We start from the raw sequence: 72,089 nt of genomic DNA, 5'->3' as shown, positions 1-72,089 counted from the left end.
TCGCTTCAGTCACTAAATCGTCTTCATTGAAAAAGTGTAGCTCCACATATAAATAGATACTACTATGGAAAGACTGCATATTCGACGAATAATTATTTTAAGATCATGGCAACGGTAGTCATCGATACTGAATTTTTATCAATAAAGCATCCAAAAGAGAATGTTATATATGCAGTGGCTGTGTTGGTAGGTGGCGAAAAGGTGAAGAGATATTTGCAGAAAACGGAGACGTTTCTTATAACCTTAAGGGATATACACCAAACTAAAAGTGGGACTAGAGCTCACCAATTAACCAAAATACCACCCGGCCAGAGAAGTGGTGGGAACTAGGCACCAAAAACGAAGTACGAAACAACTTGGTTGTTTACAGCTAAAATAAGAAGATTGCTAAGACACCTCAAAACAAAATACTTTTATGCCAAGGAGCCAGATCAAACTGACCTCTTACTGTTAAATAAATGACATACCCCAATTATGCATTATAAATTAGAAAAGAATCGGGAATGCATTAAATATCAAAGGCAAGCACTACCCAATACTAGAAATTCACCATTATAAATAATTCCTATACTACCCGGAATAAAAAAAAAAATATGAAGCCAAAGGATGCGAACTATTCCGGAGTTGCAAGATAAGACACCAAAGAAAAGTGACGCTTATAAAATAAAATGGCCAATTTCCCCCAGTACTTACATTTTATCCTTAATTTCAATTATCAAGGCAACCCAACAAAATTCTTCTTGAATTTCTAGTATCCCAAATAAAAGTTAATTTTTTTGGTGTAAAACGAAAATGATGTTCCCCCAAAATATACCATCCATGAAAATTAAAATCAAGCCTTTACAGATACAGAAGTAGCCACTGACTACTGGCCCTGTGCAATGTCAAGAGAGGTAGTTTCCATTGATTAAGCTACTAACCTAGCCAAAGAAAAATAGTGACTTGTTAGTTTAGCTAAATTAATAAAACAATAACTCTTTTATATAATATTAAGAGAACAATGACAAGATCTCGTAGCTATCCGCATCTAAATAAGCTAAACCTAAGAACCGAAGCCTCATGGGGGATGCAAAGAAGCCATAGCGTATAAAGTATGAAAAATGTAAGTAAATCATTAAGAGAGATGCTTTTCGAAAATCTTCTAATTGAAACAGTAAAAGACCTTAACTACTACACACTAAATTTCCTCTTGGAAATTCCAAGGGAATCCTTGAAAGATAGAGTAATAGTAAGGACAATAGAGTATCTGTTGTGTTGTAATTTTAGCCGACGCATACTGTCAGAATCAGTTGAATATATGATTCTATCTGCCAATTTGACGTTCAAATTGACCAGTTATACTGGTCAATAACTGGCCAATTTTAACTGGCCAATAACTGGCCAGTTAATAACTGGCCAATTTGACCAGTTATCCCTTGGTATCAGAATGCATTTCAGAAAACCTTTGGCATATGGATGATGGAAATTGCTTTACTATAATTCCATACTTTGACTATTTAACCGTCTTTTCATTTTTCTTTATTATTTTTCTTTGATATAAAAAGCTTTACCGATATTTTTTTTTGTTAGGTTGATAAAACTGAGCTTCGGACTTTTTTTCCCCTAGCACACTAAACTTTCTATGGTTTGAGTGCTCTAATTCTAAATTAAACAAAAAAAAACAAGTTTTTTAAATGAAAATAAAGAGCGACATTAAAACTTAAAACGAACAGAAATTACTCCGTATATGAAAGGGGCTTTTCCTTCTCAACGCCCCGCTCTTTACGCTAAAGTTTGACTCTTTCTCTTAACTCTACATTTTAAAAGAGTAAAAAACTTTAGCGTAAAGAGCGTTGAGAAGGAAAAGCCCCTTCCATATACGGAGTAATTTCTGTTCGTTTTAAGTTGTCATGTCGCTCCTTACTTTCATTTAAAAAACTTGTTTTTTATTTAATTTCTGAACGTTTTTGAATCAATGCATGTTTTGATTTTGGCTCTCCCCAGAGGAATAATTAAAACAAAATCTGTATATTTATTTTTTTGGCTAAATGGCTTCCTCATAATTTTGATCGAATGATTTTGAGAAAAAAAGAGCGGGGGAGGAAGCCTAGTTGCCCTCCAGTTTTCGGTTAATTAAAAAGGCAACTAGAACTTTTAATTTTATACGAATCTTTTTATAAGTAAAAGATATACATAACTTATAAATTAGGTTACGCAAAGAACTTTTGTATTCTCAGGTCTTATTACATATATGAGAGGGTTCGCTCCCTCGTCAGTACCTCGCTCTTTACACTAAAGCTGAAATTTTGTCCCAATTCATTAAGAATGATCCCTGAATCACAAAAACCGCAGAATAAATAGTTGAAATTACTAAAAATACTTAGCCTAAAGGGTGAGGTATCGGGAGGAGTTGAGCCCCTCATATTGGTAGAAATTTTTGTTTGTTTTAAGTTTTAATGTTTCTGCTTACTTCCAGCTGAAAAAACTTTTTCATAATTATTTTTTCATTGTTTTTTTTAAGTAATGCTAGTAAATCCTGCGCTCCCTTCATAAAAATCTTCTTCCCCGATGACAAATTCCTAGATAGAAAGCTCTCCCATCATATCCCCCTCTTCTCAACCCCTGCCTCCAACCAACAAATCCTCCTGAAAACACCTGTATACTTCCTAGTAACAATTACTATAATAAGCACTGGTCAAAGTTTTGAACTTGTAACCCCTCCCTCAGGGACTGTGGGGGAGTAAGTCGTCCTCAAAGACATAGTTATAAGGTTTTTCGACTACGCTGAATAAAATGGCTATCTCCGAATTTTGATCCGTTGATTTTGGGAAAATGATTAGCGTGGGAGGGGGCCTAGGTGCCCTTCAATTTTTTTGTTCACTCAAAAAGGGCACTAGAACCTTTCATTTCCGTTAGAATGATCCCTCTCACAACATTCTAGGACAACTGGGCCCATACAATCACCCCTGGGGAAAAAACAAACAAAAAAACAAACAAATAAATTTACACGCATCCGTGATCTGCCTTCTGGCAAAAAATATAAAAATTCCACGCTTTTGTAGATAGGAGCTTGAAACTTCTACAGTAGGGTTCTCTGATACGCTGAATCTGATGTTGTGATTTTCGTTAAGATTCTATTACTTTTAGGGGGTGTTTCTCCCTATTTTCTTAAATAACGCAAATTTTCTCAGGCTCGTAACTTTTGATGGATAAGATTAAACTTGATGAAACTTATATATTTGAAATCAGCATTAAAATGCAAATCTTTTGATGTAGCTATTGGTACCAAAATTCAATTTTTTAGAGTTTTGGTTACTATTGAGCCGGGTCGCTCCTTACTACAGTTTGTTACCACGAACTGTTTGTAAAGAAACCAAATCGCTCATTTCTGACGTTGGAAAGAATTTTCTGTATCAGACTTTAATAATAGCCCAAAAAAACTTGCATTCATATCCCTGACTGTTGAAAAATACGCATTCACCAGTTTTTTTTTAGCAATTCAAACCTAAAGAAAAAAAGTGTAGGTGATTAGTTTTGGTTTATTATCACAAACATTATAGCACCATTTGTTCTTGCACCATTATATACCATTATAATTATAGCACCATTTGTTCTTGTCTTAAGGTCGTCACTTAAAAAAAATGCATGTTTCTAGCATTTTGGAAATATTCGTGTGGAATAGCATTCATGTGAAATATTCGGCTATCAAAAATACTTGTTCGCTCGACATACTAGTAGCAGATACGCTAAGATGCCTTATAGCCATGATTTACCGACGTGGGCACAAATTCCACCGGTGGGGCATGGAAATATTTTGTTGGGTCATGGGCAGGACATCCACCTTTCGGTTTACAGTATTCTAGAGCCTTAATTTAAGAAAATTATGTAGACGACGTCACATTCATGTGCATTTCAAGAGCTAATTTCGCAATGACATCATGCATTTTATGAAACGTTTTGTATATAGAGACAAAATTTTCATTTGCATAGGATACACCTTGAGGACGCCTCGAAAGAATATACCAAGTTAATGAACTTTTGAATGCTCCTTACTTTCAGTTAAAAAACGAGTTTTTTTATGTAATCACTCTAAGACAGTGGTTCCAAACTGATTTTGGGCCATACCCTACCTGGCATTTCCAAAACCTTGATACCCCCCTCAGAATATTAAAACTGTAGTACCCAAAATTTTACACCTATACACCAGGGAGGTTCAAAATACTTTAGCGTAAAGGGCGTGGTATTTAGGAGGAGATGAACCTCTCATATGCGTAAGAATCTTTAAGTTTTAATGCTGCTCCTTTCGCTTTAAGTTTTAATGCTGCTCCTTACTTTCAGTTGAAAAAAAAAATTTCATGTTTTTTTTCATTGTTTTTTTTATATTAATGCTAGAAAATCCTGCGCCCCTTCATTCAATTTTTCTTCCCCCATGACATATTCCTCCAAGGAAAGATCCTCTCACATAGACCCTCCCCTCAACCCTCCCCCCAACCAAAATAATGCCTCTGAAAAACGTCTGTACACTTCCCAATAACCATTACTGTATGTAAACACTGGTCAAAGTTTGTAACTTGCAGCCACTCCCTTGGGGACTGTGGGGGAGTAATTCAGCCCAAAGACATAGTTATTATGGTTTTTGACTATGTTGAACAAAATGGCTATCTCAAAATTTTGATTCGTTGACTTTGGGGAAAAAATGAGCGCGGGAGGGGGCCTTAGTACCCCCCATTTTTTGGTCACTTAAAAAAGGCACTAGAACTTTTCATTTCCGTTGTAATGAACCCTCTTGTGATATTCTAGGACCAATTGAGCGATGCGATGACCCCTGGGAAGAAAAAAAAACAAACAAACAAATAAACACGGACCCGTGATAGGTCTTCTGGCTAAAAATATGAAGTTCCACATTTTGTAGATAGGAGCTTGAAACTTTTACAATAGGGTTCTATAATACTCTAAATGAAATGGTGTGATTTTTGTTAGATTATATGACTTTTAGGGGGTGTTTCCCCCTATTTTCCAAAATGGGGCAAATTTTCTCAGGTTGGTAACTGTTTATTACAAAAACTAAATTTGATGAAACTTATATATTTAAAATCAGCATAAAAATTCGGTCCTTTTGATGTGTATTTTAGTGTCAAAATTCCGTTTTTTAGAGTTTAATTTCCTATTGAGCAGGCTCGCTCCTTACTACAGTTACTACAACTTACTACACCACGAACTGTTTGATGTATGACAGCTCCGGAAAGATTCTTTGTTTAGAGCCCAGAAAATAAATGGGTCTCCAATTGGAAAATATAATATTTAAGTCTCTGATGAACTTTTCGTCAGGGTTGCCACTTGCCAAGGGTAGAACTTTTCTCTAAGGGTGACGCTTTTGAGAAAGCGTAGTATAGTATAGCTTTTTATGCAAAAAATTGTTCCTAATAGATGGATGAATAATTTCCTGACCACACAATCATGGTCATCCCTTTTGTTCTTTATGATTGTTTTATTCCGTTTTCCCGTTCCTATTTCAAAAAATGCGCTATAATGTTTATACTGCCTCTATTCCAAACTTCCGAGAAATGCATACCAGTTATTAGAGACATATCAAACAGTTCGTGGTAACGAACTGTAGTAAGGAGCGACCCGGCTCAATAGTAACCAAAACTCTAAAAAATGGAATTTTGATACCAATACCTACATCAAAAGAATCGCATTTTAATGCTGATTTTAAATATGTAAGTTTCATCAAGTTTAGTTTTACCCATCAAAAGTTATGAGCCTGAGAAAATTTGCGTTATTTTAGAAAATAGGGAGAAACGCCCCCTAAAAGTCATAGAATCTTAACGAAAATCACACCATCAGATTCAGGGTATCAGAGAACCCTACTGTAGAAGTTTCAAGCTCCTATCTACAAAAATGTGGAATTTTGTATTTTTTGCCAGAAGGCAGATCACGGATGCGTGTTTATTAGTTTTTTTGTTGTTTTTTTTCTTTTTCCCAGGGGTGATCGTATCGACCCAGTTGTCGTAGAATGTTGCAAGAGGGCTCATTCTAATGGAAATGAAAAGTTCTAGTGCCCTTTTTAAGTGACCAAAAAAATTGGAGGGCACCTAGGCCCCCTCCCACGCTAATTATTTTACCAAAGTCAACGGATCAAAATTCTGAGATAGCCATTTTATTTAGCGTAGTCGACAAACCTTATAACTATGTCTTTAGGGACGACTTACTCCCCCACAGTCCCCATGGGAGGGGCAACAAGTTACAAACTTTGACCAATGCTTAAATATAGTAATGGTTATTGGGAAGTGTACAGGCGTTTTCAGGAGGATTTTTTTGGTTGGGGGAGGGGTTGAGAAGAGGGGGATATGCTGGGGGAACTTTCCATCGATAATTTGTCATGGGGGATGAAAATTTCCATGAAGGGAGCGCAGGATTTACTAGCATTATTTAAAAACACAATGAAAAAATAAATATGAAAAAGTACTTTCAGCTGGAAGTAAGGAACAGGATTAAAACTTAAAACAAACAGAAATTATTACCCATTTGAGGGGCTCACCTCCTCCTAATACCTCGCTCTTTACGTTAAAGTATTTTTAGTAATTTCAACTATTTATTCTACGGCTTTTGTGATTCTAGGGTCATTCTTAATGAATTGGGACAAAATTTAAGCTTTAGTGTAAAGAGCGAGGATCTGACAAGGGGGTGAACCCCCTCATATATGTAATAAAAATATGAGAATACAAAAGTTCTTTACGTAAGCTAATTTATAAGTTACGTAAATCTCTTACTAATAAAAATATTCGTAAAAAATTAAAAGTTCTAGTTGCCTTTTTAATTAACCAAAAAATCGGAGGGCAACTAGGCTTCCTCCCTCGCTCTTTTTTTCTCAAAATCATTCGATCAAAATTATGAGAAAGCCATTTAGCCAAAAAAAAAAATGCAAATTTCGTTTTAATTATTCCTCTGCGGAGAGCCAAAATCAAAACATGCATTGATTCAAAAACGTTCAGAAATTAAATAAGAAAAACAAGTTTTTTTAACTGAAAGTAAGGAGAGACATTAAAACTTAAAACGAACAGAAATTACTTCGTATATGAAAGAGGCTGCTTCCTCATCAACACCCCGCTCTTTACGCTAAAGTTTTTTACTGTTTTAAAAAGAAGAATTGATAGACAGAGTCAAACTTTAGCGTAAAGAGCGGGGCGTTGATGAGGAAGCAGCCTCTTTCATATACGAAGTAATTTCTGTTCGTTTTAAGTTTTAATGTCGCTCCTTACTTTCAGTTAAAAAAACTTGTTTTTTTTTATTTAAACAACAATAAAATGATTGTTGTCATCAATTTATAGATTCAGCTCAAAATCAACAAAATCATCCCTTTAATACGTCCTAACACGGTCCTATCGCTTTTGTACCTAGACCCATTTGTAGCTGGTAACCCCTCATATCCTCTAAGCGAATACAAGCGGCCAGAACCCCCTAATGGTGACTTTTTGTTTTACTTGCGATTTTATCGTCTGTTATCACAGTGTTTTTATATAGATAGTAGTTCCGACACGTATATATGATATGACTTATGATGTTGCTGCAGTGGCATGCCTGTCTTCTTGTTGCCTTCTTTTGAATGCAATTACCAGAAAGATGATAATATGATGAATTGATGGGTAAAGTGTTACCAGCAGCATAAGTAAGAACCTTTCCTTTGTCATCAACTAATGTTTTTATGTTTTTATTCCTTTCGAGCACTTCCATTTATGGAGAGGTTACTCTTGTATATGCACCACTATGGAGTTCGAATTTTTTCGAACAATCTTTGAAACCGATCATTTATATTCAACCATTTTTTCGAAGCAACAAGAATTAATAAGATGATTTGCTTTTCCGCTTCATTCATTTGAAATTGACTCTCACACTGTTGATTCCGAACAAACTAACAAACACAAGATATTCTGTTTATCTTTAATCACCATTAAAAGAAAATCATGATCAGTATAGATATACCATTTAATTTTCTTATACCAAAAACATCGCAACCGATTTTATTCGTTACAAATATATCCAATGTCACTTAATGAATTAAAAAGTTAGAAAATTTCCAAGTTCAAAAAACTAAGCTAAAAAACTTGTAAAAATCAAGTAGGTAAAAAAAACTAAGTAAAACAGTAAGTCAAAAAAATCTTAGTTTAATAATTAAGTAAAAAAGTTAAATTCAAAAAATTAGGTACCAAAAGCTACATAAAAAGTCTCGGGTCTTACGTTTGATTTTACATCGGACGAATATTTCATAGATCCAATGGAAACTGCTTAGAAGCTATGGAAAAAAATCCAAAAAATTTCACTAAAGATTACATAATAATAAAAATATAATATCATTGTAACTTGTAATCACGTACAAATTAGACCTTTACATTTGCAGAAAACCGCATCCTTAATAAGGCTGTTTGATTCAATAGATTTAAAATTTGCACATGCAAACATTATACCTCTAAATCTGGAAAAAGCACACCCCTGACAAGTATGACTGAAAACAATAGATAGAAATTTATATACATAAACATTAGACCTTTAGATTTGAAAAAAAATACATCCTTGACGAGGTCTTGTGAAAGCAATAGATTTCAATTTCCATATGTAAAAACAGGGACTTTAATTCCTGTATTAATTAATTCTGAACAAACCCAGTGATAACGATTGCACTACCCGGTAATTTTGTAATGCACTCCTGGGGATCAATGTACTCCTGCCGAAACCCAGATGATAATCTTGTCGAAAAATTTGGTTTCAGGGGTTGACAACTGCCTATGGTTGTAGCAGTACGTATAACAAGTGCTTTTAGAGACAAAAGGGATTATCAACAAATGTCGTTAACCCTTAGAAACCCATATGTGATTTAACAACTCTAAATGGCTTAAATAGATATCAACGCTTGTGTCTCGGAAGCATTACAGGGCAAAAAGGGCAGTCATAGGATCCACAATCCCAATACCGCTGTCATTACTCGGATTTCAAGCTTTTAACTATTAGCTAAAAGAGGAAATTCCATAGAAACGCTTTAAAAGAATTTTTCCTTAGGGAGTCTTCGGAACATCATTGGTTTTAGGTTTCCACTGACCAAAAATTAAAATTGTTTCTTTTTCTGGGCCATAATTGTGAAAAGTAATGGATGGAAGAAGATGATAAAAAGCAGAGATACACAAGATGCATCCACGTTAGCTGTGCGTGTTTTTTCCACTAGGTCACAAGATTGAGACTAGGTTTAGACCTGAAAGTAAGAAATTAGTTGTCGACATCGGCAGCATAAAACAGAGATGTCATATTTCTTACAATTTTGTATTCAACAGTTTATAATGGTCATTTTCGAAATTTCAAAGTTTTTTAGCCTTACCTTTAAGCCACAGTCATATTTTCCACACTGTTCCATCTTTATTATGATATTGGAACTTGATTTTTTCTATATTTACTTTGTCAATAATCTAGAACTGTTTAATAGTATTGTTTTCAGTTTGAAATCCTTTTTCTTTCAGTGGCCTTGTTATCGCTTTTGACAATAATTTTTGCATATATATTATCTCTGTTTTTTTAGTGTTTCTCGCTATGCTTCAGGAGCTCCAATTTGTTACTTTTCTTCGTTTTTTGTCCTATTAACTTGATCACTCACAACCATTACTGTGCAACAATGATAATACTAAGAAAATATAACGCTTAATTATAACTGCTCATAACTAAAGTTTTCTTGAAAATTCAACTTTTTCCCAAAAATTAGCTAAAATTATAATCCATTTGCCATTTTTTAAAACAATATATTTTTCCACCAACAGAAGTTTTAATCTTTTTTGGCAGATTGATATTATAGACGAGGTGCGGATAATTGAAATTAGGAAAAGTTAAGAACTCCATCAAAACAAAAATGAGCATAAATAAAGTCAAACAATCTTCCAAGCGTAAAATTTACACAAATCACCTTAATTCAAAACAAACAGAAATAACAATACAGGACCGAGTCAAACCCAAAGGGAGTAAAAATTAATATTAGTAGGGGTGACAAAGCCCATACATTCTCAAGACCAGAACATACTAAAAAGGGCACTAGAACGTTATTTCTGAAACAATGTCATTGATAAAAACACCATGCACTCCCATTGTGTAAGGTATCCCAGACAAATATTTTTATGCAAAAGAATAACCGTCCAAGTCATATTCATTAGATGAAGTGAGCTGACTCTAACAAGATATCTAAACGAGATCTTACCAAGAACTCTAATATACAACAAGTTTGTGATCTATATGTTATTACTGTACGCTCAGTAGATGAGAACTGCTTCTTATTCAATTTCAATTTATCAAATGGCATTTATAGTTCCCTTTAGTTACTGAATTGTATATATATACCATCTATAGTTTTAAAGTCACACCTCCTTACAACCTATTCTTGTGCTATTGAATTCAGTTCATGGAATAATTTGAACCCGGACCCTCAGGAGACGGTAAAGAGCATTATCAAATCTAAAAAAAGAGTATTTAATTATTTTTATGTGTGTTAAAATCATACATAATATTTAGTTTAAAAAAGCCCTCCTTATTAGTTTTTCTTAACTTTTGAATTCAGTTAATATAGTTAATATAATATAGTTATTATAGTTATAGAGACAATTTCAAGTATATTATGGGGATAAATATTTATTTTGCTAAAAGTTAAAACTGAAAATTTTAATAGAAGGTCTGGAAGAAGAATTAAATGCACAGTTTTGGATGCACATTTGCTTTCGAATGGACTTCAGCAATTGTGACGGGTTCATTTACCCATGGCTAGTGAAGCACCAGGCCCCAACAAATTACTGTTATTAGAATCAGAGACGGAAGTGACTTGATTTCTTATGCTGTGCTTTTAGGTCCGAAGGATTCATATGTAAAAACACACAATAAGAAATACAAAAAAGTCTACAAAGGGGTGCTTCGATACTGTGTGAAAGAGAATTTTGAGATGAGTTTTTATAGAAACTGTTTGCAAATGACCTAGAAAATTTCATGGCAATTTGTTCTTTAAAACTTTGAAACTCCACACAGTTAGAGCGAGAAAAATGCAATTTCATCCGTATCGGAATCAGTCTATGCGTGTGTGGAAGGTGTGAAGGTGCTACAACACGGACATTATGTAACATAGGACCAAGATGTATGTTTAGAATACAGAAGTCGTCTTGGTCTAAAAAAAATTCAACAGATGCTGGGAGGGATCCTTTTTTTGTATCTGAAGGTGGAACGGGGAATTTTTTCTCATCTTAGCAATGTTTTTTTCTATATTCTTTTGCAAAGTATAGCTGTTGTTTGTGTTTTTGCTTCAAAAAAATTCTTTAAAAATTGTTTTTGATTCTTTATTTGGCCTTGCCAGCCCAGAGGGATCCAACCTTTGGTCGGCCACTGCAATCAGCAGATGAGCCCTTCTGGGGGTCTTTTTCTAAGTAAAAAAATTTTGTAGTGCCTTTTATTATAAAGTAAATAATGTATTATTATTTAAATAAAGTTTTTTAGTGTCTTTTATTTGTAAATAAAAACATTTATTATTCTTAAAATTTATTATTCTTCTGTTCTTGATAATAGAGAATTATAATTATCTATTCAATGAACAGATGCCTTCTATAGTTAGTTGTATTTTGACATTGAGGGAAAGTAGTATGTACCAATTTAAAACTCCAGTCAGATCCTTTCTTTGCAAACCATCAATATCTGGTAAAAATGAGAATTTTAACTGAAATAATTGAAAATCGTACTAAAAGGTTTTTATAAAATCCAAAGGACATATACTATTGCTTTAGTGTCCGGCAAGAATCCTACAATAATATAAAGACTATTGTACGAGACACGAAATTCATAATGGTACTTGTTTGTTTTAAGATAATTGAACCAAACTCTTGCTTGATTACTAATGATTCAGCTGAATCCATTGAGGAATTCTCTCAGGAGGTGTTACAATTGTTCACTGTCTGATCCGATCATTAACAGATTTCCGTAACCCTAGTTCTACACAATCTCTTTCATCAGAGCATATGTGTGAAGACTCTTGATCTGAATTGTACCTTCTGTTTCATCTACAGGGTTGTTCATGATTCAAGTTCCCTCATAACTTTAAACAAGTAAATATATCCGTGTCTATCGAAATGTCTACTTTCGACATACAATCAGGCTACGAATAAACTTTATAGTTTTATTCTACTAGACCTCAATCAGAAAACATTTGAGGATTTAAAATTAAATAATTTTTAAATGAAATTACCGTACATCTGCCAGTGATCATTAAAAAAGGTCGCTAGTAGCCAAATTGGAAAAATTCTTAAAAGGTCGAAGAATACCTCATCACTCATCAGTCTCTATTCAGATCAGAAAAGAAAGACCATGTCATGTCAAAGAAGAAAAAAAAACTAAGAAAAAACTGCTAGATCAAAAAAGGCCTAAAATAATATAACTACCCCACAAGGAATGTCATCCCAGAGTCACTACATCTCTAAATTTTTCAATGCAAAAAGTGTAGATGTCAGTGAAGAGTAAGGATAGTATGAACAATTCTATCCACAACTACTGCTCTCTGAAAGCCAACATTTTCAAATTTATTTGAAGACTACTTTATAGATTCACTATCCACGTTTTTGATTTAAAAGTTTTGGTGAGGAAAAAGTCTGATAATTAAACTCTCATAGCTACCGATGGATTATCCTATGAAAATTCTGTACTACACAATTTGTTTAGAGAAACATGCGTCTAAATAAATGAAACATTGTTGAGCACTAGCAACAATCTATCAATTTATTCAAACTACACACAATTTATATTGATGACTCCAAAGTCCTATAAGAAATTGGGTCCTATGATAAGTCCTATGAGAGACTGAGTCCTATCCAATCACCAATTTGGTGATTGGATATGATTATTGATCGGATATTGATTCTGACGATGAACTCACTTGGGTGGTGATCAAGGGATACCATTTAGCTGATAGACTAAATCATGAAATGTTTAATATACCTCAATTGATACCTCTCAATGTTAAGGCTAATACAAAGCTAAAACACACTCCGTCCAATGTCTTTCCGAGAAACACGCTTGATGCATCATCCGATGCAAATTTCAATCTCACCTCGGCAATACTTAATGTCTTGAACAACGAATTATGAGTTCTATTGCTTTGGCAATTGAAAAATTAAGAGCCTCTGAAAATAATATCAAACTGCTTGTTTCTCACACAATCACCAATCAGCAACATATCGCTACTGGTTCAAGTACCTACAAAGAATCTTCATTTATCAATGGTGAAATTCCTTCAAAATTTGCTTTGGTATTTGTGAAAAGTGCCAGTATTTTAGGATCATGGACAAGTTCTCCACACGATTTGCTGTGGATATATGTAAAGTAAATGGAATTACTCTCTAAAATTTATTCTAAGATAAATCCTTCAGGACCCTATATGAATTGACAATGCAAACTATGTATCAAGATTCACAACTATTAGAAAATGGTATGACCCATACAATTTTCGCAAAGAGGTCTGGTACTCAATATAAGAGGTGTCTGAAGACGCATTGTACGTTTAGAGTGTAGTTTTGAAAAACTGTTGACGAAGATTATAGCATTAATCCCGCTAAATCAATTTGAAACCTGTAGGGAAATTACCCCCGACGGTAGTGTTCTATTAGACCTGGTGCCATGACCATAAATCAAATAATCGATGTATTTAACTTGGATCCATACTTGTTCAAATACAAATCCTATTGCAAACCCTTGGATTTCCTTGAACATATTCATAGTGCTAACAATATCACTATCATTGTTGACAGTAGTCCATTGACTGTGCTCATGGGGCATTGGTTATCCATCTGTGAAACAGCTAAGAATATAGAAATTTTCGAACATCTAGGTCTATCCTATGCATTTTACACACATCACATCAAAAAATTCCTTGAAAGAAGTGGAAAATCAATTATTCAAAATTGGAAGCGAATACAAGACTTATCAGCCAAAAGCTGCCGTTTCTATGCATTATCATATTTTATTTTTCGATGTCAATACTTATGTAAAAATCCTCGATTGAATGAAATCATAGTAGAAAAACACTGTCCTACGTGTATAATATTGACTTCAGTTACCTAAGAATAAAATGATTTAATAATGTAGGTAAATTTGTTATTAATAAAACATGTATGTACACTAAAAAAGTCTTTTGTTTTCATCTTTTAGATTTTTTCTTCTTCTTCGTTATTAGGAGGTCGTCGTCAACAACACTTTATGGTAATATATCATTGGGATTCAATTAAGGATTTTTTTCCTTGTGAAATATTAAGTTTGTTATATTTTTCTTTAGTTTATTATCATTTATTATATTGCCCTATTGTTTATCTGGCAACATTTAAAACACGTCTTAAACCGTTACAAATTGCGCAAACCGAGCTCTGAGGATTTTATATAAGTATTTACCATCACCTTCGTCATACCCTGGTAAGAGCACGATAAAAACTTTGTATTTCTTAATGCCTTTCCTTCCTATTTCTTGTCTGTGTAATCTTTCTTCAGTACTTTTTAGGATTAAGTGTGACCATCAACTGCCCCCAGTTTATTAACAGGCCGAGTGAATGGGTGCGTTGGATTCGGGATCCTTTGTCTGAAAGGACTCGGGTTGGGATCCCGGCGTACCCAGTTCTTCAGTTTGGGATGGGGGTCAGTGGCGTGACTATGTAAGCTTAGCCACAGTCGACCCAGCTCTAAATGGGTTCCTGGAGAAATCTGGGGAAGGTAAACAGGAAGGGTGTGCGAAATCACAGGATGGCTGGCCCCCAACCCCCCATTGCACTTCCTGGATGAAGGGCCAAGAAACGGAGATCAGCACCGCCGGTATGGACTGTAAAGTCTAATTCCGTATCCTTTACCTTTTTTACCTTTTGTTGATATGCTTGGCAGTAAGGTCGACTTTATCGTTAATACACTCGAAATAAGGACCACCGTAATTCTTCTCGATTCATAAGGGAGCGATCGAGATTTTCACCAAGGAACTTGGTAACAAGCACATGGAGAAAATTTCACGTTGTATATGATGATAGTAAATTATGATAGTAAATTGATAGTAAATTACCATTAAAATATTTTTTTTCCTTTTGAGTTTTTTAAAACAATTTTCTTCTTTTTATAATTCACCGTCTCTGATTGCTCATGGTGTCATTTTCCGTGCAAGTTTAATTGATTGCTTTGTTATTGTTTTAATTATTTTCAATTATTATTTTAATTATCAATCATACGATGGTAAGCGTTTTCCCATTGATCACATCTATCATAGTGACAATTGAAACATAGGTATCCTCTAGGTTTAGACTCACAAGCCTCTTCGGGACAGGAATTACAATTTTTAATTTGTACAGCATATCCTATATGCAATTTACATTGATTGCATAATCTACACTTTTCGTTATAGTTATCAACTGCGGTGCAGTTCTCACATGACGTCTAGCTTTGTAAAGTATATAAACATAGTGCGCATGGGTAGACAATTTTTTTCAATATGTTGACTCTCACACCACCAAATAGAAACCTACTTGCGAGCAATGGAAATGTTCTTTTTACTTCTAGTGATAGAGGAGCAATCGAGTGACTTTAAAATCAATTATATGTGTTCTGGACAGGATTCTTTAAATTGTCAACTGTTCTCACGAAAAAACAGAGACTGATAAATCAATATGGAAACCTGAATATTTTTAGGTAGTCTTCAAAAACAAATCCACATCATCATTTCGTTTTGTTTCAATTAGTACGTTAATAAACTGAGTAAACGCATTTGTGTCACAACGTAAAAGCATCATGCAATAATCCAAACCTGGAGAATCGTATTCCATGATAATGTCAAGGATTTTTCAGAGAATACTTTCTTTTGCACAGTTCGCATCTGAAATGTATCATTTAGATTCAAATAATTCTCCAATGTTAAAAGATTCTGTAAGATTTTCTGTTTCTCAAATCCATCCATTTTTTTTGTTCTTGACACTCCCACTGCCGATAATAGACTAAACTAACAATTGCATGTTACCACTTTTTCCACATTCTCAAGACCTATTGGTTCCATAAAGAGAGGAGTAAGCAATCAACTAAAATATCTAACAAAAAAACAAATCATTATAAGATATTTTTTACTGTCAGAAAGGTAATAAAAGAATAATGTACATTTCTACTCTTTTTTCATGAGGTGAGTCAATCCGTTGTCCTCAATGCGCTTCATGATTGCATTCAATCTATGCTTTAATCTCGATATATGCATTACAATCACTTTTGCTGTGAAACATAATTGTTGTTCCGACTTGAATTTACTCAAAGATATAACATATCTACCAAACATATCTACCAAACATATCATATCACTCAAATGTTAATTTACAATTCCTACCAATTTCAACTGCTATATTGGAAGCTCTTGTCTTCATATCGTCACTGTCCACTCCATCAAGTTGCAGTAGTGCAAAACCACTAATTTACAAATATTAAAACATTTTTTCCAACTTGATAAAATGTAAACTAATCAAAATTTCTATTTGAAACTGTGATACCAAGTAACTCACCATCAAACTTTTATAATAATGGGCATGTGACAGGTACCTCATGCCTCTCCACCTGTATCTGAAGCCCTTTTTCACCGAGAAATAACAGCTGGCAAATATTTCCAAGAATTTACATTCCGGGAAATTGTGATAACACCATGTGTGTATGGGCCCACTTGTTTCGTCGAAGATTTTCGTCGAGAAAATATACATATATTGTTCCCAGGAAATTTTAAATCTTTCCTAGAATTTTTCAGCTGGATACGAGGGACTAGATCAAAAGACTATATGATCAAAGTACTACATCAAAAGATTCTATGCCGATTTTAGATATATAAGTTTAATTAAGTTTGGTTTTACCCATCAAGAGTTACGAGCCTGAGTAAATTTGCCTTATTTTTAAAAAGGGGGGAGTACCCCTTAAAAGTCATAGAATCTTACTGAAAATTACGCCACCAGATTTAGTGTATCAGAGAACTATACTGAAGAGGTTTCAAGCTCCTATCTGCCAAAATGGGGAATTGTGTACTCTTTACTAGAAGAAAGATCACAGGTGTTTTTTTTTCAGGGGTGATCGTATCAAACCAGTGACCCTGAAATATCATGACAAAGCTCAATCGTACGGAAATTAAAAGCTCTTTTGCCCTCTTTAAATGACCAAAAAATTGGAGGACAACTAGACCCTCTCCCACGCTCATTTTTTCCCAAGTTCACCCAATCAAAATTCTGGGATATCAATTTTGTTCAGCATTGTCTAAAAATCTAATATCCAAGTTTTTGAGGATGGCTTTATCCCCCACAGGCCCCAAGGGGAAGGGCTGTAAGTTATGGACTTTGTACATTGTTTACGTATAGTATTGGCTGTTGGAAAGTATACACACGCTTTTGGAGGTGATTTTCTGGTGGGGTGGGGATAGCGGACTATGTTGGAGGATCTTTCCATGGAGGAAATTTTTCATTAGGGAAGGGAAATTTCTGTAAAAGGGGTGTCAGATTTACCTGCATTATTCAAAAACAATCAAAAATTAAATACAGAAGCAAGTTTTTTCAACTGAAAATAAGGAGCAGCTTGTGAAACTTAACACGAACAGAAACTATTACGTATGTGAGGGCGTTTGCCTCCTAGCCATTACCTTGTTCTTTACGCTAAAGTTTTTTTTTTTAGTACTTTCAAAAGAGCTATTTATTCTAATAAAGCAGCCTTGGTAATTAAGGGGTCATTCTTAGAGAATTGGAACAAAATTCAAACTTTAGCGTAAAGAGCGAGACATTGACCATGGGGTGAACCCCCTCATATCTTCTATATATATAAAAATAAGTTGTCTGTGTGTCTGTGTGTCGGACACAAATGACGACCGGGACACAGGGAATATAAATGACGACCAGGACAATCAAAGAGAAATTACAGACCGGGACACCGGAACACAAATGACGACTGGGACAAAAATGACGACCGGGACACAGGAAATATAAATGACGATCGCGACACTCAAAGAGAAGTTACAGACTGGGACACCGTGACACAAATGACGACCGGAACACAGGGAAACAACAACATCGGGGACGCCGGGGGGCACAGGGGGATATATAAATGACGACGGGGACACAGGGAATGTTCGATTAGCAATCACCATCAACAAAGCTCAAGGACAATCATGAGAATAATGAGGTATAGATCTGAATACAGATTGTTTTTCCCATGGAAAGTTTTTTGTTGCATGTTCAAGAGTCGGTAAACCTGACAATCTACTTATATGCACAGACAATGGAACAGCCAAGAATGTTGTATATTCGCAAGTTTTATGTAGTTAAAAAAATATATATATATATATATATATATATATATATATATATATATATATATATATATATATATATGTATGTATATATATATGTGCATATATATATATATATATATATATATATATATAGGAAACGCCCCCACCAACTAAGTGTTGGGGTGGCTTCGCGCCACCCCAACAGCTAGTACGTAATAATTTCTGCTTGTTTTGAGTTTTAATGTTGCTCTTTACTTTCAGTTGAAAAACTTATTTTTTTTAATAACTTTAAAGATAAACGAGACATGGTCTTTAATTCTGGACTATTTCTGATTGCCCTGGAGGTATGATTACCAGAGTAGGGCCTGGTCCCCTTTGGGGTCTAAATACCGTCATATATTTCTTAATGTTTTGTAGTAAGCCAAATCTAGAAAAAATTCACTTGTATTTTTCTGTGGTTTGAAGTGGAAGGTGATCAAAAAGCCACCTTGATCGTAATAAAACAACATAAGGTAACAAAAGATGAAAAGGATTCTTCTGAAGTAAACACTCTTAAACATTTCAAGGCAATGAACTAAAAGTAAGGAGCGATTCGGCTTAAAAGCAACCAAAACTTAATAAACAGAATATTGATATTAATAGAAATATCAAAAGACTTGGCTTCTTATGCTGATTCCAAATATATAAAATCTATTAAGTTCAATTTTGCACACCAAAGCTAAGAGTCTGACAAAATTTTCCTGATTTTAAAAAGAAGGGTGAAATATCTCCAAAACCAGTGATCTCGATGAAAATCACACCGTAAGTTTTAGCATATCGGATAACCCTTTCTCAAGATTTCTATCTATGAAAATGAGGAGTTTGTGTTTTTTGTCAGAGGAAAGATCCCAGATGCGCGTCTATTTAGGGTCTGTTGATTTTTGAATTAAAATCAAGTTGATGGAAGTGAATAAAAACTTGAGAACCATGGCTAAATAAAAAAACCCAAGACTCGGGGTTGCAGAAACTTCTTTACAATTGTATTGTCACTTGTTGATGCATAGTCTATCATCCATCTTAGGGCAGAACTAAGGAAGATAGGCATGGAGTAAGGAAATTTCAAATAGTCTTTTTATTTAATTTTGTCTTTATAGTTTCCAGGATTGATTTTATCAAACCCATAGTCAGGGGATGGGGATTTCCAGGAATATTTGAAAAAAACAGTCAAAATTACATAAAAAACGAGTTTTTTTCAATTGAAAGTAAGAGGCAACACTAAAACTTAAAATGAACAGAAATTATCCGTATGGGGGGCTGACCATTTTTTAAGCTCGCTCATTCAGTAAGTATGTAAGTAAGTATGATGGCACTATACACTCAAGGTCCTCGCCAGATTTCTCCAGATACCCACACCAGAATTGAACCCAAGGAATTCCAGCCCAGTGTGCCAACCACGTAACCAGGAAGACCTCGCTCATTACGTCCAAACTCAACTAGAAACACTGCTCAAACACAAGGGTGGGTTGGATTTGAATGTGAAGTTTTTTTTAGGTCTTTAAGACTTCAGCATGAAGAGCGAGGATCGAAGATGGGGTACCCTCCTCATATATGGAACAATGTTCCTTTTGAGTTTTAATGTTGATTCTCTCTTTCAGTTGAAAAAACTTGCCTTTCTTTGATTAACAAAACAAAAGGAGCAGCACCATTTGATTCCTTATTTTATGCTATCTAAAAATATAAAAGTCCCATTTTCAACAATGCACCCCCCCCCTTCCCTGATGGTCCCAGATTTAGTCCTAAATGATATTTTTCTTCGTTCTCTACCATCTCATGATGCCTCATGTAAACTTTGCTAAAATGGGTTGGCTGCATTCTTGACTCGGGGAAACCACTCTATTGAGTTTACTTTCAATGGGATTGCTGGTTAAAGCATAATTTAAGAATCATTTTAGGAACTGTGGACAACAATGAAGTTATATTTGAAGTTTGGAGAGCACAATATGAATAACAATATGTTTGGACAGCACACCATATGTACGGAGAGTACCTAATTCCTTTCTATTTTGAGCAGAAAAACAGTTGATTTTTCCTTTGGAAATAACATACGATTGAAGAATAGCCTAATTTTTTTTCAAATATGCACGCAAGAAGGGAAACCTTAGGACCATGCCCATTTTTTTAATATTTTACTATATTTCAATAACGAGTATTTCCCCCCCCCCCTTTCTTCAGTATCCATTGTAGCGCTTCTTGATAAGTTCTTGATAAAACATACATTTAAGATTTTTAACATATTAAATTAAAAAGATTTTTTTTCCTTTAACAGCTAAAGAGCGAAGCTAAACCATATAAGAAACTAAAATCACATAATAAATGAAGAGGGCTACAATTCTCAGTAATCCACCTTTCTTTTTATGATACAGTCTAACTTACAGTCTACGCAAAACAAAACTTATTAGAATATAATATATGAACATTTTATTTACGGTGATAGTAAATTTCGTACAACATATAGTTAAGGGTAAAAATACAACACATTTACATATTTGTACAGGACATAAATTTTGTACTAAAGCAATATAACACATTTGCTCTTTCGTCAATAGGAAAAAAAACATTTTTTTTCCTATTGGTAAATTTTTGGGGGGTAGGGGGGGGGGGGGTAAAGATAATTTAGTCACTATTTTTTGCAAGAAAAATCCAGAAAGTAATCAATGTTCCTTTGGATTTTGCTTATAATGAGTTCTAGATTTTCAACTGGATCTATTGTATCAGAAGGATTTACAAAATAATATTTGGCTATCTCTTTATTATATTTGCTTATTAAATACTGGCGGTACTGTGAAATACGTATATTTATATCGGGTTGAAGCCATGTATCAAATTTTACTGAAAAGTCAGCAAACTTCCATTTTTCTCCATTATCTAGAACAAAAATATAATCAAGGGGACTTGAATTGCAGCCATGGTACCACAGTTCCTTTGTTTTAATGTAACGAAAGCATACCACACCAATGGGTTGATGGAAAGCATCATGGCGTCCAGTATGTGAAAACTCAAGAAAGCATGGACTCTCACAAAGAGGACATTTCTCTTGACATGGAGTGCAAAAGGCTGAATCAAAAAGGTGGTTTTGCTTCAGTGTCAAAAAAACTGAATCTACAATATCTTCCTTAGTCAAGGATGAAAAAGAGGTATCAAATTTATTTACAATGGCATTGACATGTTTCAGTTCAAATTGCACAGACATGGCTTCTAAGCCTTCCCAGCCAAATGCATCCATTTCTCTCTTCAAATTTTCGACAATATATTTGCTTTTAAGCATTTCCAAATAGTTAAAGAGTTGAGAAAAATTGAAAGATTTTGACCTTGATTCTAAATCTTTCGAGGCATTAAATGTGTTTCTTAAGCAGCCTTCAAGCTGAGATCTAAAGTTCTCCCACTTAAGACGTTCAAGCACAGAATCAATTTCAAAGTGAATCAATCTCCGAGAAGTAAGCTCCTTTAGATCTTCGGGTTTTTCTATTAGCCTCAGCACTTCTTCAATCCCATTTGGCTCCACCTCCTCTATTAGATATAAATCCATATGACCTTGAACATATTTTGGTGACTGAATCCAACGTTTTTTCCCCAAGTTCGAGATGACAATCTCTTTAATTTCACTTTCAAAGGCTTTAAATGTATGTCTTGCAAAAAAGTCTGAAAGAATTGATGCCATGATATCTACTTCTTCCAGACCCTTAGAAAATTCAAGAGAATACCACTTCATGGCCTCTCTAATCGACTCCAAACACACAGAAACAGAATTTTCACTCTCCCATTTCTCCTGAATATCTACACAGATATTTATTAGCAGATTGTAGGCAACTCTATGAATTTTTCTTCGTTGATCCTTATTTGTATCTTTGTTGCACCTCCTGATTAAATTTTCAATTTCACCTATCACATTATCCACAACTCCATCAGAGTAGTATTTTCTTCCACTAGTTACCCTATGTACCAGTTGAACAACCATGTTTTCAATGTCATTTTCTTGTGCAAACCACTCAACAATAGGTTCAATTAGACCCACGGCTCCGTCCCAAAGTTTCCCCCAAAAGGAAGTTTTTTCATTTTCAGACAATAGATCAATTCCTAAGCTGACAATCGTTGAATTAGCTCTATATGCATTCAAAGCAGCATCTTTTACTTCCAATGGGGGATTTTCCTCTCTAGCCTTTTTACTAACAGTGTCAAAGATTCTATCAAATCTAGCTATTAACTCTATTTCTGTTTCTTCTTTTATACTCTTTGCACTATATTCTTTGGTTATTTTGTCTTTTATTTCATTTTGGTACATTTTTACTTTTGCCCCAAATGTAAAATAATTTTTCAAGACGACTTCCAATTTGTGACACCAGTGAACTTTCCTTGAAAATTCAATTTTCCACTTTTGGTTTTGTGATGTTTGAAACAGAAATTTCACCCCTTCCTCGAATTTGCTAGTTTTTGGCCTCATTTTCACTTCAAGGTCATCGACCAATCTCTGTATTTCTTTGAAGCACATTGGTTTCCCTTCTATCAAAGGGCAATTCTCCTTATATTCATGTTTTAGAAGATTATACTGCTCCTCGTATTCCTCATAATATGCTTTCCTGAGATATTGATACTTATTTTCTATTTCAGTATAAACATATATCTCAATGAACGTTTTGAAAGAAAGATCAAAGTCTGAACTGTTGATGCAGTCCCAAACTAAACATAAATAATTTTCAAGGCTACCAATTTCTTTAGCATTCCATTGAGACTGACTTACCACCTGCTTGTGAATATGCTCCCGAAAATCAACTATTTGCCAGTTGAAATCCACATTCGGTATATCATTAGGTGGGTCCCCCTTGTGAGGGCTTTCAAAAACCCTTACATCCTCCTCACTTATAAACCTCGCTGAAAATCCATTTGACGTGGTACCATATGTTTCCTTTAAAGAAGTCGTTTTGGTAAAAAATTCAATAAAGTTTTTGGATGTTTTGGAAACTATATTCTGAGGGTTAATCTTGCTTTTGTCGTGTTTTAACTGGATGCAAGCAGCAAAACCTTTACTACATAGTAGCCCCCCTTTTTCTTCCGCAATTTTCGAGTTTTTATAGGCTAATGTAACTAAAGACAATAGATCTTTCAAATTACTGCCATTTTCACCATTGGTAACAAGAATAGTTGCGTCAAAGAGTAAAATTGATAGTGTTATAATCGCATTGTCCCGCTTAACAGAATGATAGCGGCCCTTCTGCTCTTGAGTTTGAATACCTTCTGTATCAAATATCATAATATAATCATATTCTTGTCTGTTCACTGTTTTCACGAGGGTCATTGTAATACCGCTTTCACAATGATCAACGCTAGAGGGATATTGAATCCCAAACATAGTATTGAACAATTCTAATTTTCACTGCTTTTTTCACCTATCACAGACAAGACCAACAATTTTCTACGTGGTAAAACAGAGGCCAAGCTTTTGAAAACAGCTGTGATCCATTGAACATTTAACATGTTTGCATCTCCATCATAAAGCTCTAATGTCTCACCTGCTATTAAGCAGGAAGCTGCACGCTGTGGTAAATATTCAAATTCGTCACTTTTTCCTGATGAATATAGCAATGAAATTTCCCTCCATAAGTGACAAAGTGAGAGGACAACGTTATTCTGCTTCTCTTTTACCCTTAAAAAACATTTGCTCCTTGATTCTATCCGTTTCAAGCGCTCAGAATCTACCACAGCTGCATCTTGACTTTCAGGGATCATTTTCATCTTCTCACTGTCTTCTTCTGGTAGCTGTGCATGAGCATTTGATCTTTTTAAGTTAATCACAATAGCGTTATCAAGAACCTGATGAAGAAGCAGAGTTTCATCAATATCATTCTTTTGGAAACTTTCCAAAAAGTACATGATAAGAGGATCAGTTTCAAAACCATGTTTCATTCGAAATTTACGTTCTTCAAATATGTTTTGATTTATCTCGGAACGCTCGTTTGCATATTTAGATTCATTTAATTCTTCTTGTAATTTACCTTCATTGATAAAACTTTTTTGTAATAACAGTGAGTTTGACCAATATTCTTCCAAGGCATCCATCTCAGAAACTTGCAAGTATGTTTTCCGTGAAGCATCTACCACTGGCTTCAAACGTTCGTCAGAAGGAAATAGGGAATGCAACGGAGTGGAGTGAAATTTTCTTTCATCTAATATGTTAGCAAGCTGATGATTCTGTTGGATTTCAATGAAAGAATCCGATTCAATTAGGCACAGGCGATTGTCAATAAGAACATTCTTCACATTTGACGCTTTTGGTATCCACAATGTGATGAATTTTTGCAACTGATATTTCACAAGAGTATTTACTAATGAAAGAACATGGTTCAAAAATTTCAGAATTATCAACAAAGTCAGATCGAGAAACAGATTCGTCCTCAATAATAAGGTAATCAACAAATTCAGTCAGTATATTCAAATATTTCTGAAAATTCTCCTGAATATGTAAGACAACGCACGTCTTCTTTTCCATCTTATCCAAACAGATTAGGCCTTGACCAACCTCAACATTTGATGCTCCCAAGGTATCAAAAGAACTTTTTAAATTAAAGAGACCTTCCATAACTTTACCTGAGCTGCTCTTAAAGTTTTTCACTTTGCTTAGAATCGCAATTCGTGGAAGCTTCAGATCATCTCCTAAGAACACGTTTTCTTCTATTCTTCTTGTAATTTTAAGTAACTCCATGATTTCTGCAGAATATATTGGAATAGCAAATCTTGATTCCAGAAAAAGTGTTAGAACATTTATAGTATCTCGAAGGGAATAATTGCAAAGAATTTGGGAAATATCATTCTGTTTTGATTTCTTCGTTTCTTTCAAATCAGAGTAGAGGTATCCTTCTTCACCATCAGAAGAATCAAAGAAATTTAAATCCAGACGATGAAGTAATCTGTACGAAATACTGTTCTTTGCAGGAGGGCGATCAACGATGAATCCACTGATGAGGCTTTTCTCTCGAAATGATTTGTGGAGACTAGTCCCATTGTCTTCCTCATCAAATTTATCAAAATGAAGAGATTGCTTTGACACAGTTTTGTTATTCGTAAGCTTTAATTGCTTAGTTTCGCCGTTCCCTTTACTGTCATCCGCATCCATTTTTGCCTTGTAACCTGTAAAAGAAAGAAATAGAATTTGTTAGTCATTTTTGCATTTTTGTAAATTTTCATATAATACTCATTATTCCCATTCAAAGTTGTCCTGTCTGTCGTTACTAAAAAAGCATTGTTTTTTTTGTTAATTGTGCTTTCATTCTTTTTCTTCTTATCAAAAAAACCTGAACAGAGACCTAGTTCCTTAACTTTTTCAACCGATTAGTTCTTAGCCTTTTGGTTAAAATATACATAACTTCACTGTTAAAATCTTGTTGCTCAGAAAGACATTCCTAGGATTACTAATTAATAAAAATCATAAATACCACTTTCAAGATTTTAATATTTAATGTGTTCGATTGTCAAAATAAAAAAACTTGGTTTAAAATCTTGTCTCTTATTGATAGTAATTAAAAGACTTCTTCCACAAACTAATATTTCAAAGAAAAATAAAGAGCTCCAGTAAACTGAAAGCGAGCAGAAATAAAGTCAAATAATCCTCCAAGCCTAATATTGCCTCAAATTACCATGAATAAATATATGAAACCTAAAACGAATAGAAATTACAATAAATAACCGAGTCAAACTGAAAGCGAGTAAAGTAGGACTGACAACCCCCGTGCCTTATCAAGACCAGAATATAATTTGCATTTTACTGAAAACAAAATGCATTTTAAATGTTTTTCCGTTTTTACTTTAATAGATAAAAAATCATAAAAAATCTAATTGATCAAACAGTTCGTGGTAACGAACTGTAGTAAGGAGCGACCCGGCTCAATAGTAACCAAAACTCTAAAAAATGGATAATAAAATTTGATACCAATACCTACATCAAAAGAATCGCATTTTAATACTGATTTTAAATATATAATTTTCATCAAGTTTAGTCTTACCCATCAAAAGTTACGAGCCTGAGAAAATTTGCGTTATTTTAGAAAATAGGGGGAAACGCCCCCTAGAAGTCATAGACTCTTAACGAAAATCACACCATCAGATTCAGCGTATCATAGAACCCTACTGTAGAAGTTTCAAGCTCCTATCTTCAAAAATGTGGAATTTTGTATATTTTGACAGAAGGCAGATCACGGATGCGTGTTTATTCGTTTTTTTTGTTTTGTTTTTTTTTCCCAGGGGTGATCGTATCGACCCAGTTGTCCTAGAATGTTGCAAGAGGGCTCATTCTAACGGAAATGAAAAGTTCTTGTGCCCTTTTTAAGTGACCAAAAAAATTGGAGGGCACCTAGGCCCCCTCCCACGCTAATTATTTTACCAAAGTCATCTGATCAAAATTCTGAGATAACCATTTTATTCAGCGTAGTCAAAAAATCAGATGTCAAAAGTTGATGAGGAAGCAGCAGGAAGGCTGCTTCCTCATCAACGCCCTGCTCTTTACGCTAAAGTTTTTTACTGTTTTACAAAGAAGAATTGAGAGAAAGAGTCAAACTTTAGCATAAAGAGCGGGGCGTTGATGAGGAAGCAGCCTCTTTCATATACGAAGTAATTTCTGTTCGTTTTAAGTTTTAATGTCGCTCCTTACTTTCAGTTAAAAAAACTTGTTTTTTTATTTAATAAATATAAGCATCAAACAGTTCGTGGTAACGAACTGTAGTAAGGAGCGACCCGGCTCAATAGTAATCAAAACTCTAAAAAATGGAGTTTCGATACCAATAGCTACATCAAAAGAATTGCATTTTAATGCTGATTTTAAATATATAGTCTTAACCATCAAAAGTTACGAGCCTGAGAAAATTTGCGTTATTTTACAAAATAGGGGGAAACACCCCCTAAAAGTCAAAGAATCTTAAAGAAAATCACACCATCAGACTCAGCGTACCAGAGAACCCTACTGTAGAATTTTCAAGCTCCTATCTACAAAAATGTGGAATTTGTATTTTTTTTCCAGAAGGCAGATCACGGATGCGTGTTTATTTGTTTGTTTTTTTTTCTTTTTTTTTCTTTTTCCCAGGGGTGATCGTATCGACCCAGTTGTCTTAGAATGTTGCGAGAGGGCTCATTCTAACGGAAATCAAAAGTTCTAGTGCCCTATTTAAGAGACCAAAAAAATTTGAGGGCACCTAGGCCCCCTCCCACGCTAATTATTTTCCCAAAGTCAACGGATGAAAATTCTGAGATAGCCATTTTATTCAGCATAGTCGAAAAACCTTATAACTGTGTCTTTGGGGACGACTTACTCCCCCACAGTCCCCGTGGGAGGGGCTACAAGTTACAAACTTTGAAGTAATGGTTATTCGGAAGTGTGCAGGCGTTTTCAGTAGGATTTTTTGGTTGGGGGAGGGGTTGAGAATAGGGAGATAGGCTGGGGCAGCTTTCCATCGAGGAATTTGTCATGGTGGAAGAAAATTTCCATGAAGGGAGCGCAGGATTTACTAGCATTATTTAAAAAAAACAATGAAAAAAGAAATATGAAAAAGTTTTTTCAGCTGGAAGTAAAGAGCAGCATTAAAACTTAAAACGAACAGAAATTATTACCCATATGAGGGGTTCACCTCCTCCTAATACCCTGCTCTTCACGCTAGAGTATTTTTAATAATTTCAGCTATTTATTCTACGGCTTTTGTGATTCAGGGGTCATTCTTAATGAATTGGGACAAAATTTAAGCTTTAGTGTAAAGAGCGAGGTACTGACGAGGGGGCGAACCCCCTCATATATGTAATAAAAACATGAGAATACAAAACTTCTTTACGTAAGCTAATTTATAAGTTACGTATATCTTTTACTAAAAAAAGATTCGTAAAAAATTAAAAGTTCTAGTTGCCTTTATCTTAATTAACCAAAAAATCGGAGGGCAACTAGGCTTCCTCCCCCGCTCTTTTTTCTCAAAATCATTCGATCAAAATTATGAGAAAGCCATTTAGCAAAAAAAAATAATAAATATGCAAATTTCGTTTTAATTATTCCTCTGCGGAGAGCCAAGATCAAAACATGCATTGATTGAAAAACGTTCAGAAATTAAATAAAAAAACAAGTTTTTTAACTGAAAGTAAGGAGCAAAATTAAAACTTAAAACGAACAGAAATTACTTCGTATATGAAAGGGGCTGCTTCCTCACCAACGCCCCGCTCTTTACGCTAAAGTTTTTTACTTTTTTAAAAAGAAGAGTTGAGAGAAAGAGTCAAACTTTAGCGTCAAGAGCGGGGCGTTGGTGAAGAAGCAGCCCCTTTCAAATACGAAGTTATATATATAAGCAGCCGTAATTCAGGTTAATTCAATTCATTTATTTTTTGAATAAAGGATCTTAAAGCTAGATATGATTTGTAGTCGGAGTACATTTAATTTAAACATGAAAAAGAAAGCATAAATAATGCGGACTTTCCCGCAATTTATTGGCTAGCATTACTAAAAATAACTTTTTCAACAGGTGACCTCTCCCTGAAAATGGATTGACCCCACCCATCCCATTCCATCTGGTACGTCTCCCGGGTGAATTAATGCTCTGAAAAATAAAAACAAAAAACAAATGCCTTGTACTAAACAAATTAGTGCATATATCTTGCTTCGAAGACTTCGTGGACGAAGCTTTCTGTGGCTTCGTCGGTCAGCTAAAGTTGTGTTCGTATGTGATTTAAGCAATACATCCATACCTAAACATCTCTGTCTGACAATACACTTTCATAGGCATACAAGTCAATTAGATACAGGGGCAGACTAGGCCATCGGTCCACCTGTCACCTAGCAGGTACACTCCCAAGAAAACGGCACTTGGTGCGCTGAGGACCAAAAAAACTAAAAAAAATAGAACTTGACGCCATCAGGGCGCCAATTGCTACTTTTTCTTGTTTTGCCTGCAATTAAAATAGGTTTTAACATATTTTCATAGTGCCAAAAACTAGTTTTCCTCCTCAGAATCCTTGCAGTTCGCCCACTTCAATGATACTCACTATTTTGCTGAAATTGTACAATGCTGACATGCAGTGCACTACTGACTAGGCGCCATAATGCAGTACCTGTTGCCGATAATGCACCGTTTCAGGACAAATGCTCTGTATGATGAAGCAAGCAAACCTTGGGATTTTCCGTGGGGAGAATTTTCCGGGGGGACTTTCTAGGGAATTTTTCTCAGGGAAAGATTTCTGCAAGGGGAATTTTCCGAGGGAAGAGGACAAGACAGATCCTTAGACCCCCTGCAAGGGGAAAACTTTTCCCCTCAGATATGTCCCAAAAGTCAAACTTGGCGTCATCCTTGTACTGCCAGTCTGCCGCTGGCCAGTCGCATATGTGAATGCTACTCTTAAGCGGAGAAGTTAACTTATAGTGACAAAAAAAACTTTTTGATTGGTAGAGCGTGAACAGAGTTCTAGACTGCAGAACTGGATGCTTATTTGCAACGTAATGCATCCAAGTACCAAATCATATGAGAACTGTCTGCACACTGATGCCTAGGGAGATGCGTTTTTAGATATGCAAATCTATGTAGACACGCGTGTGAATGCCAGTTAAGGAGATCGACTAGAAATAGCCTTTACTGTTCTTCATAAGAATTTAAATGGTGCAACAAAACAAGTAAGTACATGGGGGTGGAGCTTTTGGGCTAAGATCCACTATTACGAACAATTTCAAGACTTATATATTTTCCCACTAGTTTTGTAAGACTTTTACATATTCACATCCTCTTATGTTTTGGAATATCTCCCTTTAAGATCCTGGTTAGCTGGAATCTAACCAGTTCAATACTGGAGCAAACAAATTCTGAAGGAGCAAAATGCTGAAGTAAATGGTGTGCTAAAAAAAAATCTTTCAGCGTTTTATTGATATGCCACATCATTCAAGCCTCACGTAACGAATGACGACTGGTTATTATGACTAATGGAAAGTTGATATTATTCTTAATGAGCAGCCATTACGCAATATATACAATGCTGCATATGGCTTTAGAATTTAATTTTTTCCCAGTATATAGTTTAGTCGTGGTTAGCAGAAAGTTTGCTTTACTGAATATGATTACTTCAAGACATCGTCTCAACATTGTAGACACAGAGTGCATACTACTTTGTGTGTATGTTAGAGGGGGGGGGACTATATAGCATATTTAATTATCCTTAATCTATTTTTTAATCAAGTTAAGAAGTCAGTATCTTTGGACAATTTACTGCTTTTTCGCATGGGAACCAGTGATGTATCTCATATTTTTCTATACTTAATTTTTTTTTGTCACCGTTAGAGGGGCGCAAAAACATCATAGAGAGATGCTTAAGGATTCATTTGAAAGAAATTTGCTAAATCTAGTGCATTTTGTAAGCATTAAAAACATAGTTATAATAGCTATAATAATAATGATTTATTTAATCATCAACTAAAAATGATTAGAATGGAGCAGGGAAATATAATATAAAACATAAACTGTGATTTTTGGTAAGAACTGCATCTTCATATACATGGTCATGTCATATTGGAAATGACATCAGATTGGGGGGACTCTATTGCCTGATACCTTCAGGTGCGTTCTGTTCTAGATATGGATATAAATGCTAACCTAGTTATTATGTGTTCTCAGGTGCTTATGAGGAGGGAAAAGAAATGAGAAAATCGGTTGACAATGTCAAGATAATCGTTAATTAGAGAGGAGAAGTATCAAATTAAGGGCCGATTGTTCGTGAATTGAGTTGCTCGCAGTAGCTCAATTAATGCCCTATAAAGCAAATTGCATGTTCCGTTCCATGTGGGTAAAAAAAGGAGCTTTCTAGGTGAGCGTAATCTTTTGATTATTTATTCTATTTTTATTGGAGAGTTTCATTTGGAATGAAGAAAAAACGAAAGAAGCAGCAAGAACTTGACAGTTCAGTTCTGTCAATGGCATTGACGGTTCTGTCAATGCCGAAACATTTCAAATGTCTCGGCAGGCACATCGGTTAAAGAATTGTCAATAAAATCGTTAGCTGATAATTTTATATGATAATTTATATTATAATTAGCTGATAGCTATAATTTTAGCAACAGTAAAGAGCAATTCAACTGCTTTACAAGGTCTAGAAGTTAGTATGAGAGTAGTAGAAAATCGATTAACAGAAGTTGAAAAATCAATGACAGATTTAAATAAGGAAATATCTGAATTAAAGCCGCGAGTTTCTGCCGTAGAAGATGAAGCATAAAATCTGAAGTTGCAAATTTCGGTTTTGGCTAGTGAAAATGTGGAGTTAACAACAGAGTTGTCTACAGTTAAGCAAAACCTCCAGTGAGTAGAAAGTAAAGAAACGCGTAAAAATGTGAATTTATGGAACGTTTCGGCGAGTGACGCGGAATAAGCAAAAGTGGTGTTCGAAAAGGTCATCAAAGATGGGTTAGACTATGAACATATCTGCAATTATTCGGTTTTGGAATATGGAAAGGAAAAAATACATCAAAGTTGAGATACATAATGCAGAGATTCGACTGGTATTGCTGAAAAACGCAAAAAAATTATACAGAAAAATTGTGGTGAACTTTTCCAATATCTATTTGACAAATGATATACCACTTTCTGTTAGAGAGACTCGTCGGAAATTGCTGACACTTAGAAAGAAAATTATGGACCACCAAATCCGCGAATTGGATGTTTGGGCTTCTACTTCGGTTCCACCTCTTCTGTGCATTCGACGTCATGTAAACGCTCCCGTGGAAAAGTATATGTCTTAGTAGATTCCAGATATTTTTTTAAGAAACATAATGATAAGTAGTAAAGACATACCGATGCGAGAATGGCCTTTAAATTGTGAAAGTATGTATGACAGCAGTAAATTGTAAGGATAAGTGAACTATTTTGTGAACAATGTTTGTTGTTTTGTTTGCATCTTTATTTGTTTTGGTAAAATTCTAGTTAATTGACTTCTTGCTATCTCAGAAAGGGTTTAGGTTAGGAAAATGAAACTTTCAGGGATGGGTCTACCAGCTAAAGTATGTCCTGGGAAGGTATTTTGAAGCAACTACCTACACTCCTTCTCCCTCTAGAGGGCCCTGACCTTTGATGACCTTTACAAATGTGTGTGTTATAATAGTGAAATTTTGCAAAATATATCTTCTGTTTAATTGAAGTACAACAAAGTTGTTTTCAGCTTCACAACTTTGCTCAATTCCATTTTATAAGGTTTTAAAGATATGCAAATACATTCCCTAAATGAAAAAAAAACCATTGATATGGCTCAAAAGTCTGCTTAAATAACAGGAATTGCATCTTCAAAAATTAAATAAAAAAAACAAGTTTTTTTAACTGAAAGTAAGGAGCGACATTAAAACTTAAAACGCTCAGAAATTACTTCGTATATGAAAGAGGCTGCTTCCTCATCAACGCCCCGCTCTTTACGCTAAAGTTTGACTCTTTCTCTCAATTCTTCTTTTTAAAACAGTAAAAAACTTTAGCGTAAAGAGCGGGGCGTTGATGAGGAAGCAGCCTCTTTCATATACGAAGTAATTTCTGTGCGTTTTAAGTTTTAATGTCGCTCCTTACTTTCAGTTAAAAAAATTTGTTTTTTTATTTAATTTCTGAACGTTTTTGAATCAATGCATGTTTTGGTTTTGGCTCTCCGCAGAGGAATAATCAAAACGTAATTTACATATTTTTTTTTTGGCTTAATGGCTTTCTCATAATTTTGATCGAATGATTTTGAGAAAAAAAGAGCGGGGGACGAAACCTAGTTGCCCCCCGATTTTTTGGTTAATTAAAAAGGCAACTAGAACTTTTAATTTTTTTCGAATCTTTTTATTGGTAAAAGATTTACGTAACTTATAAATTAGCTTACGTAAAGAACTTTTGTATTCTCATGTTTTTATTACATATATGAGGGGATTCGCCCCATCGTCAGTACCTCGCTCTTTACACTAAAGCTTAAATTTTCTCCCAATTCATTAAGAATGACCCCCTGAATCACAAATGCCGTAGAATAAGTAGTTGATATTACTGAAAATACTTTAGCGTAAAGAGCGAGGTATTAGAAGAAGGTAAGCCCCTCATATGGGTAATAATTTTTGTTTGTTTTAAGTTTTATTGCTGTTCCTTACTTCCAGCTGAAAAAGCTTTTTCACTTTTATTTTTTAATTGTTTTTTTTTTTAAATAATACTAGTAGCCTATATCCTGCTCTCCCTTCATGGAAATTTTCTTCTCCCATTACAAATTCTCTAAGGAAAGTTCCCCCAGCATATCCCCCTCTTCTCAACCCCTCCCCCAAACCAAAAAAATCCTCCTGAAAACGCCTGTATACTTCCCAATAACCATTACTATATGTAAGCACAGGTCAAAGTTTGTAACTTGTTGCCCCTCCCATGGGGACTGTGGGGGAGTAAGTCGTCCCCAAAGACATAGTTATAAGGTTTTTCGACTACGTTGAATAAAATGGCTATCTCAGAATTTTGATCCGTTGACTTTGGGAAAATAATTAGCGTGGGAGGGGGCCTAGTTGCCCTCGAATTTTTTTGGTCACTTAAAAAGGGCACTAGAACTTTTCATTTCCGTTAGAATGAGCCCTCTTGCAACATTCTAGAACAACTGGGTCGATACGATCACCCCTGGGAAAAAGAAAAAAAACAAAAAAACAAATAAACACGCATCCGTGATCTGCCTTCTGGCAAAAATGCAAAATTCCACATTTTTGTAGATAGGAGCTTGAAACTTCTACAGTAGGGTTCTCTGATACGCTGAATCTGATGGTGTGATTTTCGTTAAGATTCTATGACTTTTAGGGGGCGTTTCCCCCTATTTTCTAAAATAACGCAAATTTTCTCAGGCTCGTAACTTTTGATGGGTAAGACTAAACTTGATGAAACTTATATATTAAAAACCAGCATTAAAATGCGATTCTTTTGATGTAGCTATTGGTATCAAAATTCCATTTTTTAGAGTTTTGGTTACTATTGAGCCGGGTCGCTCCTTACTACAGTTCGTTACCACGAACTGTTTGATAAAGGCAGAGAAACTGCAAACTAAGGTAAAATCTTGTTTTGTCAAAATTTCAATAGGTAATAGACCTGTCATGTAGGCAAATTTTGGGGCCCTCTAGAGTGAGAAGGAGTGGAGGTGGGTACTTTAAATTACCTTCCCGTTACATACTTTAGCTTGTAAACCCATCCCTTGAAGTTTCATTTTCCTAACCTAAACCCTTTCTGAGATAGCAAGAAGTCAATTAACTAGAATTTTACCTTTTTTTTTCTTTTTTTTTAATTTATTGTAGTGCTATTAGATGTCATATATAGTGTTTGTTATATTGTTTCTTAAGTTTGAGTTCGAATCAATAGATATTTATTTTTTATTTTTCTTTTTTTTTCTTTTACTCTTTTCTGGTTATAACTTAATTTAGTTGTTTTGTAATATTTAGCTAGGTTAGGTGCTGCTAAATGGGATTGGTGATTCGTTTCGTTTGGTTGTTTTTTTGTTATATCAAATTATGAGAGTTGAGAGCGTGTATTTAATTGTGACTGGTATTCGCCCTATTCGACACCACAGACCATTTAGTTCTTTATTAGATAGTGATTAGAGAACTCTTTATTCCACTTGGAGCTCGAAGTATAGTTGATTTGGAAAATCAGAGGGTATATTTTTATGATTATTTTAATGAAAGTATTAATAGAAATCTGCATTTTATTGTTCGGGCTTCTGAGCCCCCTGAAGATACTAAATTTATATTTAACTGTGATTTAATTTATATTTAATATTTTATTATTTATTAATATATCTATATTATTTATATTTAACTGTGATTTTAATGAGCTTAGGTCTCAGCATGGTGGATCACATGATTTTAGGATTTTTCATTTGAATTGCCAAGGCCTTAATACAGTTTTGATTTTTGAGTTAATTTAGCTGCTCTTAATTTCTTCCGTGTTCTAGCTTTAATGGAGACTTGGCTGGGTAACCATAACTCTGCTCTTCTGGATATACTGGGGTACATTTTATTTACACGGAACCAAGAGCTACGTCAGCACAGGAGTCTTGCAGCCTATGTGCGTGAAGATATGCACGTGAAAATCCGTGATGATCTGCGCAAATATAATGAAATGGTGCGCGAAACACTAGTTCTAGAAGATAGATTAAATAATGCTGATGCATATTTGGTAATTGTGTATAGGTCTCTCCTCTCAAGAATTCTTTGAGAATTTACATGAAAAGCTGGCTAAAGCGCCATCTAGCAATAAACCTTGTTTCATTCTTGGTGATTTCAACATCAACATGTTAGATATCGAGTCTTGCGGTAACTTCTCAACTTTTAAATCTATACCTGTCTTATGCGTTAGTACCTACGATTAATATTCCGACTAGAGTTTCTAGAACTTCTGCAACGCTTTTGGAATTTTTTTTTTCAAATGTACCTTTTAGGTCTCCAAGAGTAGTTGTAAATGTTGAATCTGACCCCTTTGGTGTTATGCTGATTTTGAGGTATTTGCTAATAAGTGAGTAAATTCTAACTTGAGCAAAAGGTCTGTAGTTTTTGATAAAAATGCCCTTGTAAAATTTAAAATAGTAATTTAGTAATTAAAAAATCATAGTAATTAAAAATTTAAAATAGTAATTTAGTTCAAGTTGATTGGACGTCCCTGCTTAGAGAGGGAAATGACGCAAATTGTAAATTTGAGCTTTTTTATGGTAAGTTATTGGAAAAAGGCTAAGGAAGTGAGAGTTGTTAAGAATGTGAAAGGGCCAAAACATAATGGAAAGAAGCCATGGATAACACAAGATCTTCTTCGGAAAATAAATTAAAGAGATAGATTGTTTAAGTTACAAGATTTAGAACCTACGGATGGAAATAAAGAACAATACCGTGTTTTTCGTAATGGTTTGAATAATATTCTCTGTGAGGCTAAAAAGAGGTATTTTGGCTCTAAATTTAAGGAAGCTGAAGGAAAGTCATTGAAGACCTGGCAAATAATCCGTAGAGTTATAGGTCAGAATCCTAATATACTACCATCTGAAGTGATAGTAGATGAGGCCATAGCTACAGATGATTTTACGATTTGTAATGAGTTTCAAAATCATTTTATTTCAGTAGGTTCAGAAATAGCCGATACAGTTTCCCCATTTCAGGGAGACTCACATTTTGGTTCCACTTTACCGCACCTATAGATGTATCATTGCATCTAAAGTTGATTACCGTGGAAGAGATAAGGGATACCATGTATGCCCTGGATAATAGTTCGTCTGGTAGTGACTTGATGAGTTTAAAAATTTTGAAATGTATTTTTCCATCTATATCTGGCATTCTAACATCATTAATTAACGACAAGGCAATTCCAGACAAGGTAAGCTCCCAGATTGTTTAAAGTATGCAAGAGTGACACCGGTTTATAAAGGTGGTGACAGAAATGATCTTGGTAATTATCGACCAGTATCAGTTTTGCCAGTTATTTCTCATCTGATTGAAAAATGTTTTAGTTCTCGATTAAACACATTTCTTGGGAAGTTAAGTTTTTAATTTTTTTAATTTTAATCAGTTTGGATTCCAGAAGAATAGGAAGACGGAGGATGCATTGATATTTTTGACAAGTATTATTAATATGGCTTTAGACAAAGGACTGAAGGTTGGTGCAGTATGTCTAGACCTAATGAAGGCGTTTGATACAGTTGACCATGGTCTACTCTTGGAAAAGTGCAAAGTTTATGGGATCCGAGGTAAAGCTCTTGATTTTCTACGAAGTTTCCTGAGTAACCGGTACCAGTTTGTAGAGACGAATTGCTTAAAATCTGAATTGCGCCCAGTCAGTTGTGGTGTCCCACAGGGATCTGTTATTGACCCGACTCTTTTCTTTTTGTTTATTAATGATATGCCTAATTATATCCATAATTGTTGTTTCAGCGTTAGTGACATGACTAAAAGTCTCTGGAATGAAACTGTCATTTTTTGAGGATGACACAGTGGCTATCAGTGCTGCAAAGACGGAAGAATTACTCCTGACATCGTTGAAAGATAATGTGGATAGGTTACATTCTTGGCAAAGGATAAATAGGCTTAAGATTAATCTTGGTAAGTCAAAATTTGTCATTTTTTCTCGATCTCCCGTTTTCTAACCTTGGATTAACGAAATTGTTACACATTGTGATATTTTAAATCGTGCTTTATCGATGAAGTACCTTGGGCTTTATATTGATGAGATGTTATCATCCAAATCTCATGTACAGTCTGTGAGTAAAATTTTGTCTCGTAACTTAGGTATAATGTAAAAACTTCGAACGAGCAAAAAACGAGCAAATAAGGATACTACCAGCCTCTACCAAACTGCTGGTACCAGTCTGCTACCAACGTCAGCTGCTATCAACTGCCAACTGCTATCAACTATGGAATGATCATCGAAATCACAAGTTTGTGAACAGAGTACAGGAGCAATTTTTGGCACTTAATATTATATAGAAGCTGTGTAAAGTATCATCCTATAGTTTTCCATAGATTTCATGTTAAGGAAGAAGATCTGTATTCAGATCTATACCTCATTATTCTAATGATTGCCCTTGAGCTTTGTTGATGGTGATTGCTAATCGAACATTCTCTGTGTCCCCGTCGTCATTTATATATCCCCCTGTGCCTCCCAGCGTCCCCGTTGCTGTTGTTTCCCGGTGTCCCGGTCGTCATTTGTGTCCCGGTGTCCCAGTCTGTAATTTCTCTTTGAGTGTTGCGGTCATCATTTATATTCCCTGTGTCCCGGTCGTCATTTTTGTCCCGGTCGTCATTTGTGTTCCGGTGTCCCGGTCTGTAATTTCTCTTTGAGTGTCCTGGTCGTCATTAATATTCCCTGTGTCCTGGTCGTCATTTGTGTCCCGGTGCTTTGTTGATGGTGATTGCTAATCGAACATTCCTTGTGTCCCGGTCGCTTTCTCTTTGAGTGTCCCGGTCGTCATTTATATTCCCTATGTCTCCGTGTCCCGGTCGTCATTTGTGTCCCGATGTCCCGGTCTGTAATTTCGTCAGTCAGTAATCATGACGTCAGTCGACACACAAACATGACGTCACTCGACACACACGCAGACAACTTATTTTTATATATATGTATAGATAGATGTCCCGGTGTCCCGGTCGTCATTTGTGTCCCGATGTCCCTGTCTGTAATTTCGTCAGTCGAAAACATAACGTTAGTCGACACATAAACATGAAGTCACTCGACACACACACACACACACACACACACACACACACAGACAACTTATTTTTATATATATAGAAGATAGACTAGCTGTTGGGGTGGCGCTTCGCGCCACACCAACACCTAGATGGTGGGGGCGCTTTTTTTCTCTTCTTTTGTATTAATGCTAAAGCCAAGGTTCGAACCTTGAACCTCTCGGACCTAGAACCTGGAACATAACGCTTTACTAACTCAGCTACTTCGGCTTGAATACATTCGTTTTTGAATTGGTATTAAATAAAAAAACAAGTTTTTTTAACTGAAAGTAAGGGGCGACATTAAAACTTAAAACGAACAGAAATTACTTCGTATATGAAAGGGGCTGCTTCCTCATCAACGCCCCGCTCTTTACGCTAAAGTTTGACTCTTTCTCTCAACTCTTCTTTTTAAAACAGTAAAAACTTTAGCTTAAAGAGCGGGGCGTTGATCAGGAAGCAGCCCCTTTCATATACGAAGTAATTTCTGTTCGTTTTAAGTTTTAATGTCGCTCCTTACTTTCAGTTGAAAAAAACTTGTTTTTTTTATTTAATTTCTGAACGTTTTTGAATCAATACATGTTTTGATTTTGGCTCTCTGCAGAGAAATAATTAAAACAAAATTCGCATTTTTTTTTTTTTTTTTTTTTTTTTTTTTTTTTTTTTTTTTTTTTTTTTTTTTTTTTTGGCTAAATGGCTTTCTCATAATTTTGATCGAATGATTTTGAGAAAAAAAGAGCGGGGGAGGAAGCCTAGTTGCCCTCCAATTTTTTGGTTAATTAAAAAGGCAACTAGAACTTTAAATTTTACGAATCTTTTTATTATTAAAAGATATACGTAACTTATAAACTAGCTTACGTAGAGAATTTTTTATTTTCATATTTTTATTACACATATGAGAGGGTTCAACCCCTCGTCAGTACCTCTCTCTTTACACTAAATCTTAAATTTTGTCCCAATTCATTAAGAATGATCCCTGAATCACAAAAGCCGTAGAATAAATAGTTGACATTACTAAAAATACTTTAGCGTAAAGAGCGAGGTATTAGGAGGAGGTGAGCCCCTCATATGGCTAATAATTTCTGTTCGTTTTAAGTTTTAATGCTGCTCCTTACTTCCAGCTGAAATAAACTTTTTCATATTTATTTTTTCATTGCTTTTTTTTTAAATAATGCTAGTAAATCCTGCACTCCCTTCATAGAAATTTTCTTCCCCCATGACAAATTCCTCGATGAAAAGTTCCCCCAGTATATATATCCCCCTCTTCTCAACCCCTCCCCCCAACCAAAAAACCCTCCTGAAAACACCTGTACACTTTCCAATAACCATTACTATATGTAAGCACTGGTCAAAGTTTGTAAATTGTAGCCCCTCCCACGGGGGCTGTGGAGGAGTAAGTCGTTTCCAAAGACATAGTTATAAGGTTTTTGACTGCGCTGAATAAAACGCTATCTCAGAATTTTGATCCGTTTGGGAAAATATTGGTAAAATAATTAGCGTGGGAGGGGGCCTAGGTGCCCTCCAATTTTTTTGGTCACTTAAAAAGGGCACTAGAACTTTTGATTTCCGTGAGAATGAGCCCTCTTGCAACATTCTAGGACAACTGGGTCGATACGATCACCCCTGGGAAAAAAAACAAACAAACAAACAAATAAACACGCATCCGTGATCTGCCTTCTGGCAAAAAATACAAACTTCCACATTTTTGTAGATAGGAGCTTGAAACTTATACAGTAGGGTTCTATGATAATCTGATGGTGTAATTTTCGATAAGATTCTATTACTTTTAAGGGGTGTTTCCCCCTATTTTCTAAAATAACACAAATTTTCTCAGGCTCGTAACTTTTGGTGCGTAATAGTAAACTTGATGAAACTTATATATTTAAAATCAGCATTAAAATACGATTCTTTTGATGTAGCTATTGGTATCGAAATTCCATTTTTTAGAGTTTTGGTTTCTATTGAGCCGGGTCGCTCCTCACTACAGTTCGTTACCACGAACTGTTTGATTTGATGAAATAATTCAGACGTCATATGCGGACAGACAGACAGACACACAAACAAACAACTTATTTATATATATATAAATATATATAGATCTGTAACCAAGTGGAATATCTGACGTCACTGAATAAATTGAATTGACTGAAGTTATTGTCCGCTGCATAAATTGAACTTTCGGCATTATTAACATAAGAAAATTTCGTATTAAATGGCATTAATAAGGATTATATTGGCACAAAATTGTATCCGTATTGGCAAGACCTGTGAAAAGAAGAGCTTTGAATCTGTTCAATTTTTTCCAAGGAATGTTTACACAAGGCCAGAATCCAGGGGATAACAATATCTCTAATGATGCAGAATCTTGGATAATGGCAATACTCAGTCTAATGAATGATCAGTTAGCAAAAATAGACCCAATTTTATCAGAAATGGCGAGAATAAATGTAGGGCTGGCCCAGTTATCAATTAAGTTGGAGGGAGCGATCGCTGAAGTTAAGGCAGAAAATATAAATACGCAGCAAGAAGTGGATTCTCTGATACCTGAACTGGAGAAGATCCGACTTAAAATGAGTAATATTTAACCAGTTAATACCGAATGGCCTCGATACATCTTAGTGACATAAAAGACGTTTTCCGTATTAAGTGTAATCAAAATGTAGGTCTTTGTCAATCGACCTTGTGTCTCCGGCTTCACCTTTTTTTTATATTGTATGTGTTGTACAGAAGTTTAAATAAAAATCTTGAATCTTGAAAACCCTTGCCCCGTTTTGGTTAAATTTACGAGCGCTTTTTGCCGCGATCATGTCCTGAAATCAGGTCAACATTTTTGACTCGCAAAAATTTGGATTACGCCTGACTACACAACACGAGAATTACTTGCGAGAAAGAAAATGAAATTTACCCTTGAGGCAGCGAAATTAGCGGGAAAAGAGGCGAAGTTGCGTCTGTTGCTGCGCCACAAGTTGAAAGGGGTGCTCCAAAGGGAGGAAATCCTGAAACTATTAGTCCGAGTGATAGTGCGCGAAATACAACACAGCCACGCTTTCTTAGAGGTAGGGCCACAATAAATGAAAGGCAGATCGCACCTCGTAGGCTATCTTTCCAAGATCAAAGTAATCGCCCGAAAGAATAGGGAGACCAGGGCCTTGGTGTTGTACAGGAAAGAATAAATATAGTGCACTGGAACATTCAAGGATGGAGTGAAATGAAAGTTAATAGTCTATTGGTATCGCAGTGTATGTTTGATATTGTAGCATTATCTGAAACGTGGTTGGAAAAAGAAATTCAGTTTGAAAGGTTTCGGTACTTCGGAGTCCATCGTAAAAAATCTAAGAATGGACGAACTTATAGTGGAGTCGCAATTTTTGTATCTGAAAATTGGTTTTGTCTCAGCATAAAGTCCAACGGCTGAAGAGTGATTTTTGTAATTTAATATGGTTAAGAGTCATATCCGATGGACGGCCTATTATTTTTTGTGCAATTTATATCCCTCCAGAGTCGAGATCGTACAACGAGGAGGATACGTGGTGTATATTAGAGGATGAGAAACGTAAATTTTCGATTCAGTTTCCTTCTGACTTGTTTTGTCTGATGGGGGACTTTAATGGTTATGTTGGGGTTACTCCAGAAGCTTTGATGTCACCTCATGCCTGTACGGATGAAGCTGCTTGGAAGGCTTGGGATGATTTAGTAATCCATCTCCCTCCGAGGGTAAGTAAGGCCCTTAGTAGACGAAAGAATAATTGGGGCCGTAAAATTTTGGATTTTTGTGGTAAGGAATTTTTTTTTATTTTGAATGGAAGAGTTGGAAAGGATGGAGGTGTGCGAAACTTTCACTTGTTTTTCTGGGACTTCTCCAAGTGTAATTGATTATGTTTTGGTGGATATTCCTCTTTGGCATCTATGTACAGATTTCGAGGTGATGGCAGAGGCAGGTTCAGATCACTTGCCTGTTAGGGCTACTTTTGAGATGGTTAGTTCTAAGAAACTAGCAACTAATAGTGATAGGAAGAAAAAACGCAGGGAAACTGAGGATTTAGGGATTAGAAATTCATTGAAAGTAACAGGAGAGAATGAGAAATTTTTTCAGAATATGATGGCGAGTGAAGAAGTTCAGCAGGAATTAGAGAAATGTTTGGTTTTAATAGGTGATGGAAAAATAGAGGAGCCGTTAGCATCAGTAAATGATGTTGTATATAAGGTAGGTTCAAAGTTAAATTGCAGAGTTAAGAATGATATTAGGAATGGATTTTGATGATGATTGTGAAAGAAAACGCCAAGAAGTCTTAGAGGCACTGCGGAAAGTGAGGGATAGCATACGTAGTAGGGAGAATACTAGATTTTATATAGATTATAAGTTGATTCGGAATAAGTATAAAAAATATTGAAGATTAACAAAAAATAGCATGAAATTAGGATAGGAGAGCAGCTGAAAACAGATTATAGAGAAGGAGATATTAGGACCTTTTGGCTTATAGTTAAAAATTCTATTGGAGGAACAGAGGTTTGTGATGGTATTCCAGCAGTAGATTCTTGGCCTACATATTTAGAGGAGAGAGAAAATGAGATAATTAGGGACCAAGGAGGAACTAGTTTAAGTTCCTATATATGATATATATGATCCTATAGTGATGTAGTTGATAGGTCAATGCAAGAATATGATTATGATTTGGTTGCTCCCATCCATGTAAGTGAAGTTTGGGAGAAAATGAAAGGAATGAGAGGCGGGTCTGCTCCAGGCATAGATGGAATACCAACCGCACTTTGGAAGTGGGGACGGGTGTGGCTGCTGCCTGTTGTAGCAGGGATGTTTTCCGGTATATTGAATAGTGCAGAATGGCCCTTGTCTTGGGCTACATCTGTTCTAGTGCCGTTACTTAAAAAGGGGGATAGATTATACCATGGGAATTATAGAGGTATAAGCCTAAGTAATGTGCTTAGTAAGGTTTTTGCTAAAATATTATGTTGTAGGATAGATAATTGGACAGACCAAGAATAGTATATTATCAGATTCGCAGGCAGGGTTCAAAAAAGGCTATAGTCATAGATCAGATTTTTATATTAGGGATGATTAGGAAACCGGTTAGGAGAAAAGAAGGCAGGCAATTTATTGCATTTTTGGATTTAAAAGGGGTGTCTGATGGAGTGGATAGAAGTTTAATGATAGAGTCGTTGTTAGCACTAGTGCTACCAAGCCCATTTATTAAGATTATAGCATCTATGTATAATATAGTTAAGATTGTAGTACGGGTAGGCAAGGATTTCTCTAGGGTTATTAAGAGTAGACTTGGTGTTAAGCAGGGATGTACAATTTCCCCAAGGCTATTTTCATTGTACATTAATGATTTTGAAGAATATTTGATAGGCAGAGGCGCCCCAAAAATTAAGCTTTCAAGTGCAAGCGCTATGGCATTACTTTTTGCGGATGACATAGTATTAGTAGCGGAAAGCAAAGAACATTTGCAACAACTGCTAGATCTAGCATCTTCTTATTTTAGGAACAAGAAACTAGTATTAAACATAAAGAAGTTGGTGGTAATGGTTTTTAGGAAAAGTGAAGAACAGATAGATTCGTAGTGTCAGTTTACGTATGAAGGTAGGACACTAGACTACGTAGATGAATTTCAGTACTTAGGTCGTAAGCTTTCGTCAGATGGGAAATGGAAGAAACGTCTCAAGATAGTAGAAAGTAAGGGAAATAGACTTCTAGGACTGTTGATTAAAAGTAGTATCAAGGAAAATAGGGATGTAGGCCTGCTAAAGTATGTTTTTAATACTAGGGTTAGATCGGCTTTGCATTACGGGGTAGAGCTTTGGGGGTTTAATAAGGGGTTGAATTTAGAGAGAATGCAGTTGAGGTTTTTAAAGCTTATTTTAGGCCTTGATGATAAGTTTAATGGGTTAGTACTAAGAGGAGATATAGGAATAAAGTGTATGAGACAGAATAGGTTAATTAGTATGGTTAAATATTCGGAAAGAGTGTCATTGATAGAAGATAATAGGCTAGTTAAACAAGCATTTTTAATGATGCTTCAAGATAGGAGAAAGGATTCGTGGCCAAATCATGTGAAGAATATATTAAACCGTGCAGGGCTAGATAATTGCTGGAATGAGGGAAAGGGGATAGGAGAGATGGTAGGGACTGTATCTAGGTTAGTTGCTACTAGGCTAGAATATCAGGAAGTTTAGGTTTGGAAAGCTGAGAAGGCCACCTTGCCGTCCCTTGGGATATATGTGGAAGTCATGGAGAACTGGGGCAAAGAAATTTACCTAAAAATGGGATTGGCTCCGGATGATTTGAATGGGTAATGTATGTAAGGGGATATTTTATGCCTCTTGGAGAACTTAGGAAATATTTATGGAGAAATAGATTGAGGGATGATCCTTACAGTTGCCCTATGTATGGAGATATGGATGAGTCTTTGCAACATTTTTTAGGGGATTGTAGGGAGTTAAGGGAGTTGCGCTTTGAAATATTTGGTAGGGAGGTTGGGGGAGACATTGAATCTCGGAAATTTTGAGAAGTAGGTGTTACTTAAATATAAATAATATTGGAAAGTTCGTCCGGGTAGGTATGAGGTATCGTGATATTTTCTTGAATAATTAGTTTAATGTCTTTTCGGTCTATGTTTGTTGCTGTATTTTTTTCACTTGTTTTGTGCATGTCACCATGGCCCAATTGGGCTTTTCATGTAAATAAATCTATCTATCTATCTATCTATATATCAGCCTCACTTTTTCTACCTCTATGCCGTTAGGCATGTGAATGTAATAGAAAAACTATCCTGCATAGAAAAATGATTGATGCAGAGGAAATGGCACCGCTATCTTCCCAACTGCCAGCGCCAATAGTAAAAGTTGAGACCCCAAAAACTATTAACGGGAATCAATAGAGATTAGATATCAGTTTCTCCCCTCCCCCCTTCCACAAAAATCATTCTATATTTATCTGAAGGTGCAATGAATTTAAGATATTGGGCATCGAAATGCACGTATCTGCCCCTCCCCCCTGCCAACAAAATGACCGACTGCCCCTCCTTCATAATAGCTAATGTGCACCTACACATCAATTAATATAATTTCACGAAGATTGAAACAGAACAAATTAATTTAATGAATCAAAATAAACGTCAAAGATTTTTTTCTCCAATAAGAATAGAGGTATAACCCCATACCACTCTTATTCAGGTCAATATAAATGAAGGGAGATGAGAGATTATTTTGTAGCCCTCCCCCTCCATACCGTTCCTATTTTTGTCTTACTGAAATTCTGAAATTCGCTCTCTTATGTGTATGACCCCCCCCCCGTTTAAACGAGGACCCACCGCCCCTCCTACATTCTAGATGACGGGCAGGCATCACTAAATGTAATATTTTTAAAAATCAACTGAAGTAAACTAGTTAAATCAATCTTTAAGATAAATGCCAATAATAACTATTTCTGCAGTATGGACTAAGTGAATTTTCAGAAAAGAATGTATAACTGTGTGGCACTGTTTCCTATGCCATTGGTAAGCTTGATAAAGAGTTTTTTGATAATTTCAAATAAATTTACTATCTCAAAATTTTTATAGAGAGCAACTTGGTCCTCCATGGGGTAAAATCGTAATTTGGTACCGAAAATGGCAGAAAACGCTGCTTTCCCGTTGCACAATCTTTTTGGTCACTTGTCTCAAACGAGCCCCCTCCCAATCTTGTAGGGTCATTGGTTTGATACGGTCCCCCCTGGGAAAAAAACAAGAAATAAACACGCATCTGTAATTTTTCTTCCGGGAAAAAAAGCAAAATTCAAAATTTTGTAGATAGGAGCTTGAAATCTCCACAATAGGGGTCACCGTTATGCTGAATTGAATTGCATGATTTCTCATCAGATTATTTCCATTTTGAGGGGTGTTTCTCCCCTTTTTTGAAAATCATACAAATTTTTCTCAGGCTTATACCTTTTGATGTATAATTTCAAACTGAATGAACTTCATATGATTGGTATCAGTGAAAAAAAATTCCTTTATGTACTAATTGTTATGAAAATTCCCTTTTTTGAGTTTTGATTGCTCTTGGCCCGAGCCAAGTGGCTCGGAAGTGGCCCTAGCTATCGGCCATTCCAAGTGGAATGGCACAGAATTCTCCGTGCCATTCCATCTAAGGTTTTATAGTGCAACTATTATTAAAATTTGTTGCAAAGTTTGGCACAAAATATAAATAGTAAGCCAACATCTTGATTCTTGTGGAGAAAAACTATAGATAGTTTTATGAATAATATTTTTATTCATCAACAAAAAAAAAACTTAATTATCAGACGAACAAAAGTTAACTTAAAAACCTTACCCACAAAAGAAGGCCTTTAAAGAAAACTAAAAAGCACATTAAGCTAAAGAAGAACATACATAAAGCTAAATAACAATTCAAGCCTAAAATGAACTTCAACAGCCATCAATCAATATAATAAATAAATCACAATAAATAAAGCCTGAACTGATAGAGACTACAATAAATACGAGTAAAGCTATTGATTGCTAGCTTTTCTAAAGTCCAAAATCTAATTTGTACTTTACTCAAAACTAAATATAGTTAAATGTTTTCTTTCTTATGGTGTTCGTGAATATAATGTAGGAGATTTTTAGGAATGAAAAATGAATATATGTTAAACATTTACACTCATTAGTAATTTTTTAGTAATTTTTGTTAGTAGGGTAATTTTCATTATTTTTGTGGTCATTTATTGAAGGCTACTGTACTTTCTAAGCACTTAAAGTCAGCCACCTCTGCAACGTGTTGCCCCTTATATGGGCTACTATGGGCAAACTACTAATTTGACAAACAGACAGACTAACCGTATCTTAAACAGTAGGCTGAACGAAAAGTTTGGTTCAATCCCACTTTCAGGAGCATAATGAGAGAAAGGTTTTGATAGCTAGGGCATGTTCTGCAAATGAAGGATGACAGATTGCCAAAGATTGTCCTTCTTAACCAACCATCTAGCATCAAATGAAAAGTAGGTCCTTCCAGATTAGGGTGTGAGGATGTAGTAAAGAAATACGTAGAAAAATAAGAACTTTCCGGGAGGGTGTAAAGCGGGGAGGCGTTGGATATTTTGGGATGGAGGATGACCGTACGTAACTGTGTTAGTCTCAGGTGGCTTGGTACTGCAGTAAGTTGGTACTAGTAGTGGTAGGAATAAACTACTAATTGACATAGCTTTAGTCTTAGGACGTTAATGTGTAATGTAAATTATATAGCTTCTTTTTTGAGATGCTCAGAGATCCCAGAAGCTTCTGTTTGCCGACTTTTATAAGCCCAGCATAGTTGTTGAAGCAGGTGTTCCAAAAAAGTTTGCCAATAATTTGAATTCCGTGTCGATTTATATGCTAAAGATGCTATCAAACAGTTCGTGGTAACGAACTGTAATCAGGGGTGACCCGGCTAAATAGTAACCAAAACTTAAAAAACTGGAATTGTGATACCAATATTTACATCAAAAGAATTGCATTTAAATCCTGATTTTAAATATATAAGTTTCATCAACTTTAATTTTACTAATCAAAAGTTAACCTGGAAGTAATGAGTATCATTAAAACTTAAAAAGGAAAATTAAATATTACGTATATAAGGGGGTTTGTCTCCTCCAAAATACCTTGCTCTTTACGCTAAAGTATTTTTAGTAATCTGAACTATTTGTTCGACGGCCTTTCTGATTCAGGGGTCATTCTTAAAGATTTAGGATAAAATTCAAGCTTTAGTGTAAAGAACAAGATATTGACAAGGGGGCAAACCCCCTCAAATACGTAAGTAAATTACACCAATATAAAAATTCGTTACACAAATTAGTTGGTAAGGTACGTAAGTTTATTACTAACAAAAACGTTCGTACAAAAAATAAAAAATGCAGTTGCATTTTTAAGTAGTCAAAAATTGGAGGGTAGCTAGGCCTCCTCCCCTACCCCTTTTTTATCAAAATCGTTTAATCAAAGCTATGAGAAAGCCATTGAGCAAAACAAAAAAATAATATGCAAATTTCGGTTTAATTATTCATGTGTGGTGAGCCAAAATCAAAACATGTATTAATTCAAAAATGTTCAGAAATTAAATATAAAAAAACAAGTTTTTTGACTGCAAGTGAGGAGCTACATTAAAACTTAAAACGAACAGAAATTATTCCGTATATGAAAGGGTTCTCCCCTCCGCAACGCCTCGCTCTTTGCACAAAAGTTTTTTTTTATTGTTTTAAAAAGTAGAGTTGCGACAAAGAGTCATATACTGAATAATTTCTGTTCGTTTTAAGCTTTAATGTCAACCCTTACTTGCAGTTAAAAAAAAAACTTGTTTTTTTTTATTTAATTCAACAACAAGGACGAAGCGATAAGGTGACAGGACACAGTATTGCCTGACAGCAATCATCACTTCGATAATCCCACTGGAACATAACACCCTCGAGGATTTGTCGACCAGCTGTATTTGAATTCTTTATCCAAGTCCACAAAGAAAATGTTCAAGTGTTCGCTAGGTTCCTCCAGCATCATGCATGCAGGTCAAGATAAGGTCGATATGGGATTGTTTAGTCTGGAATCCATGCTGTTTTTCTTGCAGGAGATCAAAGGCAGTTTGGAGTCTTGCTAGCATTGAAGTTGAGGCTAACTTCGCTGGGATCGAGAGAAAATTGAAACATTTTCGGAGCCTTTTAGTTTGCCATTTGAACAAGAAAAGGATAGTCAAATGGCTAAGTTTCGTCACAGACTAGACATGATTGTATGCGGAGAAATGTTACCTGTTCTGGGGCCTTCCCATTTTTCAGTCGTTTTTAGCTACTGAGTTTCTCCTTGACTGTCAGCATATTACGCAGAAATTACGCAGAACTGTGACGCAGAAATTGAGTCACAAATTCATACAAAATTTTAAGAAAAAGTTTAAACCAGAATCATATTTTAGCAAGTGCGTACGCCAGGAAAGGCAGATTTGGGGGCAGTGTCCTAGACCATACCCCTACCCTATCCCATTTCTGAATATTCGCCTAGTGATTATTAACCTATTATTATTATATTAGCCTAGTGATTATTGGTGATTATTCAAATTCTATAGTACCCTAGACATATTACAGTTGTTATTGAACATAACTCAAAATCTCTATTCTACAAAAGAAGGAAATAAGTTACCCTTTTGGTAAGAACATGCTATCCAACTTGTCTGTTCCTTGTGCAAAACTATATTTGATTAAACTGTATTTTTTGGGCTTGTTTATCTTAAAGGACTTCGAACCTCTGAAAATCTTTGTTATCTATTTAGTGATTTCACAGGGGCTATGAACTAACTCTCTTCTTGCACAGAAAAGCCATGGACACTAAACATATCGCCTAGACTTAAGACTCAAGTATAATGATGATAGGTGTGGGAGAACAATTATTTGTTTAATAAGGGATAATCATATGTAACCCGTGCCCATAGAGTGCCGACAGACGGGTCGTTTTGATGGGTGTCTTCAGGTCTAGCACCTTTATTAAGCAACAAAAGATATTATGTCAAGCATAAAAGTTGAGTCATTCTATGCAGCAAAACAACGATTGAGGCCTGACTAGGGCCAATTTCCTAGTTAGCAAAATTTCTGAAATTACCAATGGTTTAGAACAGCCAAAATGTGATTCACAGTGAATGGGGCATTAAATCTCTCCAAATCCTATTGGCATCTCATGATCTCATCAGAGAATGGGGCATCTCTACAAGTTAATAGAGGTATTGTGGTCTGCATTTGGGGCCTTGCTCTTAATTCCTCCTCAGAGCAACATATTCAAAAAGAAATGTGATTCTTTGATAAGCACAATTTAAGCTTTTTAATTGACCTAAGGTTATAGAGACACTTTAACAGAACCTAAATTCTTCACCTTTAAAAATATCTAAAAGTTCTTGAATGTAGTTTACCTTTCTTATATTCCTAAAAGCCCTTACTCCCCTCCCCCCCCCACCCCCTTAAGAAACTTGTTTGTAAACTAAACTTTTATTTCCAAACATAGCGGTCATAAGGATTAGTAACTTGGGTCACAAGGTTGGTGTGCCTGTTAAAATTGTATCAGCAAAGTCCCTCAATGTGCTGGAGTCCTTTTGTTTGAATCTCATCCAGCCTACTCTCGTGACCGTTGTTGGTCCGGCTTCTGGGCTGCACAATAGGACTTCAGTAGGCTCACAGTAGCCTACAGATGCATTAAACATCCTCATCTATGTGAGGTGACTGAAAATATGGTTTTACCGTATTTTGTTGAGTCTCCCAAAAAAAAAGTCAAATATGCTTTGGCAATGAGCTCGACAAATAAGCGCATATAAGATACAATGCAATTGTGGAAGTAATTATATCCTAGCAGCTATCAAAACTGAAAACCGTCTATAATAACACAAGGAGAGTAGAAGAAAAGTCTTGAGATCTGATATCTGAAAACCCATGTCTTTCGATCCGACTTTGAGCGGTTACACCATAGGCAGCTCAGTACTGGTACCTAAGTAACTAGCTATGTGGGCACAATTTTTTTTTTTTACCAACTAACTTCATATAGAAGGAGTTGTCGTAGAAACTTCGGAAGGGGCTCAATCGATTGAAAATCGAAAGTTCTATTACCTTTTTTTTAAAGTTAAAGGCTATTGAAGGGTAACCAGCCCCCCTCCCATAAATATTTTTCCTCATTCCTGGAGACAAGGACTGTAATTTATACAATTTGCTCGTTGTTTACATACAGTATTTGTTATTAGGAAAGGGGTTTGGACATCTTTTGTGTAGAAAAAGACTAAAGCCATTCAGGTGAATCTTTTGGGGAATGTTTAGGGGAGTGTTGAACTAAATCTAAACACACTATGCGCTTGCGAGTTGTCAAAAGGGCGTGTCTCAAGAGTGACCATCTCAATATTTCAAGAGTATCAACTTGAAACTTTCAGGAACCAACAGATTGACCAATTAACCAAAAGGTAATATGTGTCTGCTACTATAAAACTATGTATATGTGCATAAACCCTCACACCCCACAGTCATTGAGGCAAAGCTTCTAAGTTACACAATTCGCCCATTGTTTACATTTAGTATTTGTTATCGGGAAAGGAAAACACCTTTTGTATCCAAGAAGACCTAGGCCGGTCAGGTGACGCTTTCAGGGAATGTAGAGGAGCAGTGTTAAACTAAATCAAAACACACTATGTGCTTGCGAGTTGTCAAAAGGGCCTATTAGAAGAGTGACTTAGGGTATTAAGTTGGAACATTTAGGGACCTATTTATTGATCAATTAACCAAATAGCAATATGTACATGCTACTATTACTACTGTTACTACTACTACTACTACTACTACTGCTGCTGCTACTACTACTACTACTACTACTACTACTACTGCTACTACTAAAACTACTACTACTACTACTACTGCTACCACAACCACTGATACTACTGCGATTCAAACTACTATTTCTAAGGTGACTACTGCTAAGACTGAGGATATTCAGATGAAACTTTCAGGAAATATCGAGGGGAAGTTAAACTGAATTATAACACACTATGTCCATACAGGTTGTCCAAAGGGCGTTTTAGCAATATCTTAGGAGTGGCTTAGAGCATAAGGTTGATATCTTCAGGGCATGATGAGAGGGATGTTCAACTGACCGAAATGCAACATGTGCATATTACTACCGCTACTATTGCTACTGCTGTTATTGTTTCTACTGTAGCTGATGCTACTACTATTATTACTAATACAACTAGTAATTCTACTACTACTACTGTGACTACTACTACCACTAAAGCTAAGATTCTTATAGTGAAAATTTCAGGGAAATTGAGGGGGAAGTTGAATGAAATCAAAACTCAGTGTGTGCATACAGGCTGTTAAAAAGTTGTATAAGCAATATCTTGGGAACAGCTTGGAGTCTGATGATGAGTCTTACTGGGCTTGTTGTGGGGGAATTTGAACTAACCAAAAGGCAATATGTGCATGCTGTTACTACTATTACCACTGTTATTACTACTACTAAAACTGAGGATATTAAGGTGAAAAATTCAAGTCATGCTCAGAAGTTTTTGAAGTAAATAAAAAAAATACTATGGGCATGCAGGCTCTCAAAAGGACGTATTAGCAATGTCCTGAAACCGTTTGGTATTAAGTTGAAACTTCCAGCATATTTTGATGAAGGGGACAAAAGGGTTATGCGCATACTACTGTTACAACTATTGTCATTACTGAAGCTAAGTATATTAAGGTGAAACTTTCTGGGAATGTTTAGGGGGATGATGATTTAAATCAAAACACAATATGGGCACGGAGACTATCAAAAGCATTTACCAGCAATATCTCAAGGACGGCTTAGAGCATTAAGTTGAAACTTCCAGGAAATTTTGAGGAGGATTTTAACTAACCAAAAGGGACTGTGAGCATGTTACCGCTATTAAAGTTTTACTGCAGCTAGGACAACTACTTTTACTGAAGCTGAGCATATTAAGGTTGTCGAAAACGGGTATGTTTAAGAGTTCAAGTCACAAAATTTGTTTTTTGTTTTGTAAGCTAATAAGAAGGTGATGGTATGCCAATTCTAAACCAAGAAGGGACTCTGTCGAAGAGCGGTACGTTTAGGCACTACGTCAAAAAGGTGATTTTTGTTCCTGGCTAATATGAAACCAAGGGCAAGAGTACATCTTCATTGAATAATTATGGGTCTGCTTGAATTCAGGAGTAGAGTAAGTACTTTGAACAAAAGATGGCAGTCGAGAGATAAATCACTGCTTAGATGAGCGAGAAATCTTTTAAACTTAAGATTTGTAAATGCCTACTTCTGAGGTGTAGGGTGTACCAAAATTAAAGTAGATATTCTATTTACGAATATACCTGTTTCATTTATGCATAATTTATATTTTTTAGAAGGAGGTTGTATAAAACATTTGGTTTGAATTTTTAAATGGCTTTTGTTCAAATAGGAAATTTTGATTTTTGCCTGTTGAAACCGTTGGGACTCTTATTGAAACCAATCTAAATGGCCATACTCATTGGAAAGGGTCAATTCTATTCCCTTTGGAGCTATTGTTTTATCCTGATATCCTTTCACTCTGTTCTGTCAACTCTACTTCTACTTAGCCTTTTGGCTCATACCTATCTAGCATTCGTTGGTATTGGGAAAATTACAAGAAGCACCGGATCTATAAATACTTTATTTAAAACAAGAAATTATTTTATAAGATACGTGGTTGTTTCTTCTTCCACAGTCAAATTAAGCATTTCGTATTCTTATCTGATACAGATAATACCTCCTAGTTAGGTTATCTAGTCTACCTAGTTAGGTAGTTAGGTTACCTCTGGTCCTTGGATTCGCAGTAGCTGCAAACATTTTGTAACCTTAAATAAAATGAAGGATTTATAATCCCTACACTAACAGCTTTTAAAAATAGCAATAATCATAAAATCTCGAGGGTTGTAGTTCGGTTAAAAAATTAATGTTCACTTGAAATCCAACACTATTCTGTGGTTTTTGAGGTATAAGATCAAAAAATGGAAATAATAAAAGAAGCAAAAGATACAACCAAGTATGGTACCCCCAATTTATGAAATAACTTATGCAATAACAATAATACAAGCCAAAAAATAATTTAGAAACCCCTGATAGGCTTAGAAGCTGGTCCAACAAAATGATATGTTTTCAATTACAATTTATTCATTTGATACGTTAGATGAAGACTCAACTTTACGAGCTCCTAAAACTGTTTAGTTCATCTCTAATAAGATGCTTGGTCTATACTGTGACTTGTCAAAATCCCAAATGACAATTCTTAAAAAAACGAAAAATCCAAAACAGTCACGTTACAATAAAAGTTATTGCCTTTGTTATTACATTGATATCTCGAATAAAATAAGAACCGAGAAGGAATTGTTTCACTAGCTATATACCCTTTTGCTCCCCGAATGGCATTGTACATATTTTGTTCTTAAGAAACTGAAACCTTTGGAAGTTGATCAAGCATGAAAAACGGCACATATAATGTAGTAACGCTAGGCTAAATGTTAATGTAATGGATAGTAAATGAAGAAAAAAGTTTTTTCCTGAAAGTAAGGAGCAAAATTAAAACCCGAAACGAACAGGAATTATTCTGTTTACGAAGGGGTTGCTCCCCTTCTCAATACCTTGCTCTTTATGCTAAAGCTTTATGCACTTTAAAAGATGCTTCCTATTCCAAAACGGCCCGTGTTTCAGAAGCTGTTCTTAAAAAATTGGGACAAACAGTCAACCTTTAGCGTCAATAGCCAAGTACTGGGGAGGGGGTCAACCCCTTCATATACTAAAATAAATTCTATTCATTTGAGTTTTAATGTTGATCTTCACTTTCAGTTAATTTTTTTTATTTTTTTATTCTGATTATTTTTCAAGTAACGTCGGTGATTTTGGCCCACCCACCATGGAATATTTCTTTCCCCCTCTCACAGGAAACTCCTCAGTGGAAATTTCTCCAACATAAAGTAATTCCCGTAAAAGTCTCTCCAGACAATAAAAAACTCCCTCTGAAGCCTGAAAAATTCTCCTTAATATACTTTAATTATAAAAAGACTTATTTATAATCATTTTCTCGACCAGTTCGGAAATCATCTCTTTCCGTAAAATTTTGTTCCTGGAAATCTAGATATGCTGAAAATAGTCCGAGGATAATTCCTCCGAAACCATCTTCACATACAAAATTAGTTTGGCAAAGAAAAAGTAAGACAATTAAAAATAATTTCATACAGGAATTCTTTCAAAACCTCAGGTAGAATTTACCATGGAAAATCCCGCCCACAGAAATTTCCCTCCCCAAGGAAAAATCTACCAAAGAAACCCAGCCCACGCACAAAATACCCCTGAAAATCTCTGTATACTTCACAATAAAAATAATGTACGAAAGATTAGACAAATTTCATAGCTAACAGGCGTCTTCCCGTGGCGTGCGGGGGGTAATTTTACCCCAGGGAGTAATTATAATTATTTGTTCAGTAACTAATCTAAACAAAATGGCTATCTCGAAAATTATTATCAGGTAACTTTGGAAAAAAGGGGACTAGTTAAAATAATTTACTATTTCAAACGTATTTTATGTTGATAAGCGATCGTTTTGCCAGAAAAGTTAAAATAATTTACTATTTCAAACGTATTTTATGTTGATAAGCGATCGTTTTGCCAGAAAAGGCCTCAAGTCCAATCCGCAATTAGGATACAAATTGTGTATTCTTCCCAAAAAAGATGTTAAGGGATATGCAACCGATTTTTAGCTGTTTCATTGAGTGATCATAACGGCAATATTTGTTTTATGATATCAAGATGGATCTCCTTCCAACAGGATCTTAAATTATTAGTCATTTTTAAATAGCAAAGTGTCATAACAAATTTGTTATGTTTTTAAATTTGTTTTTTCCACAAAACAATAAATTGGGATTAAAATTCAAAGGTCTAAATTCTTATCGAGCGTATTTTGAGATATATAAGTAGTTTAAAACTATCGAGCGCTTATATAGAGCATCTAAGTTTCTAGAGACATTATAGGTTCAGTTGAATATTCATCTCCAAAATTTATATAATCCACAAGGAAAATATCATGTATTTCGTGGTAGTGATCTGTAAGAAAAGGGCGACTTGGCCCAATAGCAATCGAAGCTAAAAAATAAAATGTATTCATGGAAAGTTACGGGCCTGAGGAAATTCACTTAATTTTTGACAAAGGAGGAAACACTATAGCAATGACAAACACCATAAAATTCAGCATATTAGAGAGCCCAACTGTAGAAGTTTCGAACTTCTATTTTCTATCTAAAATATAGAATTTTGTAATGTAAAAAAAAAGATACTGGTTTATATGTTTTTTTCTCCCCAGGCACAGTTGCATCAAACCAAACTTGGAAGATTAGAAGGGGGGAGGATTGTTTTATCAGAAATCACAAATTTTACTGACCTATGAGAATAACAAAAGAGATTAGAGGGTAGCTAGCTCCTGTTCCACGCCTTTTTTATTCATATAATAATAGATCAAAATACTGCAATATTAATTTAATTCAAATAGTTAAAAAGGTTCACGATCACCTATAGTCCCAGGAGAATGAACTACAAGTTACGCAGTTTTCCCAATGGTTCAGATATAGTATTTCTTATCGTGGTATATACAAAATTTATTATGGGAAGGCTTATTTTTGTGGGAAGGGGGCTTTTGGGTGGTATGAAGACTTTCCGTGGGAATAATTTTCTATGGTAAGGAGATACAGAAAGTGGGAAAGGATATATCGTCAAAATTTGAAAAATAATCAAAAATTCACTTTGTAAAACAAAGTCTTAAACTTAGGACAATCTAAAGCCATTTTAAATATGAGTGGGGACGCCCCTTTCTAAACCCTTGCACTTTAAGCTAGTTTGTTTTCGTTGTCGCAGACCCTTAAGAACGAGTCATAGAATACAATGGTCGTTGAATTTTAAGTACTTTTAAAGAATTTTCAAACAGTTCGTGTTAACGAACTGTAGTAAGGAGCGACCCGGCTCAATAGTAACCAAAACTCTAAAATATGGAATTTTGATACCAATAGCTACATAAAAAGAATCGCATTTTAATTCTGATTTTAAATATATAAGTTTTATCAAGTTTAGTTTTACCCATCAAAAGTTAAGAGCCTGAGAAAATTTGTGTTATTTTAGAAAATAGGGGGAAACACCCCTTAAAAGTCATAGAATGACAAAAGGGCTGCTTCCTCATCAACGCCCCGCTCTTTACGCTAAAGTTTATTACTGTTTTAAAAAGAAGAATTGAGAGAAAGAGTCAAACTATAGCGTAAAGAGCGAAGCGTTGATGAGGAAGCAGCCCCTATAATATACGAAGTAATTTCTGTTCGTTTTAAGTTTTAATGTTGCTCCTTACTTTCATTCAAAAAAACTTGTTTTTTTTATTTGATCAGACTTTAGAGTAAATGGCGAGGATTGTAGATGAGACAGTCCACCTAATTTCCAGAGTAACTTCTGTTCATTTTAAGCCTCAACCTTGCTCTTTACTTTCAGTTGAAAAGAATTCCGTTTCTTCATTTGGCTATTCAATAAAACCAGATGGTTACTGACACCAAAGTAGAACGTGCAGTGGTGTTCAGAACATGAAGGTGAGTTAATTTTACCTTAACCGTCAATGGGCCCACATGATTTAACTTCATATTTGAGACATTTCAGATGAATAGTAATGGTAGGCAGGAGATTGGCTTTGCTTTATTATAAGGCTCACTTGATTTTACTTTCTGTCCTTGCGTTTGTAAATGCTGCAATATGGCAGGAATTATAAAAAACGTTATACTTGAAGGTAAAAACAGATAAATAAAAAAAGTTCAATTTTTGTTATAATCTTAAGTAAGACTTTGTTCTCAAAGCGTTAATAAATATCGGTATATTCGAGGAGGATAAATCTCTGTTATTTTTTGGACAATCCTGAATAAGGTATTAATAACTATAAGAAATCATGTAAAAGGGGAAAACTGAGTTTTTTAAGTTGAAATAATGAACTTCTTTATAACTAAAATATTTGTCATCATAATTTTGAATAAACTAAAAAAATGAATATAATATAATGTAAAAGTCTGAATACAATTTAATTAAGTGGATTTTTCAATGTAATGAACAACGGGTATCAAAATATAAATGAACAGGGATTTTATTGCAAATGAAAACGGTCATTGTAAAAACCTCCAAGCTCTTTACGCTAGTTGGCTTTTTCCAATAAGACTTTTTGTTATTCGTATTGGTTTTAAACAATAAAATCATTAGTTCGTTTTGAAGGTGAATCATTTACCAGAACATTTGTTATTAAAATTACTCTCAAATACCTATGGGTTATATATTTGTTATTTAATTAAATAATCAAATAATACATATTATATTACATAGTAGAAACATATGATACAATATAATAATTATCAAATCTATTGCACTGAAATAAAAAAAATTTAAAAATATAGAACCATAGCATCAAATTTATTATAATGTTTAAAAGACGACAAAAACTTTAGCCTAGAGTAGGAGATTGGGGTTTTAAAAAAATCATGCTTTTATTTACATTAAACACATTTAAATTAGCTTTAAACCTTTAGGAAAAAACTGTGTCTTTAAATATATTTTATTAATCTTAGACCCGATGAAAAGACAGGACAGACTTGTTGACACAAGGAGCTGTAGTAAGATTCTGTATGTTCAGGTCAAAAGATCAAAGATTTTTCTATTCGATAAATTCGGAATAATATTTTACGAGCTAGTAATTTCTTTGAAACCAAATTAACTTTATGAACCCAAATGTTCTACCTTACAACTGTAATCTCGACACATTTTTGGCATTTATTATCTTAGATAGCTATCAATGGTGGAAGTACTTATGCTGGTTTAGTTAAAGAAGTTTTGCTTAGTTATTCTCAGTTACTAAAACAGAAAAAATCATTTGTAAGAAAATAAAACGAGTACTTTATAAATTTTAATACTGAAGTTAAAACCTCACTTATTCTTTACTACAGCTATTTCAAAGCTATCTTTAGTAATTTGATATTTTATAAAATCAAAACAGTAGTTTCGAATCTATTCTACTGTTTTAACTGATTCTCAGCTAATTATTACTGTTATCAGCTAGTTTTTGAAGTTGCCTTCCTCCAAAAGGCATGTCCTTGATTGTTTGTCTCTGTAAACACATATGTGTGTTTGTATTATCTTTCTTCATAAATAATTTGCTTAATACACAATTATAGAAAAATTTTGTGGATAATATTTGTAAGTGAGAAAATTTCGATTGAAATAGTAATATTATAAAAAGATTTCTGTTTGCTTTGCCTACTTACTAACAACTATTTGTTTTTTTTATTTTAAAGAAATTAAGTAAGTGACACAAAAAATATTATGTTGATTTTTTGGAACACGTATTTTGGAACATTTAATTTGGCAGCCAGCATCACTACTTTATGAGCAATAGCCTAGTTAAATTAAGAATCTAAGGCATAGGCTATTTCTATTGAATGCTGCAAATTTTTTGTCAGATCTAAGTTTTATTTAAATAACAGGGAAATACAAAAATATAGTCCCGTTTTAATTCCTACTATCTGCAAAGAATTCAAACCCTAAAATATGGACTGAAATTCTTTGTTTCAACTTACGATTCGTAATCTGAATGTGTTCCGAAAAAGTATTTATGTTTAAAAAATAATCCTGATAGATGGCAGCTTTTACGAAGCATGAAACCAACTTATTTCACTGAGCGAATTTACTTTTGTTAAGATGAAAAAATATGCTAATTTTGTACGTATAAACACCTAATTTGATTGTCTTTTTAGAAAGTTCATCTTTAACCTAATGAGTAAAAAGTAGAATAGGGATTCTCACATCATAAAACGGCATAAAACGCTGCATATTTTTTAACTTATCCAAGGCTCCAGCTAAACAAAGGACATCATTAAAAAAAAACAAGCAAATTATAAAATTTCAGAAAATAATTTGACAATACAATCCTTCCAAACCGTCAACCATTATTATGCATTATTTTCTTCTTCATTCATTCTTTCCAATAATCTTCTATGATCTTCTTGAATCCCAATGTCCTGAAAATTGCGTCAATAGAATAAAAACAAAAACTGCCAGAATAAAAGTTTCTGGCAACTTGGTGTCCAGAAACCTTGAATAGAGGTTCACATATTCTTCTGATTCTATACTTGGGCTAACATTTAGTATTGTTTCCCCTACTTACGCAAAAACTATTTAAACAATAAAGTTTATTTAAGCCCAAGTGAATAGACTTTTTCAAGAAAAAATAATTTTAGCGGAAGTAGTGTGAAAAAAAAACGACACGAACAGATACTATTGCTTCTTATCCCAAGTAACAAATCTAGAACTAGCTAAAACAAATCAACTACTGATGTTTTCATATACTTGTACTTAGGCAAAGACAGAGCTTAGATGGAAATCAAAACCCCCTTCCCCCAAAATATACATACTATTTTGCAGAAAGTTTCTTAAATAACCCCTAGACAACAAAGACTAAACACTAAAGTGATAATCTAAAAGTGTTCTGTTTATTATTTTTCTCGACTAAGATGTATTCTGGCTTAAAGGCATATAGACAGAAATATTCATAAACCGAATTATTATTTCCATTCTTTTTAACATAAAATACTAATAATTTAAAATTTAAGAGACTATAATTTAGTATAAAGTAGGGTATGTCGTATTCTGAGATGATGTAATGTCAGAGAAAAATTAAATACTCTAACAAATGAGAAAAATAAAACATTTTTTCTTATAGCTATTTCTTATTATCTTTCTTTCTAAGTTCCTTAATTTTAAATGTTATAATTCTGCTTCATGTATTTCCTTAACATTTTTCGAATTTCATTGAGGGAGGTAACGCAAAAGTACATTGAGGTTTCGTTTCACTAACAGGAAAAGGTAGCGTAACTCAATGACCGTATTGTAGCCGCTTCTCTCTGTTGTAAAATTGTGTTTAATCAGCTAATCTGTTTCACATTTTCCTACGAAAACAATTTATCCCTTAATGGTTCACATTATAGGAGTTTGGATGACTATACCTGAACCAAAGCGCTATATCTGATTTGATCTTAAAGTACCAAGGACATCAGACTTAAAGCTTTTTTCCTCTCCGATTCTATCTTAAGTATGATCAGCGGTTTCCTTGGGTGGTTCCTTGGGTCTTAGGAACTTTACTTGGGTCTATTTAATTGTTTTCTACGGTTTTCTTTGGGTTGTTATAACATTATCAAGGTTAGAATCTCTGCTTAAAGCTTCACCAAAAGAAGCATTTTAAAGTAAATTAAAAGTCTTATTCAAGTGAAAGCATCAAAAGGAGAATTTTGTAAGCGTAATCATTGGCAAAAAATTTTAAGGGGGAGGGGGGGATTTTCAGCGAGGAAATAATTTTCCAGATGGAATTTTAAGGGGAGAAGGTCAGTTTTCATAGGAGAACTTTTCAATGACGAGTTTTCTGTGAACGAAGCGAATTTTTCATGGAGGGCCAACCAGATTTACCGGCATTATTTGAAAAATGATCAGAAACTTAATAAAAAAAATTTCTCGACTTAAAGTAAGGAGCACCCCTAAACTGAAAACAACGGGAAATTATTCTATATATGAGGGAGTTGCCACCTCCTTGATACCTCACTCTTTTGTGCTAAGGTTTGACTATTTCTCCCAAGTTTTCAAATGTGACTCCTGAAACCCAAAGGGTATTTAATTAGGATAAAAAGCTCTTTTAAAAGGGCTAAAAAGAAACTGAAATATATATCAAGGTATCGAGGTGCAAGGTAAAGAGCCAAGTACCACCACCACCCCCCCCCCCTTATGCACAGAATAATCCCTGTTCGTTTATTTTTAACGCTGTCCTTATTTTCAATTGAAAAAACTTTTTTCATTTTTATTTAGTTTACTCAAAAAGGAATGGAGAGTTCATAGAATAAAAAGAAGCACCGACTAGAAACTGAATCTTTGAATATGGCTACATATTGTATTCGTTCGACCAACAACTTTTAGAACTAGGGTCATTTATGTGAAAAGCATAGAGAGAATTAGCTGGAATAAGTAATTTCCCTTACAGCTAGTATTGCAGCTGAATGAGTTCCTCACCTATCGGGTATATTCGGCTCAGTAACACTCGTATTTATACGGGTGCCAAAGTTAACTCTAACTCTGTTTTGGGGAGGGGATTGACTTCAAAGTTAGGATTGCTGCAAATGTCAAACATCATTACATATACCTTGCAATACATTTAGGCTGTATTGTTTTACGTCAATAAGCCACTTACTCTAACCTACTCCACCAAATATATACAATGCTACTCTTTGGATCTTTGATAGATGATAGCAATAGACGAAATAGACAGTTCTTATTGAATTTCTGTATTATCAATAGAAAAATTCGCGAATCGAAAAGAAAGACATTTTTCCTAGGCTCGTAGATACTTCCATCGACATTAAATAAATCTACTTGAGTTGGGTTGGGTTTTTCGTTTTATTTACTATGTTTTATGGCACAGATAAAGGAATAGTATTGCGAGTACCTCTTGAGATTTCATAAGTCCTTCATTTGCAAAGAAATTGGAGCTTATCAATGGCTCCTTTCATAATAGTAATATTACAAATTGGTATATATTTCGTATAGTTAAATTTGAATGAACATAAAACATATACATTTTTTAAACGTTAATAAATAAACTCTTAATTCGGTAATTTTTTTCAATCCGTTTATTTGAAAAAGATTATTAAGTTAACACGCGCTTTGAAAACATCGCAGGATTTATTGTTTCATTGTTGTAGTTCATTATCGAGAAAAAAGCTCGATAAATAATGCTTAAATTAAGCTCCTTAAAATAAACAACTACTTCAAATAAAATCCTGTCATGGTAAAAAAAAAAAACGACCAAAGACAGGATTAAGCCTGAAAAGAAACAAAAATAAGCTGTACATTGTTCTTCCTCTTAGAACTGATAGTAGAAAAATAAGAAGACATCACCTCGTTAAGCTGGGAATGTGAAGAATTTTCTATAGTTAGGACTTGGGAAAAAAGTTGTTCCCTGGTTTCTCTGACATCTCCTATGTCATCTAATTTTTAACTAGAGCACCATTTTCGCTGTGGTACCATGCAGTAGCTTTACATATATATTGTCAGTGGTACAAAAAGAGGATGTTGCCCCTCATATGGCACCGTTCAACTCAGGCTTCTTAGCAAAAGCTAGGCAGTTATTTTTATTGATTGTCTTAAAGGTTACACATAATAACGATCAGATTTTAATTTGCATTTGCCTCTACGAAAAAAAAACTCCTTGACTTTGGCTCTTTGTGAATGCAAACCAATTTCTTTTGTATTTATCATAAACGTGAAAAAATGTTTTTTTGTTGTTGTTTTTGCTCGGGAATAAAGAATAAAATTAATTTTGAGAGGGCTTGTTTTTAGCAGTTTTCTTAAAGGCTTAGGTTTCAAGTCTTTTCTGAATCTAATTTTTTTCGGAACTTGTCTTTATTTTTCATGGTAAAAAATGCTGTTGTAACATATCCTTGAAAAGTTTACGTCGCAAAGGCATAACGAAAATTAGTTTATTAAGGTAAATGGTCTTTTTAATCTGAAGCAAAACTAGATAGGATGACCTTTTAACAGAGAGCAATTTGTGATACTGAATCAAAATTGAATGGTCATAAAATATGAACCAATAATTGTCATATCATACGAACCACTTGTGTATAAAATACAAAATTATTCATTTTTAACCCTAAAAAATAAAAATAAAAATGCAAATAATATTTTTTTAAATTACTCGCAGTCTTCATTATATCAAACGGTCTGTGGCAACAAGCTGTATGTACCGAGTGATTTGATAACAATAGATATAACAAGAAGAATCGAATATTCAAGTTGATTCGAAAAATATGAAGCTCATCAGGTTTAATGGTACCCATTAAAAGTTACGAGTCAGTGAAAATTCGTCCTATGCTTGACAGAGGGAAAACAGCACAAATAGTGATGATAATGAAAATCACACCATCATATTCAGCATATCAGATAACACCTACTTTAGAAGTTTCAAGGTCCTATTTACAAAAATTCGGAATTTTACGTTTTTGAACAAAAAAACAAAACACGGATTGCTTCTTTATTTTGTTTTCTCCAGGGGTGACCGTCTCGAACCAGTGATGCTATAAGATAAGGAAACGGCTCACATCTCTTTGAGGCAAAAAAAGAATTTTTTGGCACAATATATTCAACTTCTTCGCAAAGCTGTTTTAAAGCGTAAATAAAAGTGGACTTGCCCTTATCAGAAGTAGAGTACTTTTGAAACTCCATTTGAAAGGCCATTTCTTGAGCATATCTAAATATTTTGACTCTCTTGACAAGCTAAATTCTGCTTCAAGTTTGACATCTTTCATTGCACCATTCTGCTGCTACTTTAGGCATTGTTTGCATTAAAGAGCTTGAAAAAGAGAGTGCAACAAAACTTGAGTTGGCTTTTACTACGTGGGCTGTAAAAGAGAACCCCTCGATCAGCATCATTGACACCCTATCAAAAATTTTGATACAAAGTGCAAACAATTCATCAGCTTTTCGACTTATGGTGTGTGGCCATACCAAATCAACAGCATTAATCAAAAATGTGGTAGGAAAAGTAAGGAAAGTTGAGCTTGTTAATATTTTAACACAAACAAAATTCTTAAATATTTTTGATGTGTCCACAGACCTAACCAAAGCAATTTTCTAGTCACCATAACGCACAATTTCTCCCAAAGGCAAGGGAAACCATTTAATCAGTTTTTTTTTTCAATACCAGTGGTGACTAGTGGTACAGCCAATGGTCTAAGAAAAACTTGATAATTGAACAGATTAAATACAAGACATTCCTACAAAAAAAAATAATGACAGATTTGATTTATCTCTTGATTTGAATCACCAATTTTGATTTGATATCATTTGGACAATGACAGATTCATATTTCGCCTTGTATAATGTGTACTGTCATTTAGGTCTAGTATATGTTTTGGGTTTTGCACGCAAAATGACTGTCGGTAAAAAGTTAGTAATTCAATCTGTTTCGGTGGGCTAGTAGAATTACACGGTCTATAGCTTTTGTATTAGTTACCAAAATTTTTATTTTGTAGGATACCTCCAAAATACAGTATTTAGATGACGAACCAGAGCACTGATCTCACCCAAGGAACCAGAGAAATAAGATTTATTACTGTTTATCTAATATTCAAGCTTAGGCTTCACCCACAACAATTTTCCAAAGGTAAAGTAAATTTATAAGAAATCGGCACCACCATTTAAGTATTCTTTTTTTCAAAGCTAAAGCTTACCATTAAGGGTACCAACTGCGACACTAAAATCAGAAACGCTAAAAATTAATCAAGATTTGATTTGGGGATGAAAAAGGAGTATCATGGTTATTTGTTTCAACATAAATACAGTTAAAAGCAAAAAAACGAAACATTATGCAAAGTAAAAGGTAAAATAGTAGGTAAGTAAACAAAAGGGACCTTTTTTATGTCCAGAAAACAATTTTAGATCAAAATTTCCGGTTTTTGTTGAAATTCTGTCTTTCGGTATTTTTCTTCTTGAAGCAGAAGACAGACATGGAAAACATTATACCTCACCTTAATGTGTCCAACACTTTTTATTGTTGTATACCCTATAACTATTCACAATTGATTTTCTTGGTGATTTTGATAAAATGTTTTAGATTTTGTGATTTTTCTGGTAAAAAGCTGATGTATTTTAATGTATGCTTGCAACACTGTTTTTACTTTCTAGCTATTTATCTGAATAAGCAATAATTTTAAACTAGGCGCATGTTGTTCTTGCGAAATATATACTTATCTTACAAAATTGTTGTCGAGAGAAGAAAACCTGAGTGACTGGTATTTTTGAAACAAAATTTTATTCATTAAAGATTTTTTCTAATTAAGTCATGGAAATTACTATAGATCAGGTCACTTGTTAATTTACAGGTTTAGGCCTAAAGTAGCTTATAATATATATGAACTATAGACCACTGAAAGGGATAATGTAAGACAATTGGGTAAAATTATATTTCAAATATTTTTCACTATTGTGGAAAAGGGTAAGGTTAGAAAAATGAAACTCCCAGCAATAAATCCAGGGCCAAAATATATTCTGGGAAGGTGCTGCCAAGCTTCTATGTTAACCCTTTTCTGATTTATAAGTCTAAGAAATTTGCCTACTTGGCAGGTCTGTACCTATCGAAATATTGACAAAAAGAACATTTTACCTTAATTTTTAGTTATCACTTACCTGTTATTTGAGTGGAATTATAAGCCATATCAATGTTTTCTATCAAAATTTAGGAAATGTATTTGCATATTCTTATAACCCAATAATTGGGATTGAGCAAAGTTGTAAAGCTGATAACAGTTTTTGCATTTCATTTAATCAGAAGATTTATTTGCCAGGTTTCACTTTTAAAGCACAACAATTTTTAAAGGTCATCAGAGTTCATGACTTTCTAGAGAAAGATTGAGTGAAGGTAGGTAGGCTATTTCAAGATACCTTCCTAGACATACTGTAGTCTATTGACCCATTTTTGAAAGTTTCATTTTCTTAACCTCTTTTCAAGATAGTGAACATTAGCTAAACTAGAATTTTACTAATAATTTTTTATTAGATGGCTAATCACCACTTCAATGCTTAAATTGCTATAAATTGTAGGTAAATGTTTAGAGCACTTAGAAATGCTAATTCTAGAAGTGCATTCATTTTTAATCTTCCTAAAATACTCTTTCAACAAACTAAAAATGTATAAAATGGGCAGTGTTTTGAAGCTGAGAGAAATATTGGGGCTGTCCAATATGAATAGAATTATATTTTAAATACTATTTCCAATCATCACTGCTAATTTCTGTTTAGTAGTAAGTTGAAAGATAATTGAAAAACTTGCATATCCATTAATGACAATTATCCATCTTTCAACACCCAGCCTCTTTCCTACCCAGCAAACCCATGAATCACAGCAATTAGGTAAAACATTTATGCTCTATTGATTTTAAGGAATACCTTCTGACACAATGGCAACACAGTTTTTCACCTCAAGATTAAACTTGTTTTAAAAGATTCTTTGGCTACAGGAAGACCTTGGTGAAACAAATTTGGTTGAATAGTAATTCTTACAAGTGACTATTAGGCTACCTATTAAGCAAAGTAAACTAGTCCATGAGCCCTTCAGGCAGCAGGGCAAGGTCTCTATTCTGATAGGTTTAATTGTTGGTTCATATTTATGACCTAGTTTTTGTTTGCTTTTTTGGGCTTCAACAAACACTCAATTATAGGTTGTCAAGTTAAATTAATTTTTATTGAGACCATTTGGTAAAATTTCAGCTTAAGGACTACTTATTACATTAGAAAACAGGCTTAGTTATCACAGCAATTAGGTAAAACATTTATGCTCTATTGATTTTAAGGAATACCTTCTGACACAATGGCAACATAGTTTTTCACCTCAAGATTAAACTTGTTTTAAAAGATTCTTTGGCTACAGTAAACTAGTCCATGAGCCCTTCAGGCAGCAGGGCAAGGTCTCTATTCTGATAGGTTTAATTGTTGGTTCATATTTATGACCTAGTTTTTGTTTGCTTTTTCAGGCTTCAGGCTGAATAATTTTTCAATAAATGTAAAATACAGACCTCACCCTGCTGCCCATGGGGCTCATGGACTAATTTACTTTGCTCTATAGGTAATAGTTACTTGCAAGAATCATTATTCAACCAAATTAGTTTTGCCAAGGTCTTCCTACAGCCAAAAAATTTCTTAAAACAAGTTTAATCTTGAGGTGAAAAACTGTGTAATTGCCATTGCATCAGAAGACATTTGTTAAAATAAACAGAGCATAAATGTTGTATTTAACTAATCACTCTGATTCAAGGGTTTGCTGGGTAGTTTGAACCTGAAAGCAAGAGTGGATAATTACCATTAGTGGTTATGCAAGTTTTTTAATCATCTTTCTACTTACAACTATACAGAAATTACCAGTGATGATTAGAAGATAGTATTTAAAATATAATTTCATTCATATTGTACAACCCCAACATTTCTCTTGACTTCAAAACCCTCCCACTTTACACATTATTAGTTTGCCCCATGAAGTAAGAGGGCCAACCAGAAATGGATGTGCTTCTAGAATTAGCATTTCTAATTGCTCTAAACTAAATATTTACCAAATTGTACAGCATACCAGCTAAAAATTAGATTGCTTGCACTGTTTGTTTATGTGCAAAGGGTAGATAACCCAGAAGCACTAACAACAACAAACATTCAATTATAGGTTGTCAAGTTAAATTAATTTTTATTGAGACCATTTGGTAAAATTTCAGCTTAAGGACTACTTATTACATTAAAAAACAGGCTTAGTTATCATTGAATTAAATTTTCAGGGCAAAATTGTAGTGTAGAGGCTTTTTGCTATCTTTGAAAGGAGTGGAGTCATGCAAATAAAATTCTTAGGAATATATTCTTTAAAAATTTCCTGAGAATATATTTTGAAGTACCTATCTCAACTCTTTCTCCATCCAAAGGGAAGATGGCTTTTATTAATCTTTGTGTTACAAAAGTAAAACCTTGCAAAATAGCCTAGATCTTCTGCTCAAAACTAGAAATTTAGAAATTTACAATTTCAGAAATGAATCCAGGGCCCAAAATAAATCCTGGGAAGGTATTATAAAGTTACTAGGTTATGTCTATCCTTTTCTTATTTCTTTGGCTTTGAGAATAAGGTAAATTTTCCAATAAACAGAGTATTAAGATAGCTGAGAAATAAATGTAGTGTTAGAAGTATTTACAGTATCTACATTAGAAATACCTTTAGAGCATCTACATTGACAAGTATAGTACTGAGAAATCTAAATTTACTTTGTTTGTGTTGATAGCCTAGTGCTGGGATGGTCACAAAGATCTTTTTGATATATTTACTTCTATCCAAAAAGAAGAATCTCAGTTTATTTAGTTCACATGAAGATTAAGTTATTTGTATGATTTGTTGCTCTGGTTGAAAATGGGCCTGTTGGCTATCTTCTAGTATTAATTTATATTTAATGATATTGACATTTTGATATTTATCTATAAATCCTAGGCTAGCTGCTACTTTAGCATTACTGTTATGATATTCTATCTTTGTTGCTGTGTTTATCTTTGTACTGTAGTGTTATTTGTTATTTTATCTTTGTTTAGTCCTAGTTTTTTGAGCTCATATCCCCATGGACCTAGTCAAATATATACATGTATATGCAAAAAATAAAATGATAAGAATCAGAATTTCATTCTGGAACTAAATATAATGTTGGTTTGTGTTGGATATAAACCATACCCCCCCCCCCAAATATGCAAATATATAGCCTAAATATACACTAAATTTCCTGATCAAAGAAATATTGAGATAGCTCAGAAATTGACAAAGGCCTACCTTTGTCCCAACTCTGGTTTATAGAAGAAGACAGGGTGATGCCATTCTGGTTCATAAACTTACTAATCCAAAGGCACTTCCTGATCTTCTTCCTCTGGTGTCTCAGGACTCTTGTACAAGGGGACATGACTTACAGTTATCCAGGCATTTCTCCTCAAAGTGGCAACATGCCCATTTTCTTACCAACCACGTTGCAAACCTCTAGAACAAATTACTGCCAGATACCATTGCTGCCCAAACCACAGACAGCTTTAAGAACCATCTTGACAACAAATGGTCAACAAAAGAATGGAAGTATAACTGGGAAGCACTCAAATTATCAACATCAAATCATTAGTCAAGTGTACTTATTCAACTATGTGTCATGTATTATTTACTCTTGAGTTTCTACAAGGAAAAATCCTTAGATTGCTCCAAGCTGCAATTTAAGGTAATTTAGATTAGAATTACATCCTGAAATATAACATTCATTTGTGTTGAGATTAAACTTCACTTTCTGAGTCTAGAGGTATCCTGGTTTTATAGCTATCTCAATATTCTGTTATTGGGACAATTTCATGAAGATTGCACACATAACATGTTTGCCTGTCTAAATTGACCCATCTATATTGTAATAAAGAACATTTTGCTTTAATTTTAAGTTTTAATCTCTTTTTCAGTAGCTTTTGTTTTTAAAAATGTAATTCCTGTTATATCAGTAGAGTTTTATTCCATATCAAGGGTTTTTGTTCTTGAATTTAAGAAATATATTCATAGATCTGTAAAACCTTATAAATTGAGACTAGGCAAAGGTATCAGGCTCAAAACACTTTTCTTGTGCCTAATTTGAGGAGACAATCTATCTTGCAAGGTTTTACAGTAAAATTTTAGTTGAAGGCCTTCTTGCTATTTTAGAAAGAAGTTGAGTTGGGTAAATGAAATGTTTTGGGAACAAATCCAGAGCCTAGAATATAACCTAGGAAGGTAATTCCAGGCTAGCTTATCTATCCAATTCTTGTTTCTTGGGTGTTAATGATTACTAAGGCCTACTTGACAGCTTTGAAAAAGATATCAAGGGCTTACCAATTCAAGAGCATATCTAAATTTTGAAGAAAAAAAAACTTTTTACTTTAATTTTGTATTTCCAAACCTTTTTCATTGGCTCAAATTTTTGAGAATCTAATTGCTAGGATTTTAAGTCATACTAATGATGTTTCACTAAATTTAAGAAATAGCCTATATTTACTATATTATGAGTCAAGATTAACAAAGATATTTTAGTAAAACTGTGTTTGTTTTCGATTTTTCAGTTTTTATTGACAATTATTTTGTAATGATTTTATGCTTTCTTTTCTATAATTATTGAATCATCTGAACTACTTTTAGAAGTTAAAAAATTCTGAAGATGTCTGATGAGGAAGATTTTATGGAGGGCATCAGTGATGAAGAGCCAGCCCTAAGGTAAGCTCATGTGTTTATAGGTACACCAATAAATCTAGATTACAAAGAGAAGATAAGTGAAAATCCTGCTCTAAAAGATCATCCAAGAATCCCAAGGAAAGCATGAGAAAATATATATTAAAGAAATTCTTAGAATACCTGAAGATTTTAAAAGTACTATAAAATGTAGCTCAGTATTTAAATATAAGAGTATTTGATCCATCACTGGAAATGCATCAATGACAACTAAAGGTCCTAATAGCTCCAAACAGGAACCTCAATGCCAAAAGCTCAGCCCACTGAAAAATCAACCCATTTAAATTTCATGCAGCTTTAGGACAGGGATCACCTCAAAACACTGATAGCTTAGTAAAGGCAGCTCAACAATGTTCATAATTTTATTTTGGATTGATGTTGAGACATTAGGTGAAACGTGGATTTGCAGGAGGAAAATGAGGATTAAATTGATGTACATGGGGGAGGGCTGATGTTGAGTATGGGGACAGTGTGGTTTTTGTAATTGCTGCATGTCTGAACATAATTGCAAATGAACCTGCTAATAACACCAAATAAAGCTATGCCAATTAAAACTGAAGCAAAATTAAACAAACATTGTTTCAACAAAGAACAATATCAGCAATGTGGCACTTCTATGTGAAATTCTTGGCAAGCTCTAAACTGCTATACATGATATAAACTGCTATAATTTGCTGGGACTTTAAGGAAGCAATATCAATAGGTAGCCTACTTATTATTGCTAATTTGGTCTTTTTTTTTTTTTTTTTTTTTTGCTGATGCTATGACAATAAAATCACAATTTTCAAATATAAATTGTTTTCAGTAAAGATAAATGACGTTTTGGTCTTTTCAAGGCTTAAGAATGGTCAGTCCTACTCCTGTTTGGGGTAGTTTCTGTTCATTTTAAGCTTGGCTGGATTATTTATTATAAATTATGTTCATTTAGGTTTCATTTATATTATCAATGGGATTTATGTTTGTTTTAAGCTTCAATTATTATTTGACTTTATATCTGCTTTATTGTAGTTCTTTACTTTTCTTTGAGAAGCTTATTTTTGTGGGAAATATTTTTCAATTAACAAGTAAGAAAAGGAAAAGCAATCTCATCTAAATTTCAGTAAAAAAAACAACAAAGCTCCTGGTAGTGCTGCCCCCCCCCCCCTCCTGAGAAATCTAGTGGCAGTAATCAGAATGTCCCTCCCCCAAACCATCTTA

General features: G+C 34.5%; 2 protein-coding genes across 2 annotated transcripts in view; one reads left to right on the top strand and one right to left on the bottom strand.

Annotated features, from left to right (window-relative positions):
• Nucleotides 1-20,741: 20,741 nt before the first annotated feature.
• On the bottom strand, nucleotides 20,742-49,745 carry LOC136029927 (interferon-induced very large GTPase 1-like). Its single transcript, XM_065708456.1, has 2 exons — nucleotides 49,655-49,745; nucleotides 20,742-25,459 (listed from the first exon to the last, which is right to left on the bottom strand). The coding sequence occupies exon 2, from the start codon at nucleotides 23,682-23,684 to the stop codon at nucleotides 20,961-20,963; it is 2,724 nt and encodes a 907-aa protein (XP_065564528.1). The 5' UTR covers nucleotides 23,685-25,459; nucleotides 49,655-49,745; the 3' UTR covers nucleotides 20,742-20,960.
• A 16,032-nt stretch (nucleotides 49,746-65,777) lies between these two features.
• Nucleotides 65,778-72,089, top strand: part of LOC136030601 (E2F-associated phosphoprotein-like) — a 60,437-nt gene continuing 54,125 nt past the window's right edge. Inside the window, exons 1-2 of the mRNA XM_065709670.1 lie at nucleotides 65,778-65,886; nucleotides 70,803-70,877. Coding sequence (XP_065565742.1) covers nucleotides 70,822-70,877 — 56 coding nt within the window. The 5' untranslated portion in view covers nucleotides 65,778-65,886; nucleotides 70,803-70,821. The remainder of the gene's footprint in view (nucleotides 65,887-70,802; nucleotides 70,878-72,089) is intronic.

The sequence above is a fragment of the Artemia franciscana genome, chromosome 8 (assembly GCF_032884065.1).
Source record: "Artemia franciscana chromosome 8, ASM3288406v1, whole genome shotgun sequence".
NCBI classification, from domain to species: Eukaryota; Metazoa; Arthropoda; class Branchiopoda; order Anostraca; family Artemiidae; genus Artemia; species Artemia franciscana.
The sequence above is the reverse complement of the archived record's forward strand: the minus strand, read 5'-3'. Positions and strand labels throughout refer to the sequence as shown.

Bases quoted from the DNA above. Each gene is read 5' to 3' on its own strand.
- LOC136029927 (XM_065708456.1), bottom strand. From the start codon at position 23,684: ATGTTTGGGATTCAATATCCCTCTAGCGTTGATCATTGTGAAAGCGGT.